The sequence below is a fragment of the Solanum dulcamara genome, chromosome 9 (assembly GCF_947179165.1).
Source record: "Solanum dulcamara chromosome 9, daSolDulc1.2, whole genome shotgun sequence".
In the NCBI taxonomy this organism is placed as follows: domain Eukaryota; kingdom Viridiplantae; phylum Streptophyta; class Magnoliopsida; order Solanales; family Solanaceae; genus Solanum; species Solanum dulcamara.
In genome coordinates, this window is record NC_077245.1 from 32035838 (window position 1) to 32107926 (window position 72089).

The window sequence follows — 72089 nt, forward strand, 5'->3', positions numbered from 1 at the left end:
TTCACTCAGGCTCTCATTCAAAATTCTCAAATTCTTCTAAATTCTTTTGATCTTCTCACTCAAGGTATGTGGGTAACTGATCCTAGGGTACTTTTAACCAAGGATCCCAATAAATTCTCTACTTTTTAAATCAATTAAAGTATGTATTTTTATGATCTTCATTCCAATTGCATGAATTATGTTTCTACTTATGATTATGAGTTTATTTTATTATAAATTGATGGTTATTGTATTGAATTGAAGAGTTTTTGTATGAATTTCACTAATTGACCTTTAGGGTTTATGATATGAATTATGAGTATTTTCAATTATACTTCCAAATGATATTATCTTTATGAATTATGTATGGTCTAATAAAACGTATATGATCATGCATATTTTCAAGTTTATTGATCATGTATTCACGTTTATCATAATTTCAAGCTATGATCATGAATTTCAAGTATGTAAGCAAGATTTATGAATGAGAGTGACTTAAGACCCTAATGATGTTTTATAAAAATATCTGTAATGATGGAAGGCCTACACCCACATTACATGAAATCACATGATAATGAGATATTCCTATGATATGTTTACGATTATGATATGACATGTATGATATCCCGATATGCCATTACTGCTTTTGAACATATTTCCTAAAAGTAGTTCCCGATTGCTATGGTACCCAGAATACCATCAATGATCATGGATCAATTTTCTTATAAACCAAAGTTCATTAGTAGTATGGGAATTGGTATGGAAACCGTGTTGATGTACGGTATTATAAGATTTCTATTTCTTGTAAAACTATGTTATGATTATGATATGTATTCTGTGAGATGTTGACTTAGCACCAAGAGGACTTTGAGGTGGGGGATCGACCTAAGCCTTAGTAGCAATCTCTAGTCCCTTAAACTATGTTGCTACCGTAGGTTTGCCAATATGGCCTAGCTAATGGATCCACATGTAGCACATGATGATGATAATGTTGGATGGAGTCTACTTTGGCAAGTAGCCTCTCTCCTTCTCAGTGTGGGTATCATCAAATTTAATATTATGGCTTTCATGGTCTTAATGTTTGTTATGGTTATCTCCCACATATGTTTGGTTCTTATGATGATATACAAGATTAATCATATCCTTTACTTTTATATGATAGTCTTATATTATAAAGTGCTTTGACCTTTCACATATTTACTTATGATTTTACTAACTCTTTCATCATGTTATTTAAAATTCTCATTCTACAATATGGTTTTGATTATGCATTGCATCACCTATATACTTAGTATATTCCAACATACTAACACATACTTTATTAGCTACATTATATCACAATGTAGGGATGGAAGCTGTATCTTATTCGTGTGTCTAGTTGGTGATCCATCTTGATGATTTGTGTGATGAGTCCTCTTGCTTCGAGGGCAAGCTCGGTCATTTATTCTTTTATTGTCATTTTTAGACTTTATTGAAGTTTTAAAGGTTATCCTACATCATGTCATTACTTTCTTGAAGGTGAGCTAGGAACATGTCCTAGTCCCCGCCTATGTAGTCATATAGTGGCATGTTGGGCATACGTATAAGGAGTCTATATTGTCTTGATTCTCTTTAGTTATGCTTTTTCTTTTGGACTTTTATGAGTTTCTGCTTATTATGTATCTTATGAATGATTATGATAATCTAAGAGTCTTGGTTGGGGTTTCTTCAAGAATCCTAATTAATATGTCAGGTTAGGCCCTAGTTCAAATCGTGACAAACTTGGTATTAGAGAATAAGGTTTGGAAGTGTTCTAGGGAGTCCATCATGCCACATCAAGTAGAGTATAATTCATGGGTGTGAAGAGAGCCACATTTATGAGTAAGAGGCTATGAGGTGTCTTAGGAAATCCTCACTTCTTTCATGATCTATGTCGTACGATAGAGTGTACTTTATGTCATTTCCCTCTAATGATTATCCTTTGCAATTTTCAGAAAAATACCTCCAAGAAGACCTCCACTTCCAAGAGGGGTTAATGCTAATGAGGGACAAGCCCCTCAAGCTCTTAATGATCCTCTAGCTAATCAAGTTACCCATGTCGAGTTTTGGACTGCTATCTCTATGCTAGCCTAAGCCATGACTACTCAAGTGAACCAAGGAGTAGTGGCTCCTCCTAATGCATCTACACTAGCTTCACGGGTTAGGGATTTCAGAAGGATGAACCCTCCCGAGTTTCATGGGTCCAAGGTTGATGAGGATCCCCAAGACTTTATTGATGAGGTGTATAATATTGTTAATATCATGTGGTGTCTTCGGAGGAGAAAGCGGAGTTTGTTTCCGACCAACTAAAGGGTGTTTCCCAAGTGTAGTAACATCAATGGAAGTCCAAAAGGATTGAAGGAGGTCCATAGGATGGCATAATTTCAAAGTTGCTTTTCTTGACCACTTCTTTCCACTTGAAGTGAGGTAATATAAGTGTGAGGGGGTATTCCCTCAAGTTTATGAAGTTTTTCAAGTATGCTCCTTCTTTGGTAGTTGATTCCTGTGCCCGAATGAGTGAGTTTATTTCGGGTGTGTCTGACTTGGTGATGAAAGAATGCCAAACCGCTATGCTCATCAAGGAGATGGATATTTCTAGGCTCATGACATATGACGAACAAATTGAAGGAGAAAATCATAAGGAAAGGAAGGTGAGAGAGTTCAAGAGAGCTCGATTTGAAGATGGGTTTTCTCATTCCAAGTTCGATGGTGGTAGTGGTCATTTCCAAAAGGAAAAAGGTCTCAAGTCCAAGGTACTTCACAAGCTTCGGGCCAAATATTTGATAAAGACAAGGTACCTAATCCTAAGGCCCAAGGTGGTGGTGTTAGTTGGTCTACTTTTCCCAAGTGTCCCAAGTGTGGGAGAAATCATGGGGGTAATTATTTGTTCGGTACGGGTGCTTGTTTTGGATGTGGTAAGTGGGACACAAGGTCTCTAAATTCCCTAACAAGGGAAGAGAAGGTCATCCTCAAGGGAAAGCTACTTAAGGAGTACAAGCTCAACAAAGTGGTGGCCAACGGCAAAATAGATTCTATGCACTCCAAGCTAGGCAAGAAGTTGAGGAGTCCCCCGATGTGGTTACGGGTATGTTGTGGGTCTTTGACTTTGATGTTTATGCTTTACTTGATCCAGATGCCACATTGTCTTTTGTTACTCCTTACCTTTCCATAAGATTTGATATATATCCCAAAATCTTGCTAGAGCCTTTTTCGGTTTATACTCTCCTTGGCGATTCAATTCTAGCTAAGAAAGTCTATAGAGATTGATCCATGTCGTTCTTTCATAGAATAATCCCTTGTGATCTCGTTAAACTTGACATGACTGATTTTTATGTAATTGTTGGTATGAATTGTATACATGCTTCTTATGCATCTATCGATTGTAGAACCCATATGGTCAAATTGCAATTTCCTAATGAGTTTGTTCTTTAGTGGAAGTGTAATGATTTGATATTAAGGGGTCAATTCATATCGTGCCTAAAAGCTCGAAAAATGATTTCAAAAGGATGTATCTATTATCTAGTGTGGATTAGGGATATAAATTTTGAAGCTCCTTCTATTGAGTTGGTCCACATTGTAATTAATTTCTCGGGGTGTTTCCGGATGACTTGCTTGGTATAATAATAATAATGAATTTTTTTTTGTAAATTTTGAACACCAAGATATGTAATTAATCGGATAAACTAAAACACATAAGTTTTGAAAATACTTACTTGATAAATAGCAGTCTAAAAAGTGGGCTATACGTCGGTCAAAATTGGGTGTAAACATCATGGTGAAATTAATAAGGCCCGAGATGAATTGACCCTTAAACACGGAATTACGACCCTTCTATTCTAGGACCGGCTCATTAGGGAATTGAAACTTAACCACTCGGTTCTACAATCAATAGAAGCATAACATGAATATAGACAATGCATACAAAGGATAACATCAAAATCGGACATATCAAGCTCAAGTAGATCATATAAGGTAACTTTATGGAAAACTGAAATCAGACAATTTCTATAGACCCTCAGAGTCAAACCAACTCACCCACGGGAGTATAAACGAAAAAAGGCTCTAATAATATTTCGGAGCTAACATCAAATCTCATGGCCACACAAGGAGTAACATAAGACAAATTTGTACCCGTATCAAGTAAGACATAAACATCATAGTGAAAGACCCGTAACATACCAGACATGAGAAGTCTCCTCCACGTTTTGCCTAGCATAAAGAGCATAAAACCGATTATTTCATTGACTACCCTATGGTTGATCTTGAAAACCTTATTGAACTTGGCCTCCATGAGAAAAATGGACTTGAGAATGACCATCCTTAACCCTACACTCGTTGGCATGATGAACCGGCTTTCCACATCGAGAGAACACATTCTAACCCGCTAGACACTCTCTTTTGTGATTCTTTTCGCATTTCTTTCATGTGGGGATAACTTGGCCAATTGGGGCACCTCCTTGAGGCTTAGGGTTAGGAACCCTATACTTGTCAAACCTTGGGGTAGTAGCATTTGAAGAAACTTGACAAGAATACCTTTGGTGAAAATGAGGATGCCCTCCACTTCGGGACTTAGCATGAGAGAAATCACCACCATCGGTCCTTGTCCTTTTAGACTCCCTAGTTTTCTCCCTTAGCTTCTCATCCTCTATTTTCTCCACATGGGTCATAAGTTTAGAAATGTCCATTTCCTGAATCAACATGTCCATCTTACATTCCTTAGAAACTAAATCCGACACACCCGACACAAACTTACTCATATGAGCTCTTGGATCGGCAACCATGAATGGAGCATACTTTGACGATTGGGTGAATTGTAGGGCATACTCTCTCACACTCATACTTCTTTGCTTAAGATTTATGAAATCTTGTACCTTGGCATCCCTCAACTCTAATGGGAATAGGAGATCAAAAAACACTCCCTTGAACTCTCCCTAATTCACGGAACTCACCTCAATTGGCCTCTCACTCTTCCATTGGTCAAATAAAATCCTAGCCACACCTTTTAATTGATATGTATCCAACTCCGCCTTTTCAACTGGGCGAATCCCCATTACTTCAATTCTCTTTTGGATACTCTACACAAACTCTTCTAGATCCTCATCCATGTTAGAACCCCAAAAGTCCGGAGGATTCATCCTCATGAAGTCACAGACCGTTGTCACCACTGTACCCATATTTGGGTTCATGGGAGCTACCATTTCACGATTCCCTTGGGCCATCTTGTCTTGAGAAAGTACTTGAAAGGCGGCTCGAAACTAGGTATTAGTCACTTGAACATTAAAGGGACCATTTAGAGCTTGTTTCTCCTCTTCAACGTTGTTTCTTTGAATGGGGTATCTTCGTGGAGGCATTTTCAGAAAATCACAAAGAACAATCGTTAAAAGGGAAAGAATTTAGAGTACCCCTCTATTACATGACATAGATCCTAAAAGAAGTGATATATTACTAAGACGCCTCATAGCCTCCTATTCATAGATGTGGAGCACTTCACACCGATGAACAAGAATCTATTTGATGCGGCATGTTAGACTCCCTAGGACGCTCTTAAAACCTTGTTCTCTGGTACCAATTGTGTCATGCCCTAGGCTAGACTCTAGAAGTGACACGGCGATCAAAAACCCAAAGGATACCAACCAAGCCATCATAGCATACATCGCATATATAAGGTACATGAACATAATAAAATAAGTAGAAGAATCAACTAAACATATGAGTCAATGGGAAAGTAAAGCCAACTCAATTGTCCAACATGGACTACATAAACTTTCAATTTCTAAAGATGCCTTTATACTTGACTTGATGGGGGCCTTAGGACAAGCTCCTAGCTCCCCGAATCATAAGTGAAATTCAAGTAGCAATATAAAATAAAAGTCATGTCCTCGATGAATAAGGACTCACCAACTCTTGAGAAAACTAAACCAACTCTAGCCACAAATATGAGGAGCATGATTATCGTCCATCCTTACATTATGAGATAATGTAGGCAAAATATATGTAGTGTTAAGAATGTGAGATATGCATGAACAAGTGATAGAATATGAGAAATATAACATAGGATGCATGACCAACATAAATGATCATGAGTAAGGCTTAAAAAGCATTGAATTCAAATGAAACTTATGGTCAATGTATCATAAAAATTTGTCGTAAACCATACATCTTTGCTTACAACTTGTGTGGAATAAGACCTTTAATCGACATCTAAGACCATGCGACCTATAACACGAAATCCGATGTAACTCTCATGTTGAGAAGAGAAAGACTAATTATCAAAGTAGACTGTGTGAGAACATCTTAACATCACGAACTAATTGTGGATGCCCTAGCTGAGACATAAGGAAACCTACACTGACAACATAGTTTGGGACTTTAGGTTGCTACTAGGATTTGTTTGGGTAACTAACTGTGTTATCGCACCAAACCCCACCTAAATTCATCTCGGTGCTTATAAATATCCTAATAAAATTTATTAAATTATTAAAACTTCATCATTATCATCATCATGAAAATAATCGTTAGGGTAGCTCATTCACTTTAGTGATTCATAAGAATCATAAACTTTGGTGATAATTGTCCTTAGCGCTATCTTAATCATAATTTATGTGAGAATTGACACTTTCACACCATAATAACTTCCTTGAATCATCATTGATCATCATTATAACTTTCATCATTCAATCATAAATCTCAACTTCATTCATAAAAACTTTCTTCGAAAATCATTGAACTTCACAATCAATATTTATGTTGAACATAGATTTATGCATGGAAATTTGTAAATCAATTTGAATTCATGCAATTAATGTAAAATTATGCTTATAATGATCATTGAAATCAATTAACAACAGAATTCAAACAATCCAATGCAATTTATCAATTTAGGGTTACAAATCCAATGAAATTGAAGGAATAATTTTAGAAAACCTTGAGATTCCATGGGTGAAAGGAACCCATGGATCAATCCCCGCATACCTTGATGAAATCAACTCAGAAATTAAGGGAGAACTAATTGCTCTTGAAACCCTAGCTTTAGTGCGTGAGAGAACCTTGAGAGAATTGATTGATCTTGCCTTAGGGAAATAGGAGAATGATTTAGAATAGAGGGGGATTTTGAAGGGTTGGGTAGTTATATGTTTTGAACTTATCCCAAAAGATGTCTAGATTCATTGAACCGAACTTGGAAAAAGACCCTTATACCCTTCATTAAATTCGGAACTTGAACTTACGAATCAACTCTTATGAGCCGTAGAACCCTTTCAGACTCATCAACTTGAGTCGCCTACCAGCCTGAACCCTACAAACTCTGAGATTCTCTAGGTCTCTAAAGTTGCATGTACGAGTTATTTAAACAACTCGTCAACAAGATTATGGGTCGTAGACCCTTATTGTCCTACAGGTCTAAAACCCTACATATTTTCCTAAATTTTGATCTTCCCTTACGAGTTAATATGAAGAATCATCAACATGCCTACGACTTGTCCTATTGTATCATACGATGTATTTTGAGATTGCTCCTGGGCAGGCTCAAGGAATCACTCTATGATTCATCCCTATGAGTCGTAGAGATGACTAAGAATCAAAGAAAGAGTCGTAGACTGAAGGACAATCTCTTTTCTTAAGTTATTCCCCTCGATCCAAATTTTTAACTTCCATGGTCCTACATTCTCCTCCCTATCATCTCCCCCTTAGATCATGGACAACATTCCAAGCCTGCGGGCCTATTTAATTTTATCTAAACTCAGCGATAATATACACATGAACACTTAGCTTACCCAGAAAAACTATATTTGGAAGAAACTAGCCTCATTATAGGATATTCTTTTAACAGATACCTCTCTTACGTATTCTAGGTTTTATAATCATCATCATATAACATAAACTCTTACTAGCAAACATAACCAATTTCCATAATACCTCATAATCTAATCTTTCTTGTTATTCTACTAATATCACACCTCTAAGTTTATATCCCTCTAAATCAATGGAGAATAAACCTTCACTAAAAGACACAATACCATATATCTCTAAATCCTTGATTCAACTCTTAAGAACAACCAATAAGATATACTATACTTAGCTTTCTCCACACCTAGATACTCAAAAATACTAACTAGGAACACATAACACTTAATAATCTTGGAATATCATACAACCACATATTACCTTGGGTTCACTCCTATCTTCCTAATGCTTAAGATCTACTTTATCCAATGACTTAGTCACCACTCATTGTCTCACCTACCGATCAAATCTATATCATACTTGCACATTGAAACTTGTTGGAAGTTAATAAAATTATTTTTTTACATATGCTATTTCAAGCCCACTAGGTTAATTTCATAAAACTAGCATCACTAACCCCAAAAATTCATTAATTTTCACTTTGGTGATCATTCATATTTCAAACTTAGCGTTTAGCACCAAAAATGCATAACAACCCAACTTCACATACTACTCTAGCTTAGCAGCTACTAGATAAAATTTTAGGAACACTAGTCCACTGAAACCTCATACGATTAAAAGTCGATCTTAATCTAACCATTTATATAATTACAATATATTAGCATATCCTTCTTTCCCACATCACCACTACTTATTCATCCGTATATCTAAACTATATGTATAGCTCTACAAGCATTAAGAGGTTTCTTTACAAAATCACAAAGCAAAGCCTAGATCTATCAATTCCTGACCACTGACTTCTTCTATACCTTCTACCACACAAACTACTTAACTTACTACCCTTTAGTAGTTACCACCTAAATACTTAACACCTCAACTCTAGTATAATAGATACATAACTTCTCTCTCTATATCTAAATAATCTACACTTTGATATTTCATTATCACCATCTTCTGGCTGCTACAATTCTAGATTCACACTTTTAATCTTGGGTCATTCTACTACTTATAAATCATGAAATCTCAAATCACACTATTTTTCAAGTGCCAATACTACCCAGGAATCTGGAAACATGCTTTCTTCTTTCATGGGTGTTCTATATAATAAAGAATTATAGAGAAATATGAATGCATATCATGTTTTGTCTTAACAACACAATTCACATAAATAAGGATGTATGATTTCAAATTAACGGGTTAAAGCACATTAATGGGCTAATCTTAAGCCATTTGTGCGATATCTGAAATGCTGATAGTTTTGTTTGAGAACATCTTATCACTAGAAATTTAGCTTTACTACTTCTATTACCTCAAAGACGAGGAATAGTAAGAGGAATTAGAACAATGCACCAATTCTCACATGTTTATAAGGGATAGATCTCTTGCAGGATCTTAAGTATAAAAGAAGCTAAAGTATTTCCTAAATATCCTGTAGATTCCTCCTTATAATTGTGGCGCGCTTCACACCCATAAAAAGAACTCTACTAGATGTGGATTTTTTAGGCATCCTAAGATGCTTGGACCTAGTGCTCTGATACCAAGTTTATCATGATCCAAGTCTACACCCTAGCCGTGACACAACACTTAGAACTAGGAGTCATCCGAAGCTAACTCTTGGCATAACACATCAAATCATATCATAAGAAAACTAAGTGTAAGCTAGAATATATTCATAAAATCGCTTATTAAAAAAATAACATATCCATGAATTCTAAAAACTAATGTCTGAAACAAACCTCAAACATATGAACCAAAACAAATAAGTTTGTCAGACATGGCCCCATGGCTACCATAACTTAGTAAAATAAGTAATAAAAGCTACTTCATGAATTCCTTGAATAAGCAGGACTCACCAATCGATGACTAGAGAATGTTGCACCTTACTAGCCATGAGTCTAAGAATGGGTACTGAAATCTACATCATAAAAGAATGTAGAGAAGATAAAAATATGTGTTAGTACATGGAATGTACTTAGTTTGAAAGGGTTACAAACATACTCATACAAAATAATATATCAAGGAATTATGAAAATAAAATTTCTAAAATCATAATCATAACTAAATAAACGAACTAGAAGGAAATAGATAGAGTCCATATGTCATGACCCAACCCTGTAGGCCATGACTGGGGTCCGACCTGAACCCCCGTATACATAACTATCAGATGCAACAATTGATATATGAACTATAAATAAGAACCGTAGTGGGTCACAGTATTTTTACATACATGTAGCCTCTTTCGTTTGTATATTACCATGAAAGGACATGCAAGCCGACAACACTACCATAGCATCTTAACATTTACTATATATCATATAGACATAACTGAACAGAATTTATACGTACAATCCACACACATATGTCTACAAATATCTAAGAGTATTAATTGTATCATATGGTGGGATAGAGCCCTCACCATACCCCTTAATAAATAGTTATATACATTTGAAGACAAGTACAAAAACCTAGGCTCTGACACAATAGAGCTCATTCCAAAATTGCTGACTGGAAATCCTAAGCTGACGGATCCCCAAAATGCGTACCTGTACCTGTGGGCATAAAACGCAGCCTCCCGAAGAAAGAGGGTTAGTATAATATATGTACTGAGTATATAAAACATGGACTATAGGTAAAGCCAATACCAGGACAGAAGGTGCAAAAATGAGCAAAATATCTAAAATATCAAAATGCTTTTCATAACCACAGATAATGGATGCAGAAAAACATGTGCCATATTTGGCCCCATTATGGGACTCAGTAAACAGATCATGGTCGTTGCCCTGTCAGTGGTGCCATAGCATATCATAACTCCAGAGTAAGGAATATCTCTATAATAGATCATATCATATCAGATGGTCATATCACATCATATCATATGTGTACATGACACATCATAACTCCACAAAACCCATGTATAGGTCATACCTCCCCCCTCACTCGAGGCACGTCAAACAATATAGAGAAGTACGCACAATAACAAAACCTGACCCAAGCTCAGTGAAGGAAGGATTGAGGCATCTATGAGTGGAGTAGTGAGAAACTAAATGCACTTTAAATCATTTTTGACACTCGATGGAGTTAACAAAATGAGCTATTAGTCAAAACTCAAGACAAGAGTCGTATCAAGTACCTTTTGAATATCAGTATGAGTTATATCCAAATAGAACATTTGGAATCATATACAAGTATCTAGGCACGATAAAATATCCTTTGGAAAATCAAGAAGTTGGCCATCCTAGTGGCTCTACGATTAGGAACTTCCTTGGAATCATATAAAAGTCATATACTTGTTTCATAAAAACCATGCCAAAAAGGAAGATTAGCTTTATATACTTATGTCAAAACATTCCAAGAGAAAGAACGGTTAGCTTAACATACCTCTTATGGATTACTCTCACCCACGTTCGCCTCGTCGTCTTTTGAACCTATTTAACATGAGAGTAATACTAAGAATAATAACATTTCACTTTCCAATTTCCAACTCTACAATCACGTATCCATAGGAATCATTTCCTTATCATTTCCCTTAACTAGCTTATTATTAGCTTTGCAATTACCAAAAATTGGGAATCATTTCCCCTATAACTTTAACATCCCCAAGATTTCAACTCGGCCAAAATATAAAAAACCATACCAACAACAACCACCAGCATTATATGTATAAATAAATCACTTCAACATTACTCAATACAACTCCAAACCACTAGCTCAAAACTACGATATCAAAATAGAATTTTTTTTAACCTTTATTTTGTAGAATCTTTAACTATACCAAACAGAGGGTCGTGTGGCTGCAACCAGAAGCACCCAAACCCCTTTTTGAGTACCTCCAATCCCTTCAATACGCAATTAAACAACCCCCAACCTGCAGCACCACAACAACAACACACTACTCGACTTCGATTTACCTACTACGACTTCAATTTAGTTTGTTTCTAACATCAAGCATTCTTATACACTTTTATTACTTCCATCTTTGTTTAATACATGTAATACACTCCATAACAACATTTTTAACTCCACTTTGAAAGGGAAGACCTTACCTTGTCCAAAACTTGCCAAACTTTGCCTCAGACGTTCCTTAACATGTTGGATATTAGCGGACTATTTGTGGATGTTTGTTATCACTCTTATGGGGCATCATGTCCTCCCTTCCTTAGATTTATTTTATAATGTTATGGATAACCTAGTTCACAGTACAACTTTTAAGAATCTTAAAAAGACTTTCCGAACCATAAAGGTACGGCGTATAACATCTTTCCCCTCTTTAGAACATTCGTCCTCAAATGTTAACTAGTCTCATAAGGTCTTACGAGTGCTTCAGGATTCCTCTATACTAGTTGTCATCCATAGGCCTCTTATTAAACCATCTTTACACCTTTCTATAACATATCCAAAATATCTTAATTCCTTTTATCATGTACTTCCTCACTTGGCCCTGTACTTAACATATACAATCATAGGTTGTCTAACCATTTTGATACAATTTGTAAGATGTGGATGTAGTCTTTTTGTCTCTTGGTTCATTTTGCTTTATTTATCTTATTCACATTGAAACTCGCTCGTCCAGCCTTGTCACACTTCTTTCTTTTCCCTCATTCACTCTTTGCTCTTCTCATCTCCTATCATAGGAGGTTTTCTATTCCTCTTCCTTGGTTATGTATCTATCGCAATATCATTTGTGAATAACTCTATAGCCAACATCTTGGCTTTTGGTCTAGTATGATGTAATTATACTTCGTAGTGTCTCTGGAGTTATTCGACACCATTCTCTTATCATTGCAAGCTTTTACAGAAGGACACTACCTCAAATACTATTTGACTTCCTATCTGATCATTGCTGGCTTTAGGATCTCACTAACTTGTTTCGACCAGGATTCTTACTAAAGTTTAAGCATCTATCTCACATATATTGCCATATCAATTGCCTCCATCATACCCTTGCTGTTTTCTACCTTGCTTCTCCCCTTTAGAGGGTACTTATACCTTTATTCACTTATACTTTGCTCTATGTCTCTATGTCCAGTCTCAAATTCATCCAATGTTTTTCCCCAATCTACTTGGTACTGTACCATGTCCTCGTCTTTTGGTATATTTTATAACCTAATTATCCACGTATGGAACCTTGGTTAAATCACAAAGCGACAAGAACCTTTTCGTACATAATGTGATATCTCATCAACTAATATGTACTTGAATAATGTGACCCATGAAATAACTCATCCAGGGCCACATTCTACTTATCTTTATCAAAGGTTAATTTCCACTTGCAGTCATTCCAATTTCAATTAGGCAACACTTGTATTCTAACGATGATTATCCAAGGTTCCCTTGGAGTAGTAGCTTTATCCCAACTTATATCCTTTGTTCCTTGGGGTGAATGTAGGGTGCACTATTGATTCTTTAAGTTGGCCGTCTTTGTCTTTTAAGGGTTCCACTATTTTTGGGGCGACATTGTGTGCACGCATTATTCCTTTATACCTTATGCCCTTTTTCCTTACTATGTACCAAACACAGGATTTTAACTTAGTCAACACATACAAAGTGCGCCTTATTAGCGATCTTATCTTATCCCTATATTGTTGTACCACACCTTTAAATTCATACTTACATATATCTCTTTTTTGTTCATACTCATATTCAGTACATGACATCTATCTAGGGTGCTTCTGTTTGAATTTCCTTTCATAAATTCTATCTTCAATTAGTTGGTGAAGGGATAATAAAGTGTTATCCTAAAGTATATTCCAATCACCACCAGAAGGGAACTAGAATACAATGCGCATCACAGTGCTCCTTAGTGGTTGACTCACATGGTCTCCCTCCAAGTTTATTCCTGAGTCATGAACAACTTATCTAGTCCTCCAATAATAGTTGAGGATTCTGTACATCCCAAAAAGAATGAAACTCCATCATCGGGCATCTTTCCCCTCCACATGAGCTTTTCCTAAATCAAAGTATGCTAGAGATACCATGGTCTGAACTTTACTGCGCATATAGGCTTTTTCTGCGATAAAATTTCCCCCAAATAAAAAGGTGCCCCTTACTGACGACATGGAAAGTACCTCATACAGCTTTAGTTCAACATAATAGGGTTACTCGGTATCAACTTCCTAGACACATTAAGAATCTACGTTTCATTCCCTTTTTTTTGTTCTGGGAAAATTTCGGCAGAGTTTCCTCTATACCCCTTACTATCCCGAAACCTGCACATGAAAAACACCAACAATGCCACACAGGGCCCACATATATATATATATATATATATTCATATCATATCACAGCCACACAGGGCTTTTAATATCATCTCATATCGCAGGTACACAGAACTTTCAATATGAACAATAGTATGAAAATGATGGACTTACCTCGTGTGTCTAAGTCAACCTGCATTTGTTACACTTTTCGGTCTACTTTCCTTTCAGTTTTCCACTTTACATGTCAATTATATATCAATAACTTACCTAACATATATCTTTCGTGCCTTTGCTTATCTGCGTGCTTTGTAACTTCTAATGTCATCAATTGCTCCCTCCTATTGATATCGTCCTTCTCTTAAAGTCCAAGGTTAGTATAAGGAGTTTTCCTATGACTCAGATATATAGCACGATCTTAGATATGAAAGATAGGTAATATCCTAAATATCTTTTAGCCTCATGCTTATAGATATGGTACACAACACATCGATAAATAAGACTTTACCAGACACAGTCTGTAGATATTCCAAGGACGAACTACTCTGATACCACTTCTGTCATGACCCAACCCCATAGGTCGTGACTGGGGTACGACCCGAACCCCCGTATACATAACTATCAGATGTAACAATCGATATATGAAATATAAATAAGAACCTCAGTGGGTCACAGTATTTTCACATCTTTCATTTGTAATTTACCATAAAAAGGCGTGCAAACCGACAAGGCTGCCATAGCATCTTAACATTTACTATATATCATGTAGATATAACTGAATAGAATTTATACGTACAACCCACACACATATGTATACAGACCTCTAAGAGTATTAACTGTATCGTATGGTGGGACAGGGCCCCCATCGTACCCTTGAATAAACAGTTATATATATTTGAAGACAAGTACCAAAAGCTAGGCTCCGACACAATGGAGCTCTTCCCAAAATTGTTGACTGGAAATCCTAAGTTGATGGATTTCCAAAACACATACCTGTACCTGCGGGCATGAAACACAGTCCCCCGAAGAAAGAAGGTCAGTACAATATATGAACTGAGTATATAAAGCATAGACTGTAATAGATAAAGCTATTACCACAACAGAAGGTGGAAAAATGAGCAAAATATCCAGAATATCAAAACTCTTTACATAACCACAGATAATGTATGCAAACAAATATGTGCCATATCTGGCCCCATTATGGGATTCGATGAACAGATCGTGGTTGCCGCCCCGTCACTGGCTCCACAGTGCATCATAACTCCAGAGTAGGGAATATCTCTATAATAGATCATATCATAATAGATGGTCATAGCGTATCATATCATATCATATGTGTGTATGGCACATCATAACTCCACAAAAACCATGTATAGGTCGTACTTTCCCCCTCACGTCGGGGCATGATGAACAATGCAGAGAAGTACGTACGATAACAAAACCTAACCCAGGCTCGATGAAGGAAGCATAGAAGCATCTGCGAGTGGAGTAATGACAAACTAAATGCACTTTAAATCATTTTTGAGACTCGATGGAGTTAACAAAATGATTTATTATTCAAAAATCAAGACAAGAGTTGTATCAAGTACCTTTTGAATATCACTATGAGTTATATCCAAATAGAAATTTTGGAATCATATACACATATCTAGGCATGATAAAATATCCTTTGGAAAATCAAGAAGTTGTCCATCCTAGCGTATCTACGATTAGGAACTTCTTTGGAATCATATAAAAGTCATATACTTGTTTCATAAAAACCATGCCAAAAAAGAAGATTAGCTTTATATACTTATGTTAAAACATGCCAAGAGAAAGAACGGTTAGCTTAACATACCTCTTATGGATTACTCTCACCCACGTTTGTCTCGTCGTCTTTTGAACCTATTTAACATGAGAGTAATACTAAGATTAATAACCTTTCACTTTCCAATTTCCAACTCTACAACCACGTATCCATAGGAATCATTTCCTTATCCATTTCCCTTAACTAGCTTATTATTAGCTTTGCAATTACCAAAAATTGGGCAGTATTTCCCCTATAACTTCAACATCCCCGAGATTTCAACTAGTCCAAAATATCAAAAACCATACCAACAACAACCACCAGCATTATATGTATAAATAAATCACTTCAACATTACTCAATACAACTCCAAACCACTAGCTCAAAACTACGATATCAAAATAGAATTTTTTTTAACCTTTATTTTGTAGAATCTTTAACTATACCAAACAGAGGGTCGTGTGGCTGCAACCAGAAGCACCCAAACCCCTTTTTGGGTACCTCCAATCCCTTCAATACGCAATTAAACAACCTCCAACCTGCACCACCACCACAACAACACACTACTCGACTTCGATTTATCTACTACGACTTCAATTTAGTTTATTTCTAACGTCAAGAATCATTATACACTTATCTTACTTCCAGCTTCGTTTAAAACATGTAATACACTCCATAACAATATTATTAACTCCATTTTGAAAGGGGAGACCTTACCTTGTCCAAAACTTGCCAAAATTCACCTTGGAAGTTCCTTAACATGTTGGAAATTAGCGGACTATTTGTGGTTGTTTGTTATCACTTCGGTGCTGCTTCAAACCATAAATTTACATCACTAATTCTTTTATTTCATCTTGGTATACCCTATATAATTAATTCATGGAATGAAAGTCAGAGGCTTACCTCAAATTGGCCAAATCTGTGGCTGCCTTCTATCCTTTCTCATATTTTTTCTCTTCTTTGTTATGCTGATTTTTGGATGAAAATGAATTAATAGTCATCACCACATATATATATATCCCTTTTTGGAGAGGGACACATGTCATCTCCTAAGGGTGACATGTGTCATCTCCTAAGGGTGACACGTGTCACACCCTTAGGCAGCCATCTCACATCATGCACCAATCCTAGGCTTCCACGTGGCAGCGTGGGGTCCACCCCAAGTAGGTGAGTCACCTACTTTGTCCAAGTAGGTGCATAACCTACTTATTCCAAGTAGGTGCATCACCTACTTGCTTCTAAGTAGGTGCTATGTCTCCGTCCGCCTCTTTTGTGGATTCGTAATCTCGTCTCACTTTAAAAACCTATGTAATCCTTACTACGTAAGCTCAACATGTACTCCAATAGCTTAATACATAAGACATCCTAGTTGGTAGCTTACGCAAGTAAGCCGAGCCCCACGACTTGTTATTTTGGCCCCCAACTCATTTCAATCCTTATAGACTTATTTGCAACCTTCAGTCTTATGGGGCATCACGTCCTCCCTTCCTTAGAGTTATTTGATAATTTTATGGATAACCTGGGTCACAACATAACTTTTAAGAAGCTTAAGAAGACGTTCCTAAGCACGAGGGTACGGGGTATAACACCATACATAAGTATCTATTTAAAATCTTCTTTCAAAAGCATATACATCTAGGTGAGTCTAAATTAGTAGCTTTACATAATCATATACATAAAGTAGCATTCTTAAAATGAATCATATAAAGATAAGAGTTGTCGAGACCCAAGCCTATGGCCTAGTCATAACACGGGGAATGAGGAACCCGAAGATACCTCAAATAAGCCACTTAGCATTCAATTAGACTTTCATAGGTAATGACAATCAATAATAAATCAAAACACAAGGAAAGAGGGATTATAGGGAAAACTTCATAAACAAGCACCATACTAGTCAAGGATGAACATACATATGTCCAACAATACCTCTAAATCTTAGATTTGGCGGGGGGCTAAGAAATATCCCTAGCTCACCCTCAAACAAATAGAAATGAAATACCATGATAGATGTCTAAAGATCTCAATGTAAGATAAGCTAGAAAGAAAAAGGAATATTATACCCGAAACATGGGAACTCACCAAAAGTAGTCTTCAAGCGATCAAATCTAGCCACGTGGAGGAGAACGAGGAAGAATGCCAGTCCTTACATGGTGATATCATGTAGGCAAAAGAGTATGCGTCAACACTTTCAATGTACTAAGTATGTGAGCAATGGAATGCATGATATCATAAGGTGCAACTGACCAAGTGATAAAACATACTAAGTAAATCATTAAAGCATAATAGTAATTCATAAACAACCTCAATGCAATTTTAAAACCATAAGAGAGTTACACGAAAACATAAATAGTATAGTGATAATCATAAGTCACTGTAGGAAGTCATTTGCCTTATAGAATGCCATGGGACATAATGAGAATCGTAATCATAGGAAGAGTCATAAGTCATAGTAGAATATATACCATAAATCTATATGAGGAAAACTTTGAAACTTGAGAGATCATGGACATGCATGACAAATATTAGTAGTCATAGCAAGAAATACCTTTAACATTATAAGAGAGACTTTTTACCTTTGTGAGAGCAACAATTAACAGGCATAAACAATGTGAGCTATAACATAGAGTCCCGATGTTACCCATACACCGAAAAAGTAGAGACTATTGCCAAGGTAGATAATATCACACCTAAATGGATTCACTAACCTACATCAAAGATCGAGCCTAAACTACGGGTGACCCTTTCTAAGGAATTAAGCCTCTTCTATGGGTGATCCTTTATCCTATAGTGGCACATAGTTATGGGACAATGGGATCTTACTACATGTCTCTTGCCTTAACTATGGGAGAGAGTGCTTATCCCAAGGTCCACTCTGTGCTAAATAAGCTCTCAATGTTATAGACAAATCATAAGACATAAAGTCAACATCATATGGGAAGGGCCATATCTGTTACCTCTCCACTATTTATGAAAAAATAATCATAGAATATATCCTTAAAACCTTTAGCGATTCAAATATGCAAGAATTGTCTTTATCGCATAGAGAATCCATTAGATTTGATAAGAAAACTTTCCACCAACATTCAATCTTTCATTGAAACGATTCACATAATCATAGTCATTAGCTTTCATAAATATTTAATTGGAGTCCATAACCTTCAAGTCATGTTTTAGTGAAAATAGAATAAAACTAGGTGGGTTCAAGTCAATTCAACCTTGAAACATCTATATAATTGAAATTGTGCATAAACACTATAAAATTCATCAATTTTAATCATGCTTTAAATAACCCACCTTGAATTTTAAGAACCTTTAGGGAGTTAAGTAGAGAGAATACTTGCAAACCATCAATCAATGCATTTGAAGTCAATTTCTATCAAAGTAGACCAATAATCAATAGTTTAATCATGATTCATGCTATTTAGTAGAAATTAGAATGATCCATAAGGAAAATCTTACTTGAAATCAAGAGGTTTGAGTAAAAGGGTTTTGGACTCCACGGTGGAAGAACCCATGGATAAAGACTCACATACTTTTGAGTAAAGCTTGGAAAGAAATTGAAGAAGTCTTGAGAAGCTTGAAGTAATCTTGATTCTTGGTCTTAAATAGGGAGCCTTGAAACCCTTTTGATTGAGAGGAAATTTTGTAGGAGATGATTTGGGAAAGAGGGGATTTATTTTAGGGTTTTGGGTAGGCAAAAAGTGGAAAATAGCCCCAAAATACATGTAAGTTCAACTATATATGTTCAGGAAATTATCCAAGATATCCTCAATTAAAAATTAGAATTTTTTGTTGATATTTGAACTATCTGGGAACAAGTCCGCGAAGCGGAGATGTTCCCCCATAGTTCATTTTTTCCCCAAATTTCATTTTTTCCTAGATTTGAGATTAATTAAGTTCGGACAAATTTGCACTGTCCAGGAACAAAAGCGCGATGAGCCTAGGTAGAAAACTTCAGTGTTTTGGGCATTTCTTGAAAAATTCATCTTGCAAAATACGAGTCCAAAAAATCTTCCAAAGCCATTCCCCCCCTATTTAACCTTATTATAACTCATTACAACCTTCAAAAGACATGGGACCTTACAATATCTCCTCCTTGAGAATATTCATCCTTGAATAAGATCCAACTAGCATAGAATAGACACAGAAAGAGGACTAGCAACTCAACATGAATGCAATAACACATCAAAATTCATAGAATGTTTTATTGTCAAACTTAGCATAAAACATAACTTTCAAAATCAATTTCATGAACATCCATGCCTATGGAAGGACATGAGAATAATAGAACTTGGAAATTCATAAGAAAAGACCTGAGAAGCTAACACTTCACGTATCATACAAACTCAAACACTCGAATTATCAAGTCAATCATGGAAAAATGAATACAAAACCAATCAATAACAACCATTATGATGACTAAAGGTAACCCATAATATATCGGATAAAGCACCCCAAACCATCTTCCTTCCTCTTCTTGGAGCCACAAGACAATCCTTCATTTTATGTCGCATATAACCATACTTGTAGCAACCCTCCTTACCGTCCATGCATTCGCCTTGCTGAGTGCTACCACACATCTCACAAGGGGGAAAGGGGCGTTCTTTCTTTTTAGGCATAAACATCGGAGCATTACCAAAAAATGAACCACTATCGATCCGTGCATTTTTAAAATCTCTAGATTTCTCCCTTAGAGTTTCATCCTTTATTTATTCCGCATATGTCATGAGTTGGGAGATATAAATCTCCTTTACCAACATGGACATCTTTCATCATTAGACACCAAACTAGAAACACCAAAGATGAATTTGCTCATTCTTGCCCTTGGGTCGAAAACCATGAAAGGATCATACTTAGACAATTTGGTGTATTTGAGGGTATAATCCCTTACACTCATCCCCTCTTAGTGAAGATTGATGAACTCTTGAATCTTTGACTACCTTCGCTCCAAAGGAAAGAGGTGATCTAAGAAGGTACCCTTGAACTCTTCCCACTGTATGGGTTCCATAACTTCATCCGTCTCAACCACCCATTATTCATACCAAACTCTTGCTACACTCTTGAGTTGATAGGACCCTTGCTCAGCCTTTTCATTTTGAGGTACTCCTATAATTGCCACAATCTACTAAACTTCCTCAATAAACTCCATTGGGTCCTCATCTACAATGGAACCATCAAATTAGGATGCATTCATCCTCTTGAAATCTTGAGTCCTAGTAGTAGGGGAAGGCATTTGAGGCATAGGAGGAGCAACACCTCGATTTGCTTGGTTGGCTACGGCTTGGGTCAACAAAGTTATGATATTTCGAAACTCTGTATGTATAACTCCATCCTCAAGTAGAGCCTTGAGAACCAGAAGAACTTGGGCCTTATTAGCATCCATTACTCTAGTGGAGGTACCCTTCTTGGAGGATTTATATAGGAAACATGAAATGATTCATAAGATAAATGAAGCCTTTGGAAAACTTTAAGGAATGAAACCAATCATGAAAGAAGGGAAAGTTTCCTCAATGCTTAATAGTCTCGCATTCATATTTGTGGCATGCTTCATAAATGTGAATAAAAACCCTATTCGATGTACTATGTTGAAATCCAAAGACCTTTCAAAACCTTAGGCTCTAATACTAAGTTTTTCATGACCCAAGCCTAGGGCCTAGTAGTGACAAGGTGAATGAGGAACCCGAAGATACCTCAAACAAGCCTCTTACCATTCAATTAGACCTTCATAGGTAATGTCAATCAATAACAAGCAAAAATAAGGGGAAAGAGTGACTATAGGGAGAACTTCATAAACAAGCACCATACTAGTGAAGAATCATCATACATATGTCCAACAATGCCTCTAAATCTTAGACTTGGCAGGGGAAAAAAGAATTGTCCCTATCTCACCCTCAAACAAAGAGAAATTAAATACTATGATAGATGTATAAAGGTCTCAATGTAACATAAACTAGAAAGAAAAAGAAATATTTTTCCCGAAATATGGGAACTTACCCAAAAGTGGTCTTCGAGAAATCAAATCTATCCACGTGGAGGAGAACGAAGAGGAAAATTAGTCCCTACATGGTGATATCATATAGGCAAAAGAGTATACATTAGTTCTTTGAATATACTAAGTATGTGAGCAATATAATGCATGACATCATAAGGTGCAATTGACCTAGTTAGAAAACATACTAAGTAAATCATTAAAGCATGATAGTAATTCATGAACAACCTCAATGCAATTTGAAAAATATAAGAGAGTCACATGAAAACATAAACACTATAGTGATAATCATAAGTCATTGTAAGAATTCATTTTCCTTATAGAATGCCAAGGGACATAATGAGAATCGTAGCCATCGTAAGAGTCATGAGTCAAAGTATAATATATACCATAAAACTTTGTGAGGAAAACTTTCAACCTTGGGAGATCATGGACATGTTTGAGAGATATTAGTAGTCATAGCAAGAAATACCTTAAACATAGTGAGAAAGACTTTTTACCTTTGTGAGAGCAACCATTAACTGACATAAACAATATGAGCTATAACATGGAGTCCCAGTGTTACCCCTACACCAAAAAAAGTGGGAGAATACTTGCCAAGGTAGACTCCATCTCGCCTAAGTGGATCCACTAGGCTACATGAAGGATTGATCCTAAAGTATGGGTGACCCTTTCTAAGGAATCAAGCCTATTATATGGGTGATCCTTTATCCTATGGTGGCACATAGTTATGAGACAATGAGATCTTACTTTGTGTCTCTTGCCTTTACTATGGGAAAGAGTTCTTATCCCAAGGTCTACTCTGTGCTAAGTAAGCTCTCAATTGAATAGACAAATCATAAGACTTAAAGTCAACATCATGTGGGAGGAGCCATATGTAGTACTCATCCACTATTTATGAAAACATAATCATAGAATAGCTCCTTAAAACCTTTATTGATTCAAATATGCAAGAATTGTCTTTATCATATAGAGAATCCATTAGCTTAGCTGAGAAACTTTCCACCAACATTCATTGTTTCATTTAAAAGACTTACATAATCATAGTCATTAGCTTTATTAAACATTTAATTGGAGCCCATAACCTTCAAGTCATGTTTTAGTGAAAATAGAGTAAAACTAGGTGGGTTTAAGTCAATTCAACCTTCAAACATGTATGTAAATTAAATTGTGCATAAACTCTATGAAATTCATTAATTGAAATCATGCTTTAAATAACCCACCTTGAATTTCAAGAACCTTTAAGGAGCTAAGTAGAGAAAATACTTCCAAACCATCAATCTATGCATTTGAAGTCAATGCATAGATTATTAACTGCGTCAGTCTTCGATGGATCAACCATAATTCCTTCTCTGGAAATAATATGACCAAGGAAAGTGTCTGACCTTAACCAAAATTCATATTTTCTAAACTTTGCATACAACTGACGGTCCTTGAGAATTTTCAACACAATCCTCAAGTGATCAGCGTGCTCTTCCTCACTTTAAGAATATAAAAAAATATCATCCTTAAACAGGATCACGAACATATCCAAGTATTGCCTAAACACTCTGTTCATCAAATCCATGAAAGCTGTAGGGACATTGGTTAGTCCAAAAGATATAACCAAGAATTCAAAGTGGTCATACCGAGTCCTAAAAGCCATCTTTGGAATGTCATACTCCTTTACTCGGGTTGATGATAACCCAAACGGAGATCAATCTTTGAAAGTTAGCTTTTCCCATGCAATTGGTCAACCAAATCATCTATCCTCAAAATTGGATACTTGTTCTTTACTGTGACCTTATTCAATTGCCAGTAATCTATATATATTCGGAGTGACCCATATTTATTCCTAACAAACAACACGGGAGCACCTCATGGTGAAATACTTGGCCCTATAAATCCCTTATCCAACAAATCCTTCAATTGTTCTTTTAACTCCTTAAGATCTGCTAGAGCCATATGGTAAGAAGGAATAAAAATAGGTTGAGCATCGAAAATGAGATCTATAACAAAGTCAATTTTCCTTTTAGGAGGAATACTAGGCAAATAATTAGGAAACACATCAGAAAACTCATTAACTATAGGAACAAAATCCAGAGTAGGAGTTTTCAGAATCAACATCTGTAAGTCAAACTAAGTGATAGATGCACCCTTTGGAAATCATTTTTAGGCTTTAAACCATGAGATGAATCGACCCTTAACTACGAATCATTACTGTTCCATTCAAGAGTGGGCTTATTAGGAAACTGAAACTTGACTTTACGGGTTCTATAATCAATGGATCCATAAGAATCATATAACAAATCCATATCAAGAATAATATCAAAATAGATCATGTCTAGCTTAATAGGATCACAAGGAATTACTTTGTGCAAGACATACAAGGGACAATTTCTATAAACTCTCTTGGCTAGCACTAAATCACCAAGGTGTATAAACCGAAAAAGACTCTAACAAGATTTTGGGGCACACATCAAATATTATAGCAAGGTTAGGAGTAACAAAAGATAAGTTGGAACCTAGATCAAGCAATAGATAGACATCAAAGTTAAAGACCCATAACATACTCATGACCATTTTGGGAGTCTCATCCACCTCTTGCCTAGCATGAAGAACATAGAAACAGTTATTGCATTGACCACTCTTAGGTTAAGAGTGGGTACCTTGTTGCACTTGGCCTTCTTGAGAATGATATTCTCTTCTTTGTTGGCAACATGAGGGAACTCAGATTTCTTATGGCCCATCTTGCCACATCCATAACAAGAACCCATTCCTATCAAGCATTTTCCTTCATGATTCTTCCCACACCTTGCACACTTAGTAAAAGAAGGGCTACTAGCATTCATACCTCCTCCTTTAACCTTAGGTTATGACACTCTATCCTTAACAAACTTCTTCTTTGAAACTTGGCCTTGTGGAGATTGGCCACTACTACCAACACCGATCCTAGAATCCCTCATTCTCATCTCTTTGGGTTTCTCTACCTCAATTTATTTTCCAAAAGTCATAAGCCAAGATATGTCCATCTCCTTAACAAGCATAGAGGTACGACATTCCTTTATAGCTAAGTCGGACACCCTTGATATAAATTAACTCATTCGGGCACGTAGATCAGAAGCCAATGAATGAGGATAATTGGATAGCTTAGTGAACTTAAGGGAATAGTTCCTTATACCTATGTTTTCTTGTCGAAGATTTATGAATACCAACACCTTGGCTTCCCTTAGATCTAGAGGGAAAAAGCGATCAAGAAATGCAAGGTTGAAGGCTTCCTAATCAATAAGTCATTTATCAACCCTCTCTATCTTCCATTGAGTATACCAAACTTGAGAAACACCCTTGATTTGGTAGGACGCCAAATCCGCTTTTTCTTTCAAAGTCACTCCCATAATACTCACTATCTTATAAACCTCGCCAATGAACTCTTGAGGATCCTTATCAATTTTTGAACTATGGAATTTGGGAGAGTTCATTCTTGAAAAGTCTCTCACCCTAGACATCGAAGTAGGAGCATTAGGAGGAACCACAACTCCTTGGTTGGACACAACTTGGGCTAGCATATTACTAGCAGTCTGGAACTCTGCATTAGTAACTTGGTTGGGTAGGGGACTATTATCTTAAGGGACTGGAGGAACTTGGTCCTCATTAGCGTTGACCCTTATTTGCATAGGTGATCTTCATAGAGACATTTCTAAAAATCACAAAGGATAATTGTTAGGGAAAGGAAATCTTATATATACTCTATCACATGACATATATCATCAAAGAAGTGAGAATTTCCTAAAATGCCTTATAGCCTCCTATTCATAGATTTGGTGTGCTTCACAACCATAAATAAGATACTACTTGATGAGACATATTGGAAACCCTAGGAAATCTTAAAATTTGTCTCTGATACCAAGTTTTGTTACAACCTTACCTACAGCCTAGTCGTAACACGGCGATCAAAACCCCGAAGGGCTCCAACCAAGCCTCTTGACTTATCATTAAACATACATAAGGTAAGACAAAGTGGAACTTATCATAAGAAAGAGTATAAACACTAATCATAAGAGATCATAATGTTTACTATATAGATTCTACATATTTTGTCCAAAAAATGCCTCTACTAAACAAGAAGGGCGGGGGCTAAGACATGTCCCTTGCTCACTCTCAATTATGAATGAAGTAAACAATGTTAAGGATAGAACAAATTCATAAATCGCCCTTGATAAGATGAGGATTCACCAATATTTTGATGAAAGGAAATGAACTAGCCACATGTATGAATATGATCCTCAACCCCTATATTATGAGACAATGTGGCAAATAATATGTGTTATTATATTTTAATGTACTAAGTATGTGGGAATGCCATGCAATATAAATATAGGATGCAATGATCAAATAACATACATAATAAAAAAGATAAGTAAAGTTATGAGAAAATCATAATGATAAGTGCATTTGAGAGTCATAGTTGAAATCATAAAATAATATAAGAAAATTATACATATGTGGGATAGGAACCATAATCGACAATAAAAATATGCGAGTTATAACATGGAATCTCAATGTCTCACCATATAATGGAAAAATGGGAATCTACTTGCCAAGGTAGACTCTACTCCGCTGGCGGGTCATGTACATACACTATATGTGGATCCACTAACTAAGTCATTAAATCAATCTATGGTTGCACTTAGTTATGAGACAAGAAACTTTATATAAGGACCCCGTAGGTTGAGCCCCCACATAAAGTTATCATTCGGTGCTATTAACTCATGTAAATCATCACTTAAAATAGCTTTATGCATGTACATTCATAATTCAAATTATAATCATGCAATTAGCTTAAAAACATACTTATAAACCCAAACTAGGGTATTTAGGATAAATACATAATCATAATTTAATGCAATTCATCAAACTAGGGTACAAACCCAATAGAAATTTATTAGATTTTTAGTAGAAACTTGGGACTCCTTGAGTGAAAGGAACCCATGGATCAATCCCCATATACCTTGAATGAATTAGAACTTGAAATTGAGAAAGGAGACTTACTCTTGAAGAAACCCTAACCAAAACTTGATAAAGAAGATAAACTCTTGAAGGAACCTTGAGAGAGAAGTCTTAAAGTTGTTTGGGAATTAATGAGGGAAAAGAATAGACTTAGGAGTATATAGGATATTTTCTTAATGAATCGAGTCCCAAAAACATCAACATACATTAATGAAAGAGTAGAGATATGACCGTATTACCCTTCATTTAACTAGGGCTAGGACTCAATACAGAGGACTTATCATAGTCCGTGATGCTCATCACGGACCATCGTGGTATCCATGATAATGGAATTGTCTTGAAATTTTTAAGTTGCAGGGGAAGGGTTTCAGAACCTCCTCCACGGAACCCATTCACAGTTCGTAAAGAGAATCATGACCTATGAAAAAGGGGCATAGTGTAGGTCATGTAGGTAGGACTACAAGAGTGACCAACAAACAACCCACCACGGTCCGTGAAAGGTTACACGGCCCATGGTGGTGAGGTGTGGTCCTTGCCATGGGAGTTATTTCTGAGGTCTGAAGGGAGGGGTCACCATGGAAGGCTTCATGGTCCTTGATGCTCACCATGATCCATGGAGCCTAGTGGTGGACTCACCCTACAGGATTGGGCCTCAAGGTTACAACCATGGTGGCTCACCACGAGGCGTGGTGCTCACCACGAACCGTGATGGACTTCCGTTGTCATTAGATGGTTCCAAAATTATAGGTTTTCAGAACTTTATGCTTTGGTCCTCATTTTTTGGCTTTCCAAATTTTGGGGTCTTATAGATAGCATATGATTCAAGGTAAATCGAGGAACATGAGAATAATTACCCAACTCATGACTTGGAGTTGGCAGTGGTGGTATTTTCTTTGAAATTGTGGATACACTATTTTTGTGGTGTGTATGTGGATATTTTTACCGATCACAAGAATTTGCAATATATGTTCACTAAAAATTCTTTCACCTTTGACAATGAAAATAACTTGAATTGTTTGAAGATTGTGATATGAGTGTGCTATACCATCCAAATAAGGAAAAATGGTTGGCGACTCTCTTAGTAGATTATCCATGAATAGTATTGCTCATATTGAGGATGAGAAGAAAGAGCTTGTTTGGGATGTGCATAGATTAGCCCGTTTGGGTGTTCGATTGGTTAATTCTGAGGATGGAGGTGTTGTTGTGAAAAATGGTTCCAAATCATCTCTAGTGGTAGATGTAAAGGCAAAGAAAGATAGTGATCCCACTTTGGTTGAATTAAAAAAAATAGTTGCCATAAAATCCATTGAGGCTTTCTCCCAAGGGGGAGATGATATTTTGAGATATCAAGGCCAATTGTGTGTTCTGAATGTTGATGTCTTGAAAGATATGATATTTTCTGAAGCTTATACTTCACAGTATTCTATTCATCTAAATCCACAAAGATATGTCGAGATTTAAGGAAGTGTATTTGTAAGATCTCGTTAGCTAAAAAGTCGAAATGAAGGAAAACTTTGGAGAGTGGGCTAGATTTGAGTTCTATGACTCAACTTACGAGTCATAGAAATTCCCATGAGTTATAGGAATGACTCGTATGACCTATGTTGAGGCTAGAAAGTGATTAAGTAAATGAACGAGCCCACGAGTCAAGGTTACAACTCGTATAAGATAAGATGAGTCGTACAATCAACTCATCAAGAAACTTCAGAGACATAGATTTGCAGGTTGTTCAGACCCTACAGAACAACTCGAGTCTACAACTCATAATCAAGTTGATGACTCATAAGAACGATTCATAGAGAAACTTAAAACAATCAGTCTTCAGGGGTTTATCATACCCTGTAGGACACTTCCTTTATGAGTCGTAGAAGGGCCTACGATTCATAAAGACCATTCGTAGGGTCTATCAAGAAGGTTTTCAAGAAGGGAATTTTGGTCCTTTCCTACATTTTATCAGTAAAGTGTGGTCGTTTTAGTACTAAATCTACACTATCTAATAATCCTAAACCTTTCCAAGCCCCTCATTCTCACATTAACTCCCCTACATAAAATCCTTTCCTCTCTAGTTTTCTCTCAAGGCTTCCTCCTTTACCAAGATGATTACTAGGGTTCCTTAAGACCAAGTTCTCCATTCAATTTCAGTTCACATTATCAAGCTATGTGGGTCTTTATCAATGGGTTGTATCACCTATAGAGGCCAAAACGCCTTTCAAACTATGTCTTTGATTTCAAGTAAGAATTTTCTATGGGTTACCCTAATTCCTACTTAATAGCATGAATCATGATTTAACCATCGATTATTGGTCTAATTTGATACAATGTGATTTTAAATGCATTGATTGATTGATAAAAAATATTTTCTCAACTTAATTCCATAATGGTTGTTGGGATTCATGGTGGGTAGTTAAAAGTATGATTTCAATAGACAAATTTCATGGTGTTTCTACATGATTTTAACCACATATATGTTGAAAGGTTGATTTGGCATAAACCCACCTAGTTTCACTCTATTTTCATGAAAGTATGATTTTTGATTTATAGAATCCACTAAAATGCTTATGAAAGTCAATTTTTATGGTTATGGGAGTCTTTATATAAAAGAATAAATGGTGGTGTAGATCCTTCTCACTTAAATTAATAGATTCTTTATGAGAATAGGCAATTCTTGCATATTTGAATCACTAAAGGTTTTAAGGAGTTGTTCTACCGAATGATTATTTGATTTCTCAAGTGTAAGTATCATTATGTCACTATGATAAGCTATTCCATGGGATTTGACTTAGCACCGAATGAGGCATGAGGAGGGGTTCAGTAAGGAAATCCTAGTAGTAATACCTTGTTTTATTATCTATGTGCCAATATAGGAGCCTTTGTAGCCTAGGCTAGTAGTTCCACAATTAGCCATTAAATGTTAAAGAAATGAATATTGACAGAGTTCTACTTGGCAAGTAGTCTCCCATTCCAATGCTGGGTATTACATTAGATTCCATGTTATAGCTCACATTGTATTAATGTCGGTTATAGTCATGTTTCCACAAATGAAAGTTCCAAATGCTATTTACTTGATGTCTCATGCATGTATCTACTCATGTACTTTACCTTATAATGCTTTAATGTTTTTTATTATATATTGCAAGCCTACATATTTAGTACATTCAAATTAATAGCACGTAATTCTTTGCACACATAATATCAAAATGTAGGGACCGACGTTCCTCCTCATTCTCCTCCATGTGGCTAGTAGGGATCGTTGAAGGCTACTAGTAGGTGAGTTCCCATCTTTTGGGAATAATACTTATTTATATTTCTATATTATGATGTCTTGAGATATTTAGACATTTATTATAACATTTCATTCAATTTATATTGAGGGTGAGCTAGGAACTTGTCTTAGCCCCCATAAAATCTAAAGATAGAGGTATTGTTGGACGTATATAAGTTAAAACTTGTCTATTATGGTTCTTATTATGATATTTTCCCTTAGTCCCTCTTTCTCTAGTTTTCCACTTATTTATATATTGTCATTAGCTATGAAAGGATAAATGAATGCTAAGAGGCTTGGGTGAGGTATATTTGGGTCCCTTATTTTCCATGTCATGTCTAGGCCCTAGGCTTGGGTTGTGAGAAATTTGGTATCAGAGCTTGAGGTTTTGAATATTCCTCGAAGTCTAACATAACATCAAATAGGGTATTTTTCATGGTTGTAAAGCATGCCACAATTATGAATAGGAGACTATGGGACATTTTTTGTTTTTTTGTCCTCTAGATCATGCCTCCAAGAAGGGTACCTCCACCTAGAGCAGGGGTTGAAGATGAGGGCCAAGCTCCTCCGATTCTCGAGGCTCCACATAATAAGGAAGGAGTTACTAATGTGGATTTCTAAAACATCATCACCTTATTGGCCCAAGCCATAGACAACCAAACAAATCAAGGAATTGCTCCTCCTCCTCCTTAATTGCCTACTCTGGCTTCTAGGATTCAGGATTTCAAGAGGATGAATCGACCCAAATTTGACGTGTTCTAAGGTATATGAGGACCCTATGGAATTTATTGAGAAAGTTTATCAGATTGAGTCTATCATAGGAATGCCTCCAAATGAAAAGGTTGAGCTAGTGGCCTATCAACTCAAGGGAATATTAAGGGTTTGGTATTAGCAATGGTTTTTTGAGAGAGGTGAATACATGGAGCCAATAATGTGGGAAGCGTTTAAGGGTGTCTTCCTAGATTACTTCTTTCCTTTAGAGCAAAGGGGGGCAAAAATCTAAGAGTTCATTAATCTTTGCCAAGGGGGCATGAGTGTGATGGAATATCCCCTCAAATTAAATATTATCTAAGTATTCTCCTTTCATGATCTCCAATCCAAGGGCAAGGATGAGCAAATTTATCTCTGATATTTCTATTTTGGTGTCCGAGGAATGCAAGATGGCCATGTTGTCAAAGAGATGGACATCTCCCGACATATGACATATGCAGAAAAAATTGAGGAAGAGAAGTTGAGGGACAGGTCAAGAGGGTTCAAGAAGGATAGAATTAAAGGTGGAGGGTTATCCCCAAAGGTCTGGTTATGGTGGTAGGAGAAAGGAACAGAGTTGGCAATGATTTGTGGGGCAAGGTTCAACAAATACTCTTCATACAAGGTTCAACAAGGAAAAAAGTGCTAATTTGATGGTCCCAAGGAGAATGTGGGTGCTCAAGCTTTCCCTTCTTGCAAGAGGTTAAGAAAGACTCACAAAGAAGAATTATTAGCCATCTCCAATACATGCTTCAAGTGTTGTAAACTGTGTCACCAAGCTAGATATTGTAGAGGTGGTGGTGGTAGGCCTCAAGTATAAATTGCTAATGGTCAACAAGCTCAAGGGAGTGGCCAACACACCAACTGATTTTATTCCTTGTATGGGAGACATAATTTGAGGAAGTACCTGATGTTGTTACCGGTATGTTAAAGGTTTTTGATTTTGATGTACATACATTATTAGACCTAGGTGTCAATTTATCATTTGTTACTCCTTTTCTTTCTAATATGTTTGATGTGTTAAATGTTATTAGAACCTTATTTGGTGTCTACCCTCGTAGGTAAGTCCGTTGTTTCTAGAAAGGTCTATAAGGGTTTTCCCGTGTATATCTTACATAAAGTTATTCTTGTGATATCTTGAGCTTGACATGGTAGATTTTGATGTTATTCTTGGGATGGAATGGTTGCATGCTTATTATGATTCTATAGATTGTTCAACTCGCAGAGTCAAGTTTCAATTCCAAAGTGAGTCTTTTCTTGAATGGGAGATTCATGATTTGGTAATTAAAGGTAGATTCATTTTGTGTCCCAAAAGTTGATTGCTAAGGGTTGCATCTACCCAATTGTCAGGGTTAGGGATATTAACTCCAAACCTTCCCTTGAGTTGGTTTTTGTAGTTAATGAGTTTACTGATGTCTTTCCTGATGACCCCTCGGTGTCCTTAGTGAAAGGGAAGTTAATTTTGATATTGATATCCTCTCCAATATCCAGCCTATCTCTGTTCCTCCATATTGAATGTCCCCAAAATAATTAAAGGAGTTAAAGAAACAATTAATGGACTTTATGGAAAAGTGATTTATAAGGCCAAGAATTTTTCCATGGGGTGCTCCCATGTTGTTTGTGAGAAAGAACGATTGTTATCTTCGAATGTGAATAGACTACTATCAATTAATCAAAGTGACAATTAAGAACAAATATCCAATTCCTAGTATAGATGACTTATTTAATCAATTATAAGGGGAATGTCATTTCTCAAAGATTGATCTCCGGTCCTGCTATCATCAACTAAGGGTGAGAGAGTATGAAATTTCCAAGATGACATTTTGAACAAGGTATGGTCACTTTGAGTTTTTGGTGATGTCGTTTGTTCGACGAATGCACAGGTGATGTTTATAGATCTAATGAATAGGGTGTTCAAACCCTACCTCAATATATTTGTGGTTGTATTCATCGATGATATCTTATTTTACTATCGGGGTGAAGAAGAGCAAAAGAGTCACTTGAGAGTGGTGCTTCAAACCTTAAAGGACAGTCAATTATTTGCTAAGTTTAGTAAATGTGAATTTTGGTTGATAGAGATGGCATTCCTTGGTCACATAGTGTCCAGTGATGGGATAAGGGTTAATCCTAAGAAAATGTAGGCAATGAGGAATTAGCCTAGACCACTATCTCCTTCGCATATTAAAAGCTTTTTGGGGCTGTCTTAGTATTATAGAAGGTTCTTCGAAGGGTTCTCTTCCATGTCATCTCCTATGATGACATTGGCCAAAAAGAAGGCATAGTTCTTATAGACAGATGTATTTGAAAAGAGATTCTAAACTTTGAAATATCAACTTACCTCCGGTCCTATTTTGACTCTATTAGAAGGATTAAAAGGGTTTGTGGTGTATTGTTATGCTTCAAGGGTTGTTTTAGGTTGTGTCATGATGCAAAAAAGTCAAGGTTATAGCCTATGCTTCTAAGAAATTGAAGGTGCACGAGTGTAACTACCCCACCCATGATTTTGAGTACCAGATATTGTGTTTGTTTTAATAATTTGGCGGCATTACCTCTATGGGGTATATGTGGATGTGTTTACCAATCACAAAAGTATCCAATATATATTCACCCAAAAGGACCTCAGTCTAAGAAAAATGAGGTGGCTTGAATTCCTCAAGTACTATGACATTAATGTGCATTATCATCCAGTAAAGCCAGTATTGTTGTGGATACATTTAATAGGGTATCTATTGGGAGTGTGGCTCATACTGATAAAGGGAAGAGGGAGTTACTAATGGATGTTCACCGGTTGACTAGGTTAGGGGTGAAGTTGAGTTGTTACGATGATGGTGGTGTATTTGTGCAAAATTTGTCCAAATCATCTTTGATAATCAATTTTAAGTTAAAGCAAGACCTTGATCCGACATTCTGGAGTTAATAAAATTGGTAAAAGAAAATAAAGTAGAAGTCTTTTCACAAGAGAGAGATGGGGTACTTCACTACAAAAGTCGGCTATGTGTTCTAGATATGGATGGCCTAAAGGGTTTGATCTTGTAGGAGACTCATAATTCCTCATATTCTATTCACCCTGGCTCTATAAAACTGTATTGAGATTTAAAGGAAATATATTCGTGGGGTGGCATGAAAAAGGGCATAGCAAGGTTCGTGGACGAATGCCCAAATTGCCAATAGGTTAAGGCCGAACACCAAAGTCTGGGTGGCCTAGCATAAGACATCAAAATCCATGGAAATTGGACGATGTGAATATGGAATTTGTAGTGGGTTTTCCTCATACTGTGAAACATCATGACTAGATTTAGGTAATTGTCGATAGAATGACGAAGTTGGCACACTTACTACCGATCAAGACTTCATATAGTGCTGAGAATTATGCTAATTGTATATTTTGGAATTGGTAAGGTTGCATGGTGTGCCTTTGTCAATTATTTCATATCATGGTACCCAATTCACTTCTCATTTTTGAAAATCATTTCAAAGTGGTCTTGGTACCAAAATAAAGCTAAGTACAGCATCCCATCATTAAACCGATAGGCAAGTCGAGCGAACAATTCAAATAGTAGAGGATATGTTAAAGGCTTGCATGTTGGAGTTCAAAGGGAGTTGGGAGGAGCATTTGTATATTGTATGCCTACATACTTATTACATTTAAAGTGCGAATGCATACTTCTTGGACTACATGATATCACCATGTAAAGACTGACGTTCCTCCTAATTCTCCTCTACATGGCTAGTAGGGATCATTGAAGGACACTACTGGGTGAGTTCTCATGTTTTGGGAATGGTACTCCTTTATATTTCTAGCTTATGATGTGTCAAAATCTTTAGACATTTATGATGATATTTCATTCAATTTTGATTAAGGGTGAGCTAGGGACTTATCGTATCCCCCGTCAAATCTAAACATAGAGGTATTGTTGGATGTATGTAAGTTGAAGCTTGAGTATTATGTTTCTTATTAAGATATTTTCTCTTAGTCCCTCTTTCCCTAGTTTTTTGCTTGTTTATTTATTGTCATTACCTATGAAAGGCTAAATGAATGTTAAAGGCTTAGGTGAGCTACCTCCCAGTCCCTCATTCTCCATATCACGTCTAGTCCCTAGGTTTGGGTTGTAATAATATTGGTGGAATGGCATGAAGAGTGATATTACAATATTCATGGATATGAATCTTAGCAGTCAATAAGTGAAAGTTGAGCACAAAATATCGAGAGGTTTGGCTCAAGACATTCAAATTCCTACTTGGAAGTAGGAATCCTTGAATATGGACTTTGCTATATGTTTTCCTCGTACTTGTAGGTAACATGACTGTATTTGGGTGATTGTTTACCGAATGACTAAGTCATCTCATTTTCTTCCTCTGAAGACTTCATATACGGTTGAGGATTATGGTAAATTGTATATCCGAGAGTTGGATATCCTTCCAAAAGGGTCATGGTCCTCAAGTGAGGTACTGAATTTACATCTAAGATTTGGATATCCTTCCAAAAGGGTCATGGTACTCAAGGGAAGATTAGTACAAATTTTCACCCATAAATGGATGGTCAATCCAAGTGTATCATTCAGACATTAGAGGATATGTTGATAGCATGTGTTATTGATTTTAAAAGAAATTAAGATGATCATTTCCCATTAATAGAGTTTTCTTATAATAACAATTATCATTCTAGCATTGAAATGTCTCTATTAGAGGCTTTGTATGGTAGGTGGTGTAGAGCACCTATTGATTGGGTTGAGGTTGGCGAAGCTACTTTGATAGGACCAGAGTTGGTATTTGAGGCTATGGAGAAGGTTTGACTCATTAGAGAAAGATTGAAGACAACGCAAAGCCGATAAAAGTCTTATTCAGATGTGAGAAGAAGAACTTGAATTTGAGGTTAATGATTGGGTTTACCTGAAAATTTCATCCAGGAAAGGTGGAATGTATTTTGGTAAGTAATAGAGGCTAAGTCCCCGCTATGTTCGCCCATATCAAACTTTGAGGCAGATTGGTAAGGTGGCTTATGAGTTGGAATTGCCTTATGTTTTCATATCGGTGCATCCGTGGTTCCATGTGTCCTGGTTGAGGAATTTTATTGGTGATCCTAGATCCTTTGTGCCATTGGACAACATTAAGGTTAAAGAGAGTCTTTCATATGGGTAGGTTCCGATAAAGATTTTAAATCGGCAAGTTAGAAAGTTGTGAAACAAGGAAATAACTTCAGTTAAAGTGTAATGGAGGAACCAAGAGGTTGAGGGTGCTACATGGGAAGCCGAAGTTGTAGGATGTCCTGATATCCTCATCTTTTTCTATCCATGCTTAGGCGAGGTATCTAGTTCCTTTAATATCCAAGTAGCCTGAATCATATGTTTCAATTGTTCACATAGTTTCATATGCATTCATGTTCATGAAATGAGTTTTAAAGTCATATCTTAACTTGAGATTAAAGATTTAATGTTTTATGAATTATTGAGACGTTTTGCATTCATGTTGGCTATTATGTTCCTTTCCTATTTCATTCATGCTAGATTGAGTCCCATTCGAGGATGAATACTCCCAAGGAGGATATATTCTAAGATCCCAAAAGTTGGAAAGTCAGAAAATGAGGAAAAAAAGATCAAAATCTAGAAAACTCATCTTTTAGGCACTAGGTGGTCTTTACGAGAGCTATTATAGGTCATGAAGAGGAATACGGGTCGTGAAAGGCTATCGTGGTCCCTGTCCAGCCAAGTGATTTCATAAGGTGAGGAACATGATAGGCCACCATGACCCATTGTGTGGTCCATAGACCGTAATGGACTCCGTGGTGAACCTCTCCAACAAGCCTCAAACCCCATCCTTGGATAAAGGACCATAGTGACCTTTATGGACCGTGAAGGTCTATATGATGTCACAACCTAACCTAGGGCCTAGTCTAACATGGCGATCGAATCCCGGATGAGCTACAACCATGCCTTCTTGACATATTGTAAGCATGGATAAGATAAAGTAAAGTAGAAATAACATAGGAAAGAGTCTAAATCATGAATCATAAAAGAGAGTGTATAATTGACTACATAGACTCTATTACATTTGTCCAACATATTCCTTTACTACATGATTTTAACTACATACATGTTGAAAGGTTGAATTGGCATGAACCCACCTATTTTCACTCTATTTTCATGAAAGTATGATTTTTGAGATATAGAATCCATTTAAATGCTTATTAAAGTCAATGTTTATGGTTATGAGAGTCTTTGAATGAAAGAATGAATGTTTGTGTGGGTACTTCTCACCCAAGTTAATAGATTCTTTATGCAAAAGGACAATTCTTGTATATTTGAATCTCTAAAGGTTTTAAGGAGCTATTTTACCAAATGATTATTTATTATCTCAAATGTAAGTATGATTATGTTACTATGATATATTGTTCCGTGGCATTTGAATTAGCACTAAATGAGGCTTGAGGTGGGTTTTGGTAAAGGAATCCTAGTGGCAACCTCTTGTTTCATTAACTATGTGCCAACATAGGAGCCTTTGTGGGCTAGGCTAGTGGGTCCACAATTAGCCATTAAATGTTATAGAAATGAATATTGTCAGAGTTCTATTTGGCAAGTAGTCTCCCATTCCAATGTAGGGGGTTACGTTGGATTCAATGGAATAGCTCACATGGTCTTAATGTTGGATATGGTCGTCTTCACACAAATAAAATTTCCAAATGTTATTTACTTGATGTCTCATGCATGTATCTACTCATGTACTTTACCTTATTATGATTTCATATTTTTCATTATCTATTGCAATCCTACATACTTAGTATATTCAAAGTAATAGCGTGTAATTCTTTTCCTACATGATATCGAAATATAGGGATCGACGTTCCTCCTTATTCTCCTCGATGTGGCTAGTAGGGATCGTTGAATGCTACTATTGGGTGAGTTCCCATTTTTGGGAATAATACTCATTTATCTTACTAGCTTATGATGTGTTGATATCTTTTGACATTTATGATGACATTTCATTCAATTTATATTGAGGGTGAGCTAGAGACTTGTCTTAGCCCCCTCAAAATCTAAAAATAGAGGTATAGTTAGACGTATGTAAGTTAAAGCTTGCCTATTATGGTTCTTATTATGATATTTTGCCTTAGTCTCTCTTTCTCTAGTTTTCCTCTTTTTTATTTATTGTCATTACCTATGAAAGGCTAAATGAACGCGAAGAGGCTTGGGTGAGGTATGTTTGGGTCCCTCATTTGCCATGTCATGTCTAGGACCTAGACTTGGGTTGTGAAAAACTTGGTATCAGAGCTTGAGGTTTTGAATGGTCTTCGAAGTCTAGCATACCACATCAAATAGGGTACTTTTCATAGTTATGAAGCACGCCATAATTATGAATAGGATAATATGGGACATTTAGGAAACTTTTCCTTTCTTTCATGATTCATGTCGTTCCCTAGAATTGTCCTAAGTATTTCTATAACTAATGAATCATTTTTTGTCCTCTAGATCATGCCTCTAACAAGGTTACTCCACCTAGAGCAAGGGTAGAAGATGAGGACCAAGGACATCCGATTCTCGAGGCTCCACAACAAGTGGAAGGAGTTACCCATGAGGATTTTTGAAACATCATCAAGTTGTAGGCCCAAGTCGTAGCCAACCAAAACAATCAAGTCATTGATCATCCTCCTCCTTAATTGCCTACTCTGATTTCTAGGATTTAGGACTTCAAGAGGAAGAATCCACCCATGTTTTATGGTTCTAAGTTCAATGAGGACCCTATGGAATTTATTGAGGAAGTTTATTAGCTTGTGTCTATCATGGGAGTACCTCCAAATGAAAAGTTCAATCTAGTGGCCTATCAACCCAAGGACATATTAAGTGTTTGGTATGAGGAATGATTTGTTCAAAGGGGTGAAGAGATGGAACCTAGAGAGTGGGAAGAGTTTAAGGGTACCTTCCTAGATCGCTTTTTTTCTTTGAAGCTAAAGAAGGAAAAGATCTAAGAGTTCATTAATCTTCCCCAAGGGGGAATGAGTGTGATTGAATATGCCCTCAAATTCACCAAATGTTCTAAGTATGCTCCTTTTAGGTCTCCGATCTAAGGGCAAGGATAAGGAAATTCATCTGCGATGTTTCTAGTTTAGTGTCTAAGGAATGCAAGATGACCATATTAGTCAAAGAGATGGACATCTCCCAACTCATGACATATGCAGAAAAAATTAAGGAAAAGAAGTTGAGGGAGAGGTCAAGAGGGTTCAATAAGGCTAGAGTTGAAGTGAGGGGTTCAATCCCCAAAGGTCTGGTTATAGTGGTAGTGGAAAGGCATAAAGTTGGCAATGATTTTGGGGGCAAGGTTCCACCAATACTCCTCCTTTAGGGTTCAACAAGGAAAAGGCTGATAACTCAATGGTTCCAAGGGAGAAGATAGGTGCTCAAGCTTTCTCCCCTTGTAAGAAGTGTGGGAAGACTCACAAAGGGGAATGGATAGCCATCTCCAATACATGTTTCAAGTATGGTAAATTGTGTCACCAAGCTAAAAATTGTAGAGGTGGTGGTTGTAGGCCTCAAGTCTAAATTTCTCATGGTCAACAAGCTCAAGGGAGTGGCCAACGCACCAACCAATTTTATGCCTTGCATGGGATACAAGAAGTTGAGGAAGCGCCCGATGTTGTTATCGATATGTTAAAAGTTTTTCATTTTGATGTATATGCATTATTAGACACAACTGCCAATTTTTCATTTATTACTCCATTTCTTGCTAATAGGTTTGATGTGTTACCCAAAATGTTATTAGAACCCTATTTGGTGTCTACGCTTATAGGTAAGTCAATTGTTGATAGAAAGGTCTATAAGGGTATTCCCGTGTCTATCTTACACAAAGTTGTTCGTTATGATCTCTTGAGCTTGACATGGTAGATTTTAATGTTATTCTTGGGATGGATTGGCTGTATGCTTATTATGCTTCTATATATTGTTCAACTCATATAGTTAAGTTTCAATTCCAGAGTGAGTCTATTCTTGAAAGGGAGGTTCATGATTCGGTAGTTAAGGGTAAAAACAAGCGGAAGAGTAAACCCAAACATGGAAGTCTCAAAGTGAAAACAAAATATCAAGTCATATGTCCAAACAAACTATATCAACCCTATGTTTAAATATGCCTCTACCATACTAACATAGGTGGGGGCATAGAACAAGCCACTAGCCCCCCCAAACAAGAAAGAAATATCTCAAAATAGAAACATAGTCTAGAGGTAGCAAGAAAAGAAATAAGCTCCACAGGTAGTCTCTGGAGCATGAGGAGTTACCAAATCAACTGAACAAGTCTTGCATCTAGCCAGGAGGGAGTGTGTAGGGTGATCGCCGAGCCCTACATTATAAGACAATATAGGCAAACAAACGAAAAATGCATTAGTAATTTTAATGTATTAAGTATGTGAGGAATGCAATACATAAAATAAAAGCAATGACGTATGATCAAGGCTAGAATATATAATAAGTATACCATTTACAAGTAATAGTGAATCATGAGTAAGGCAATTGTCATTTTAAACCATAATGCAACCTTATGAAGAGGACTTATACAATGCATGGAAAATCAAGAGTTATAATGAGGAATCATAAAAGAGCTTGCAAATTATTAAGTAGTGGTAAGGATCTAAAATCATATTGAGCGTCATAAAATCATGAGTGAGAAAAACAAACTTTACTTTGTGAGAGACATATTAGCAATAGTAAGAAATACCTTGCATATTGAAAGAGGGACCTTTTTACCTTTGTGAGAGCGACCGTTAACCAATATAAACTGTGTGACCTATAACATGGAGTCCTAATATTTACCCATAAATCGGAGGAAGGGAGAGACTACTTGCAAAGGTAGTCTCCTATATTCTTAAGTGGATCTACTAAGCTATATGAAGAATCGAGCCTCAACTACGGGTGACCCTCAATTGAATCAAGCTTCTTCTACATGTGATCCTTTATCCTACGGTGGCACGTAGTTATGAGACAATGAGATCTTTCTAGGTGTATCTTGTCAAATTTATGAGAGGGAGTGCTATCCCAAGGTCCACTGGTTACTAGGTAAACTCTCAACCGAATATACAAACCATAAGACATAAAGTCAAAATACCATTGGAGAGACCATAGCTACTGCCCATCCATTCTTCATAAGAACATAATCATAGACTAGCTCCAGAACTTTATCTCATGTAATGTTATTTTAGACCTTTCATCATCACATAACCTTTTTCGTAAATATCTTTAGGGCCTTAAGTCACCCTATCTTTAACTTTCTTAAAATATCTTTGAATCACCATTCATAATTTTTCATGAGTCATTCATAAACCTTGAAAATCATTCATAAGCTTTCATAGCTTACACTTAAAAATATGGTGAAAAATTGAATACATGATCAATTGACTAAGAAATCATGAGATTGACTAAAAAACATACATGATCACATACTTTCTATCAACCCATACTTAAATCATGAAAAATAACATCAATAAGAGTATAATTTAACATGTTCATACTACACATTATAAACCCTAAAGACCAATATATGAAAATTTATAGAAAACTTTTCAATTCAATACCACAATCATCAACTTATGTTAAAATAGATCCATAACCATGAGTAAAATCAAAATTCATGCAATTTAATAAGAATTAAACAATATTTATATTAAAATCATGAACCCTAAATATCATTGAAGAGGATTTATTGGAAATCATTGAAATCATGAAATATGATAAAATTCATACATATTTGAGTAGAAAATCACGTAATTCAACTCAATTGATGAAATTTGAAGAAAATTCATAGAACCCAGAAAGCTACATTCTTTAATTGATTGATAAGGTAAAGCATTTGTTGTGCCCCATCGGTGAAGGTACCCTAGGATCAAATATCCACCTACCTTGAGTGAGAAGACCAAAGAACTTTGAATAATTATAGAGTTTTAATGGAGAACTTGAGTGAATTTCTTGGAGGTCTTCAATTGAGTCCTTTCAGAGTTTTGGTACAGATAGACATATTTGGAATAGGTGAATTGTGGTTGAATGAATGAAATTAGAGGTGTAGGTTAGTTTACAGAGTAGAATTAGGCCCTAAAAATTTCTATATTCATTAACTAATAACTATGGAATTGTCCAAGTTGCCCTTACATTTTATTTTTTCAGACATTAAAATTTGGATAAAGTTGACCATGTCCACGACATGGACTTGGTGCATACCCTTCTGGTTAAGATGATATAAATTTTTACTCTGAACACCAAATAATGTAATCTTGGTGGCATTGGGAAAAAGACGCAAAGAAATTTAATTTGATAGGTCATGGGCCACCTATTTTATTATATGCTAAGAGATATGGTCATTTATGTTGACCCATGTACGTGCTCATATAAAAACTTAGTCGATAGAAATTCATTGAACTTGTATTAGTTTTAGAGATCCCTTATGATCCTACACCACATCTAACACTCTTTAAATACTCAGTAATCAATCCTAACTCATATAAATAATTTGATTCATCGAATTCGAAAAAATTAATCATCTGAATCCATTTTCCCTCCATTTTACCATATTATAATGCATTCCGATCTTCAAAACATATAGTACCTTACAATATCTTCACCTTGGAAAAATTCATCCTTGAATGTGAATTATGCTAGAACGAATAAAGTGGAATGAATGTCTTGCAGCTCAACATGAAAGCAATGATACATCAAAATGCATAAAACATGAGATCTTTAAATTACACTTAAAACGTAACTTAAAATTGTCTTCATGAGAAAGTTAATGAATTGTCCAAGTTTCCCTTTTTAAAAATTAATCATCTCCCTTTTTCTTATAGTAGCCACCAAACAATCCCTCTTCTTATGACCCATATCACAACAGTTGTATCAACCCTCCTTACTGGCCATTCATTGTCCTTGGTGAGTCCTACAACACCTTTCACAAGGGTGACAGGGACGTCCTTCCATATTAGGCATAGACACCTAGGCATTAGAAAAAGATGAACTACTATCGATTCGAGACATCTTGGAACCTCTCTTACACATGTCTTTCAACTTCTCTTCCTTTATTTTCTCAGTATACGTCATGAGCCTAGAAATATCTATCTCTGTGATAAGCATAGCGGTTCAGCAATCTTTCATTACCAAGTCCACACCCCCAAAATAAACTTACTCATTTAGGCACGGAAGTCGACTACCAAAGAAGGAGCATACTTGGAAACTTTTGTGAATTTGAGGACATATTCCCTCACACTCGTATTACCTTGATTGAGATTGAATCCATAACATTTCTGTGCTTAATTCAAGTGGGAAGAAGCGATTAAAAAAAGCAACTGTGAAATTCTCCTAACTTATGGGACCTTTTCCAACCTCTTCGACCTTCTATTGGTTGTACCACACTTGAGCAATACCCTTAAGTTGGTAGCCCGCCAACTCTTCCTTCTTCACCAAAGACACCCCCATGATATCAATAATCTTATTTAGTTCATCAATGAACTCTTAGGGATCTTTATCAACTTTTGAACGAGAAAATAGCAAAATGCCCCCCCAACCGATTACTGAATTTTCAACTACACACTTATATTTCACGAGGGTCCTATTATCCCTCCGAACCTTTTAAAAATAAAATATATAACCCCTTAAATGCTAAGTTGGCACAGAGAGTGTATTTCACTCTCGTAAAGAGAGTGAGTTGACCAATTGTTGTTTATATAATTCTCTCCTCTTTTTATTTTTCTTTTTCATTATTCTTTGTTTGTCTTTCACCATAACACACACTCAACTACATCAACCCCATAGATATTTCGGTTTACTATTTGTGTGATACATGAATTAAAAGTGATTTATGCTTCTACATTCTCTATTACCATTTCTTTCTAAATCAAGAACATTATTGAATATTGTTTTTTGAATTTTGTTCTCTTTTCTTCATCATTGTGCACTTTCTGATTTTTTCAAAAATCCATTTTTATTCTCTAGTTTCCATGGCTTTTAGGCACAAGTATATATATATATATTTCTCTTACAAACCTCACTTAAACCCTAGTAATTTCTTCTTAATCCCTTAATCAAATCCCCCACCAATGTCAATTTTCCCCTCAATCTTTATTCCAATCTCGACGCTAGCATAAAAATATTCGATGCTCTGCTTCATTATTCTCAGAAAAGAAACACACTGATTCACTCGATTTCGAATACATCATTGAGCTACCCTTTTTACTCTTCCTCTCATTTTCTTCTTTGATGCTATTTCCCTGCTGTAAATTTTTGAGTTCTATTACCATATAACGATGCATAACCATCTTCAAATTGACCTTCGTTTTGGAGTTATTAACTCCAAAAAGAAAAGGAAAAAAAGAAGAAGAGAAAAGCGGATATAAAAGGAAATAATAGAATAAAAAAAAGAAAAATATATATATATTTTTTAAAAGACAGTCTTACGTGGCAGGGGTGCGTGTAGTTCAACACTTAATACAGATCTGGTTATGACTTTTAAGGGGTTATGTATTCCATTTTTAAAAGGTTTAGGGATGTAATAGGATATCCGTAAAATATAAGTGTGTAGTTGGGAATTCGGTAATAGATTGGGTGGGGAGGGAGGGGAGGAGGGGGAATTTGGCTACTTTCTCACTTTTGAACCATGGAAGTTGGGAGGTTTAATTCTTGAAAAATCTCTTACCTAGGAGTCGTAGAAGGTGCATCAGGAGGATCCGTAACCCTTTGGTTGTCCACAACTTGGGCTAGTATAGTGAAGGTGGTCCGAAACTTGACATGGGTAACTTGATCGACTAAAGGATCATCAGCTTGAGTGACTTCTCTTCTTGGAGAGATTCTCTAAAAATCGCAAAGACCAATTGTCAAGAAAAGAACCTTCGGGCACTACTCTATCGCATGACATAGATCACGAAAGAAGTGAAACATTTCCTAAATCACCTCGTAGCCTCCTATTCATAAATATGGCATGCTTTACACCGATGAATAAGACTCTACTCGATGCAGCATGTTAGACTCCTTAGGAAACTCTAATGTTGTGCTCTGATATAAAGTTTTTCATGACCTAGACCAGGGCCTAGCTATGACACGGTGATCGGGATCCCTAAGGATCCCAACCAAGCCTCTTAGAATACATTGCATTCATAAGGTAAGATAAAACATAATAAAAACAAGTGGAAGAATAATCTCAAACATGGAAGTATAGAAATGAAAACAAAATATCAATCCATATGTCCAAATGGACTACATCAACCCTATGTTTAAACATGCCTCTACTATACTAGTATAGGTGGGGGCATAGAACAAGCCACTAGTTTCCCAAACAAGAAAGAAACGTCTCAAAGTAGCAAGAAAAAAAATAAGCTCGACAAGTAGTCTCTGAAGCATGAGGAGTTACCAAATCAAGTGTACAATTCTTCTATCTAGCCACGATAGTATGTAAGGTGATCACCGAGCCCTACATTATAAGATAACATCGGCAAACAAAAGAAGTATGTGTTAGTACTTTGAATATACTAAGTATGTGAGTACTGCAATACATGTCATAGAAGCACTGACGTATGATCAAGGGTAGAACATATAATAAGTAGACTATTTACATGTAGTAGTGAATCATGAGTAAGGCAATTGTCATTTTAAACCTTAATGCAACCTTTTCAATAGGACTTATATAATGCATGGAAAATCATGAGTTATACTAAGGAATCACAAAGAGCTTGCAAATTATTAGGTAGTGGTAAGGATCTTAAATAATATTGAGAGTCACAAAACCATGAGTGAGAAAAACATACTTTACTTTGTGAGAGAAATATTAGACATAGTAAGAAATACCTTGAACATTGAGAGAGGGACCTTTTTACCTTTGTGAGAGCGATCGTTAAATAAAATAAACCATATGAGCTATAACATGGTGTCCTAATGTTTACCCATACATCGGATAAAAGGGGGAGACTACTTACCAAGTTAGACTCCTATATGCCTAAGTGGATCCACTAAGCCACATGAAGGATCGAGCCTCAACTACTGGTGATCTTTAAAGGAATCAAGCCTCTTCTACGTGTAATTCTTTATCCTACGATGAAACGTAGTTATGAGACAATGGGATCTTTCTACGGGTCTTTTGCCTTTACTATGGGAGAGAATTCCTATGCCAAGGTCCACTCGATGCTATGTCAACTCTCAACAGAATAGATAAACTATAAGACATAAATTCAATATCATGTGGGAGGGGCAATATCTACTACTCGTCCACTCTTCATAAGAGCATAACCATAAAATAGCTCCTTAACTTTATGTCATGTAATGTGAGTGTAGACTTTTCATCATGACATATCTTTGTTCATAATCATGTTTAGGGCCTTAACTCACCCTAGCATTAACTTGATTAAAACATTTTAGAATAATCATTCATAACTTTTCATTAGTCATTCATAAACCCTAAAAATTATTCATAAATCTTTCATTGAAATCATTTGAAATACATGATCATAGATTATAGTTCAAAAATATGGTAAAAACTTGAATACATGTTCAATTGACTTGGAAATCATGAGATTAACTTAAAAACATACACGATCATATACTTTCTATCATCCCATACATAATTCATGAAAAATAACATCAATAGGAGTATAATTGAACATATCCTTAATCCACATTATAAACCCTAAAGACCATTGTATGAAAATTTATAGAAAACTCTTCAATTCAATAACACATTCATCAACTTAGGTTAAAATAGATCAATAACCATGAGTAAAATTATAATTCATGCAATTTAATAAGAATTAAACAAAACCCATAGTGAGATCATGAACTCTAAATATCATGTAAGAGGATTTATTAGAAAATCATTTAAATCTTGCAATATCATAAAATTCATGCATATTTGAGTAGAGAATCATGTAATTAAACTCAATTGATAAAATTGAAAGAAAATTCATAGAACCCATAAAGGTTCATACTTTAATTGATTGAAAAAGTAGAGAATTTATTGGGCTCCATCGGTGAAAGTATCCTACGATCAAATATCCACATACATTGAGTGAGAAGACCAAAGAACATGGAAGAATCTTAGAGTTTTAATCGAGAGCTTGAGTGAATTTCTTGAAGGTCTTTAATGGAGTCCTTGAGAGCTTTTGTAGAGATACAAATATTTGGAATAGTTAAATTGTGATTGAATGAATAAAATTACAAGTGTAGGTTAGTTTATAAAGTAGAATTAGGCCCTATAACGTCTAGATTCATTAACTAACAATTAGGGAATTGTCCAAGCTGCCCTTACTTGAAACTAAAAATTTTCTCTAATTTTTGAACTAACTGGAAACAGATGCGTGACATGGAGGGGTTCCCCCATAGTTCATTTTTTCAGAAATTAAAATTTTAAACCAAGATTTACCAAGCACGCACCCTTCTAGTTAAGAGGACATAAGCTTTTACTATGAACTCCCAATAATTCAATCTTGATGGCGTTGAAGAGAAGACTCAAGTATCTTTAATTTCATAGGTCATGGGCCATCTTATTTGTAATATGATAAGAGATATGGTCGTTTAAAGTTGACCCTTATATGAACTTATACAAACACTTAGCCGATATAAAATCTTTGGACTTGGGTTAGTGTTAGAGATCTCTTTTGACCCTACACCACATCTAACACTCTTTAAATACCTAGTATTCGATCATAACTCATATAAACAATTTGAATTCAACGAGTTCAAAACACATCCTTCGACCGTGGTACCTTATTATAACGCATTTTGACCTTCAAAACATATTGTTTTTAGGACTAGATTCCTACCCATTAACTACCCTAAAATCTTCTAACCATCCTATTCTCTCTATAATTACCAAAATCATAAAACCTTCTCTTCCAAGTTTTCTCTCAAGGCCTTCTTCTCCCTCAAGCTATTCAAAAGAATTCTTCAAGGTCAAGCTTTCATTCTCTATTATTTAGGGCTCATCAAGGTCAAGGTATGTAGGAATTCATCCATGGGTACCTTTCACCCATGCAATCCCAAAGATTTCTTCTTAATTTCTCTTATGATTTGTTCAATTCAAAGCCCTAATCACATGATTTTCATTGGGTCTTCTCAATTATGATATTCTTCCATGTTATTAGTCTAATTATGCATAATTCACTTAATATTGCATGATTTCAAGTTGAATTTCAATGACCCATTCTATATGATAGTTTCACGCATGATTTATGAGATATGATCATAATTTCTAAGAAATATTCTATGAAAGATTTATATATAAGATAAGGATGTTTTATGCAAAGAAGTTTAGGAATGATGCTTCTATGATGTTTCAAGAAAACTTAAAAATAGGGCTGGTTAAGTCCCTAAAGATGTTTATGATTAAAGATATGTAATGATGGAATGCCTACATCAACATTGAATTAGTTATATGATAGATGAGCTAATCCTATGATTTTCTATGATGATGCTAAATGATCTATTCTTATGATGTTTTATAAAGATGGATTGATATTTATTATTATTTTTCCATATGATGTATATGATGAAGTTTCATGAGTTATGTTGAGATAATGACTAAGCACTGATAGGAATTTTAGGTGGGGTTTGGTCTGGTAATGTAGTTAGTTACCCAAGAAAATCCTAGTAGCAACCTTTAGTCCAAAACTACGTTGTCCACCTAGGTTTACATATGCCAATATGGAGAAGCTAGTGGATCTAAAAAGACTAGTTAGAAGAGCTACTTATGGAGTATGCCCTTGAAAGGTTGCCTCCCGGTCTCGATGTAGGAGTTATTGGATTCCATGTATTAGCTCGCATAGTCTTATATGTCGGTTAAATGTCCTATCCCACATAGTTTCTATTGAGTTATGAGTTTTTATGATGATTATGAGATTCTTTTTATGCATTTACCAATGAGATAAATGTTTTAATGGTTTCATCACTTTATTCATGTTTTAAGATATTGGTTTTATGTCACGAACTAACCTAGGGCCTAGTTATAACACAACGATTAGAAACTCGAAGGACTCTACCAAGCCTCTTGTCATATCATTCATAAGAATACATATTAAAGAAGAATCAACGTACGAAAGAGATATCTCAAATAGAGCACAAGTCTCAAAATGAGAAATGACAACATAGACTCTTTTACTATCTAACATGCTTCTAATAACTCGATGGGGGGAAAATGACAAGATTCGGACTAGAAAAACAAAAACAAATACAGAATCAAAAAAAAAAAAGGTTAGATAGATACTATATAGGGAAATTGAAAGTAACTAAAAGGTATATTAAACCCAATAACCTTAATCGAATTAATATTACAAGCACCTAACTCTTACGAAGACCTCAAGGGAATTGAATTCATCCCCCACCTACGTTTCTAAGAAAAAAAGTCAACTAAAGATTAACCAAGATCTCAAACTCTCTCTAGGAGTATTGTTCATCAATAGCAAAAGAAATCTAACCTAAGAATGAAGAAAACAAAGATATTTATAGTGTTTGGTTATTTATTAAAAAAATGTCCCAAAAGTGGCCCTTAAAGCATTGCAAAAATAGACCATTTTAACCATCATGATGTGTGATGGTGGGTGTGATTGGCCATCACACTCTCGATGGCTCGGCAGCTTGGCTGTTATCCTTATCCAGTATCCAAACTTTCTAATCGTCCTTTTGACAGGACATTAGATCCTTGATGGGCCGTCAGGTCTGCCGTCACTCCAAGGAGTCTTTCAATTATATCACCATGACGTAGAATCCCTTGGGTGGTCCCTAGATATACTCTACTATCTCCATCTTTGAGAATAAACCTTGAAGGGATCCAAACTCACGTGGTTAATTTATTGTGAATGGTCTTTATGAGATTTGGGTGGTATCATTCTCTCCTTCTTGAAAAGAATTTATCCTAAAATTCACATCTCCATCACCATGGCTACCAAAGAGAGAAAGGTAACTCACATCGAAAGTGTTTTGCCCTTGATACTCTGATGGAAGATCGATCTTATAAGCATTGTCGTTGAGTCTCTCAAGGAATTGAAAAGGACCATCACCTCTAGGCATAAACGTCCCCTTCCTTTTGTGGAGGAACCTCTCTTTGAGAAAATAAACCCATACCCAATCTTCCGATTCAAGCACAAGTCTCTTCCTCCATTTGTTGGTTTTCTTTACAATGTTGTGATTCTTCTTTTCAAGTTGGATCCTCACTTTCTCATGCAACGTTTTCATGGTTTCGACTCTCTTTTATCCATCTAGATTCACAACAAAATCTTGGGACAAAGGGGTGACATCCAAGGAGGTTAGGGGGTTAAAACCATAAATAATTTCAAATGGAGTCACACCAATAGAACTATGAATAACTCTATTATATGCAAACTCAACTAAAGGAAAATGCTCCTTCTAAGATGTCAATCTTCCTTTCACCATGACTCAGAGCATAGAACCCAAGGTTCTATTTACCACCTTAGTTTGACCATCGGTTTGGGGGTGAAGAGATGTGGAAAACAACAATCTTGTTCCAAGATGGCCCCACAAGGCCTTCCAAAGGGACTAATAAATTTGAAGTCCCTATCACTGACAATGGTCTTGGGAATACCATGAAATTTGACCACATTCTCAACAAATAATGATGTAACATGAGAAGCTTCATCACATTTGTTACATGCAATGAAATGAGCCAATTTAGAAAATCGGTCAACCACAATAAAAATACTATCCTTCCCTTGATTGGTCCTTGGTAGGACTAACACAAAATCCATTGAGCTATCTACCCAGGGTCCATTAAGGGTGGGAAAAGGGGTGTACAACCCTCGGGGAAGAAATCTAGACTTTGCACTATTTTACTCAACACATTGGCTACAAATTTTAGCAACATCGGATCGAATTTTGGGATAATAAAATTGCTCATCAAGAATACTCAAGGTTTTAGCAATGCCAAAGTGTCCCATCAATCCCCTATCATGTGCCTCTATCACAAGGAGTTCCCTCCAAGAGCTCATTGGCACACAAAGTCTCTTACCCTTAAACAAGAATCTATTAAATTTTGAAAAAGGAGTAGACAATCTCTCCCTAGAACACCTTTCCCTTTTCCATTCATCGCAATATAAAAAGATCTTTGCAAAGTAGGGGTCCTCGAGATACAATGTATTCAATCATTCAAATCTAAGAAATTTGGAAAAAAAAATATTTATCAAAACATGTTTTCTTGACAAGACATCGGCCACAATATTTTCCTTCCCCTTTTTGTATTAGATTACAGAAGAGAAAGTTTCAAGGAATCCAATCCATTTGGCGTGCTTATTGTTAAACTTTTCTTGGGTCCTAAGGTGTTTGAAGGACTCATGGTCAGTTTGGATGACAAATTATTTGGGCCATAGGTATTGTTAATTATCTAAATCTCTAATCAAAGCATACAATTCAACATCATAAGTATAATAGTTCAAAGTTGCTCCTTTTAGCTTTTTAGTAAAGTAGGCAATGGGCTTTTGGTCTTGCATTAAGATGGCTCCAAGGAAATCCTTACTAGGATCACATTCAGCTTTAAACATTTTCTCAAAATCCGTCAATTACAATAAGGGAGCGGAGCTAAGCATAGATTTTAAAGCTTCAAATGCCTTTCTTGCACATTACCCCACTTGAAAGGTTTATACCTTCGGATTACCTCAATCAAGGGAGTGGTTGTGGTGCTAAAACCCTTTGAAAAATTGCCAATAAAAAACTAGCAACCCATGAATGATTTTACGTCACTAATTGATTTTGGGGTCGGCCAATTCTTAATGGCATCTATTTTGGATTCATCTACTTCAATTCCTCATGAAATCACAACAAATCCTAGGAACACAACTTCATCCACAAACAATAAACAGTTCTCAAGGTTGGCATACAATTTTTCTCTTCTAAGAACATCAAAAACACCTTTCAAATGTTCAATATATTCATCTAGTGACTTTATATAAACAAGAATATCATCAAAATACATCACAACATAGTTCCCTATAAAGGGTTTCATCGCATGGTTTATCAAATGCATGAAAATACTTGGAGCATTGGTGAGACCGAATGGCATAACCATCAATTCAAAGAGACCAAATTTGGTCTTGAAGGCTATTTTCCATTCATAACCGGGGTTTATCCGAATTTGGTGATACCCACTATGAATGTATATCCTTGTAAACACAGAAAAACCATTCAATTCATCAAGCATGTCATCTAATATAGGGATAGGACGGCCATACTTTACCGTAATCTTGTTGACTGCTAGGTAATCTACATATATGCACCAAGTCCCATCTTTTTTTGGAACCAATAATACCGGTAAGGAACATGGGCTCATGCTCTCCTTTACATATCTCTTGTTGAGGAGTTCCTCAACTTCTCTTTGGAGCTCCTTTATATCTTCCAGGTTACTTCAATAAGCCAACTTATTAGGCAATTGAGATCTAGTACAAAGTTGATTTGGTGTTTAATACTTTGGAGAAGGGTAATCCCTTTGGAAGCTCTTTTGGAAAGACATCATCATAATCTTGCAAAAGAAAGGAAATAGAATGGGGAAGAGAAGAATGATAAGGGTTAGTTTGTAGCACATGATCCCTATGCATGATAAAGATCAAAGAACTTTGGGCCACCACTTCTTTCCTTATCTCCTTATACTTTGCCATCAATACTTAGACTTTCCCCTTCAACCTCTCCACTCTTCTCCTTCATCAACATCAACTACCGTATGTTCTTCTCCTCCCTCCTTCTTTTTCTCCTTCAACTCACTCATTTTTTGATACACTTCATTGAATTGGAAAGGTGACATAGTGTAAAGAATATATTTGTGATTGTCCAACATAGGGGTGTACCAGTTAGTCCTACCATCATGCTTTATTGAGCGATCATATTGCTAAGGTCTTCTGAGTAGTACATAAATATTGCATGAGGACCACATCACATAGAATTTCATCTTTATACTTCCGAATTTTGAACTTTATCAATACTTTTCTATGAACCCTCAATTTTCAACATTCGCACAAGCATTGAAGTTTGTAAGGTGTAGCATGCCTAGTGTTAGGAAGTTTCAATGAGTCCACTAAGGCGGTGCTAGAAACATTTTCACAACTTCAACTATCAATGATCAAGGAACATACGTTATCTTTTATGGGGCATTTAGAATAAAAGTGATTCTCTCTTTGCTTTGATCATCCATGGCCTTACTAACCATGACTCTTCTTACCACATACATGGGCATGATGAACTCTCCTTCTTGAGGCTAAGCCTCTTCAATTGGACATTTCCTCATAAAACCATTTGGAACGGAAATATCCATTACAACACATGGGTCTTGGTGGATCCTCTTCAGTTTCAAACTCTTCATATTTTTGAAATTCCTTCTCATAACCCTCATCTTGTTCTTCTTCTCCTACGAGGTACAACTCTACTCCTTTTACATGGACATTCAAATAGTTGGGAGAGTCAATCTTTATATGACTCCATCCTCGGCACTTGTGACAATGAATACCTTTAGGGATCTTTGTCGGTTCTTTGTTATCTCCTTTTGTTAGAGGATACTTAGGAGTGTTTCCTTTAATGGGATTCTTCTCATAGGGCTTCTTGAAGTCCTTATTTTTTTTCCAACCTGGTGACTTTTGAACTTCCTCTTTGTTTTTACCCCAAGAATTCATAGATAAATTACCTTTGTATTTGTAGCTCTTCTCCTTTTTGAGTTCTCTCTCTATCTCAATAGCCGCTTCAAATATGTAACTCAAACTAGCAAAGTTGTGAATGGTCAACTTTGAAGAGATGTCTTTTTTCAACCCCACCTTGAAGTGAATAATGGCATGTTATTAATTTTCATGGTACTCAAGCTTTAAGATCATGTGTTGGAACTCTTCGAAATAAGCACAACACCTTTGCTTCCTTGTTTCAAGTTGTATAATTTACAAAGAAATTCTTGTCTATAACTCTCTGGTACATATTTCACTTTCATAAGGGCTTTCAACTCGGACCATGGTGGAGGTAGTCCACCTTGAAGGACTAGATGATACTTCTTCATTTATTCCCACCATGTTATGGCTTACCCTTCAAATTGACGAATAGTAAAGCAACTTTTCTTTAATTTGGTCAAGTCATTGATTTGGAAGATCCTCTCGCAAAGTGACTCCCATTCTAGATATGCATCAGAATCACAATCTCCTTTGAACGTAAGGAAAATAGTTTTGATTGAGTTGATTCCCACATCTTGACCTCTATTGTTGTCTTGTTCCCCATAATAGTTTCTCCGTCCTCCACCTTTTTGGTTATTGTTATGGTAACCTCTTTGACCTTATTCTTGTTGTTCTTTACCTTATTCTTCTCCTAGGAATTGACCATATTCATGAAACCCATAAGCTTCTATTGGTCTCACAACTCGAAGAGTGTTCCCATAGTTCCTCCCATTATGTGACATAAGACTAAATCTACCTCTCCACCATCGATAACCTATTTGACCTTTAAGTCCATTTCTTTGCACATCACTCCAAGGGGCTTCTTTACCTTCAACTTCATACCCTCTTTGGTATTCATCATCCCTCACTTCATCTACTTAGATTGGTTAATTTTGGTTTTGGGGAAATTAGTAGGGTGGATTTTGGTTTTGGGTCATTTGGTAGGAAATATATTTTTAGTGGAGATTGGTATGGTTGGTTTTGGTTTTGTCAAGCTTATTTATTGAGTTGATGTTGTAATGGGTGAATAGGGTTTTGTATATTAGGATCGGGTGTGATAGTAAGAGATGTAGCATGGGCATGTCCACTTGAGAAAGCTCGATAGGTATCTTATGGGGTAGAATTGGTAGAGTTAAGACGACTCTCCATATTGACCATTCTACCATCATACACTATCTTTCATGGCGGTCACTTAGTTTTCCATTGCTTCTATTCTATGACTCATATTTGTATTTACTTCCATATAGAGTCCAAGGTAACCCTTCTTGTGGGTTGGGGTATAATACTTCCAGTTGTCAAGGTACCTATTAAAAACACTCACCAAAACAACAAATAACGTTAGCATTAGTTAAATTTACTCACAATCGCTCGTGTTTACACATGTTTGATTGCCTCTCAAATTGTCTTTGGCTAAGGTTGAAGATTGCTTGTACTCGGTTAGTTCACGAAGTGTCAATTTCAACTCTTAGCCAAAGTGGATTCTTATTTTCAAGAAGAAAGGACGACTCGATTAAAACCAAAGGACTTGAATCAAGAAGTTATCTACGAAGTAAAAACGAGAAAAAGCACACAAAAAAGTAGCACGAATCAAAACGAACACAGGAACTAGCACTCACAAGTACAGAAGAGTAATAAATACATATAAGTTGTGAAAATTTAAGAACGAGACACGAAAACCTAATAAATTTAAAATTTTTGGGATCAACCTTTAAAATGAATCTAAACTCGGCTCAGATACCCAATGATATGATTCGGACTAGGAAAACAAGAACAAATATAGAAAGAAAAACAAGAAACAAAAAGGATAGATAGATAGACACAAGATAAGGAAATTGAAAGAAACTAAAGGGTATATGTCACGACCCAACCCCATAGGCCGCGACTGGGGTTCAACCTGAATCCCCGTATACACATTTATCAGTTGTGGTCAAGTCGAACTATAAATAACATGGTAGCATGCATCAGAACCCTATTGGGTGATAACATTTCCATAAACATGTAGCCTCTTTCATTTTTATCACATTATTAAAGGGCATGCAAGCCGAAAAGGCTTCCACAACATAATAACACATTCGATACATCATAAACACCCAGCTGAACCAAACTGACATCCACAACCCACATATACATATCTACAGACCTCTAAAAATATTAACGACAGCATATGGTGGGACAGGGCCCCCGCCATACCCCTAGATAAACAAAAACAATTATATACATCAGCAGTAAGTGCAAAAATTAGGCTCCGATATAATGGAGCCTCTTCCAGCTGAGCTGAACGGAATCCTAAGCTGACGGACTCCCAAATCATGTATTTATACCTACGGGTATGAAACGCAGCCCCCTGAAGAAAGGGGGTCAGTACGATATATATATTGAGTATGTAAAACCTAACATAATACAACTGTAGGCATATCTGAAATAGAGAAGCAGGGGATAAAATATCAAATCAGAAACATGTACGTGTACCTTGTGAATCATAAAACATGCATGCTCAAATTATAAAATATAACTGGCGCTATTAGGGATCTGGTGAATCATATCTGTAGGACCATCATTGTCCCGGTGCCATCATCAACTTATTACAACATATCATCACATATATACATACGTACCCGACCCTCTAGTGAGGGATTCAGTGAGTTTTTCAAGTCATTGCATTATCATGTCCTCGTATAGTGTATCCGGCCCTTTAGTGAGGGACTCGATGGATAATGCAGTGAATTGTGCATGTCTACATACCCTTGCTCGGGACTCGGTGATAGAAGGTTTAAAGTATGAACGAGTAGAGTAGTGAGTAACCATATGTAATTTAAAACATTATCAGAGACTTGACTGTATAAGACGATTAAACTTTCGTCTGAGGACCCGAGTGCTAGTGTAGCCATCTCGAGTGCCCTCTAAATGCCATTATGGGCTATATAAATTGTAATCTCGGCGACCCTAGACATGTATTAACATAAGTCCAAATTGCTTATGGAACCAAAAACACTTGTTATCATATAGTCTTTAAGACTTGGAGCCTGTACATTTGGTACCTCTTTAACATATAGAGGTTTCCAGGGAAATAGTTCAACTACTATAGGAGTTCAATATTCAGAAGTAAATAAGAGATGCTTAAGAATGGAATTACCCCCACATTTCATATACAAACCACATAAGACTAAGACATGCCAAAAGGAAAGAAAAATAGCTTACATACTTATGCCAAAAACATGCCAAGAGGAAGCTTCACATACCTCTTACGAGTTACTATTTATTACGTTCGCCTCATCTTCCTTTGAACCTATTCAACATGGAAGCAATATGAATATCAACAACCCTTGACTTTTCAGCATCTTAAGTTAAACCCAAGTATTCATAGAACTCATTTTCTCACTCGTCTTCTCGATTAGTTCTTTAGTTAGTTAAGGCATTATCGGAAATCGGGCAGCACTTTCCCTATAACATGCCCTATCCGAATTTCCAATTACATCTCTATGTACTACAGCCAACCAAAAAAAATAACCTGCAGCTCATATACACAAAAACATGGCAACATTACACCACATAAGCTCCAAACAACTTGCTAAAAATTACGATACCAAAATAGGGTTCCTAGTTTCCATTTTGCAACACATTTAACCATACAAAACGGAGGGTCGGGTGGATGCAACCAGAAGAATCCACACCTCTTTTAGGCCATGTTCCATCCCTTAAACACACCACCACACACCTAGAGAAGCACCCTACATGCACAATGCCTCATTTTGACTATAATTTAACTATAACAACTCCAATTTAGTCTTCTTCTAACGTCGAGCATTTATACGACATTATTACACTTCCAACAGCATACAAGGTGTATAATACACCCTAAAACAACATCATAAACTTCAATTTTAAAGGAAAGACCTTACATTACCCGAAACTGGCCAAAACTTGCCTCAAATATTTTTCTAACGCGGTTAAAACGTCGTGGCTGCTTTCTATCCATTTGGTGCTTCTCCAAACCATGATTTTATACTATTAATACCTCCATATCATCATGTTATACCATATATAATTAATTTATGGACTGAAATCGGGACTTACCTCTTTTTCTTCCCTAGGCAGTCACCTTTTCCTCTCTTAGTTTAGGGTTTTTGTTTCTTGTCTTTGCTGAAGGTTTTGGATAAGGAATGAGACTAAGAGTCATTTAACATGTAGATATATGTAGCCTTAGGGGGTGAAACGTGTCATACCTAAGGGAAACACGTGTCTAGCCCCCATTGGGCCAATATATACATGCTGCCAATTAGGGGCTGACACATGGCAGTGGAGTCCACCCCCCAAGTAGGTGGGTCACCTACTTGACCCAAAGAAGGTGGGTCACCTTCTGCCATGTGTCACCTCCCTATACTTCTACGTGTCATTCTCTCCTCCTCCTAGTGGGATCATAATCTCGTCTTATTTTAAGAACCTATGTAATCCGTACTACGTAAGCTTGGTATGTACTCAAGTGGCTTAAGTATGTAAGACTTCTGAATTAATAGCTTACCTAGGTAAGTGTTACACCCCGTACTTTGGTACCTTAGAATGCTTCTTAAGCTTCTCAAGTTTATGGGAAGGCTCTTAAGTTTCTTAAAAGTCGTTATGTGAGTCGGATAGTTAATAATGCTATCAAATAACTCCAAGGAAAGGAGAACGAAATGCTTCATAATAAAGAAGATTGGAAATAGGGTTATAAAAATTCAAAAGGAGTTGGAGGCCGAGAAATGAGTCGTAGGACTCGATTTACCTACGTAAGCTACCAACTTATATGTCTTACATACTTTAGTTGCTTAAGTACATACCAAGCTTACGTAGCATGGATTACATAGGCTCCTAAAATAAGACGAGATTACGAACCCACGAGGAAGGGGAAAAGACGACACTTGGAAGCCAATGGAGGAGCAACATGTGGCAGCACCTCAAGCAAGCAGGTGACCCACCTACTTAGGTTCAAGTAGGTGACCCACCTACTTGGGAGGTGGGGCCCACAAGGACACGTGGCAGGCTAGGGGTAAGGCATGGATCTGTGGCCCAATAGGGGTTGGACACGTGTCACCATATGGGGATGACACGTGTCACCTCCTAGGACCACATATATACATCTATAGGTGTCTTATACTTCAGTTCTGATCCATTAAGCTTCACCAAAAACTCAAGAACAAACCCTAGAACGAGAGAGAAAAACATGACGGCTTGGAGGAGAAAAATAGGTACGTCCTGATTTCTCTCCGTAAATTAATTAGATAAGGTATTATTATATCAAATGGAGGTGGTTAACAACGTATCTTACCTATTTGGGGAAGCAAAAACGAGTAACAAGTAACCACAGCATTTCAGCCGCATCAAGGAGGTTTCGAAGTTAATTTTCAGCGTGTTTGGAAGGCCATTTGATAAGATATGGCTTGATTATCTTCTCCCACGTTTTGTTAAGGGTTTTTACATGTTATGAGGGTGTTAATAATGTAAATTTAAGGTTTGTAGCAGCACCAAATGGACAGCAAATAGTCCACTCCGTTTCAGCACATCAAGAGATTTTCTGAGGCGGGTTTTGGTGTGTTTTGGCCAATTTTGGGAAAGGTAAGGTTTTACCTTCTAATTTGAAGTTTATGGGTTTTTTATGTAGTGTTTTTTACAACTTTTATACTGATGTAAGTATAAAAAAATTCATGGAAATGCTCGACGATAGAAACAATCGAAATTGAAGTCGTCGTAGTTAAATTGTAGTCGAAATGGGGTGTTGTACGTGTGGGGTGCTGTTGTAGGGGTGTGATGTGTTGTTGCAGGGACTAAATATGTTCTAATTTTGGTTAGGTTTCTTCTGGTTGAAGACACATGACCCCTCGTTGCGTGTAATTAAGGGCGTTACAAAATAAAGGCTAAGACGCCCTAATGTGATATCGTATTTTTGAATAAGTCGTTTGGAGTTTATGTTGTATATTGTTGGTGTGAATTTCTTAAAAATATGATGCAGGTTGTTGTTTTTGGTTGGATGTAGGTATTAGGGACCTAATCGGAAATTCGGATAGGGCACATTATAGTGGAGGTGCTGTCCAATTTTCGTTGACGCCTTAGCGAATAACTGAACTAGTCGAGGAAATGACTAAGGAAATATACTCCATTAATACTAAGGTGTAACCTAAGATGCTGGAAAGTTAAGAAGGGTTGATACTCATATTACTTCCATGTTAACTAGGTTTGGAGTACGACGACGTGGACATGATTAAGAGAAGTCTATACGAGGTATGTAAAGCTATTCCTTCTTTTGGCATATTTTGGTATAAGTATGTAAAGCCTATCTGTTCTTTCTTTTGGGCATGTCTTAGATCTAAGTGACAAGTTATATGTGTATGAATCTTGGAGTAAATCAATTCATGAGCTCTGAACATGATTCATGATTCATAATTCATGTTCACTGTTGAATGTTAAGACTCTTAAAGTAGTTAAGCTTCCATTCCTCAAGTTTTCTATATGCTGAGAGCTAGTGTATGTAAAATTATTCTTCCTCTCTGATGGCATGACTGAGATGTAAGTATTGTGTATATGAAGTTTGAAGTTATTCCACTCGTAAAACTCTGAGGGTGAGTTAAGACTCTTGTTCACTTCCTACTGATTAGAACTTTTATAACAAGTTGAGTCATTACTTTTTCAAAGTCTTCCATGTGATAGGAAATGGTACATGTAGAGCTTGTCTTATCCTACTTCTAGAAAGACTGGACGATAGGTACTATAGAACATGGATTTGGATATAGCTCCATTTATAGATTCTGACATAACTCATAACTTGTACCCACTTCTAAATGATAGGGGCTCTTGAACATGCTTTATGATGGTATCTAAGGGATGTTTGATATGTTATAGAGTTTTGTGTGCACATGTATGCATTATTATATATATATATGGATCGGGCCGAATGTACCTCGGCACAGTTTGCTATGTAAGGATCGGGTCGTACGTTCCACGACAGCTTATGCATTATACAGATTGGGCCATCATACCTCGGTATTATTATGCATTATACGGATCGGGCCATCGTACCTCGGCATTATTATGCATTATACGGATCGGGCCATCGTACCATGACATTATTATGCATTATATATATGGATTGGGCTGTCGTACCTCGGCATTATCATGTGACATATGGATCGGGCTGTCGTTCCTCGGCATGTGCTTGCTATATATATGGATTGGGCTATATGTTCCATAGTGCTAATAATATCCATATGCCTATCATGATAGATGATGTGTTTGTAACATAGAGTCCCCGAGCGGGCCGGATACAGTACGTGATAATGGTATACATGACTTTATTTTATGAGATGCAGGTAAAGTGCCCTATTAAATGCTATACTTGGTTTCCTGCATCCCTGTTTCAGTTGTTATCTCAGTTATGTATGCTTATATACTCAGTAGATGTATCTTACTAACCTACCTTTCCTCGAGGGGCTGCGTTTCATGCCCGCAGGTACAAATGTTCATTTCGGAGATCCGCCAGTTTAGGTTTTCTGCTCAGCTATGTTGGAAGTGCTTCACTATTTTGGAGCCTAGCTTTTGAGTACTAGTCCTGCGATGTATATATTTGTTTATGCAGGGGTACGGCGGGGGCCCTGTCCTACCATATGTTGTCGTTCTTATTCTTAAAGGTCTGTAGACATATGTGTGTAGGTTGTTTAGGAGTTTATTTTGGTTATGCCTATGCGATATGTTATAAAAGCTATTATGTTATGGCAGCTTTATCAGCTGGCTTTCCTTTTCATGACATGATGCAAATGAAAGAGGCCACACGTGTATGAATATTTTATCACTCACTGGGTTTATGTGTTGGGTTCCTATATCTAAATAGCTATATGAACATGAAAAAGTTTTAACCCATTGAGCTTTTTATGAACAGTATCACGTTATACATAGTCTAATTAGACTGTAGTCGACAGTTACGTAAATAGGGGTCCAGGTCGAGCCCAAGTCGCGGCCCACGGGGTTGGGTCGTGACAGTAAGTTGAGTCCATTGACTAATTTTTTGGCCTTCAACTCCTTTCAACTTCTCATGACTCTATTTCCAACCTTCCCTACTATGGGGTATCACATTTTTCTTTCCTTAGAGTTATTTGATGTGTGTGGATAGTAGGGGTCACGTGGCTATTTCTAAGAAGGTTAGGAATACATTTCAAGGTGCAAAAGTGCGGGGTATAATAGTATAGTATACCCAATAACCTCAATCGAATTAATCCTACAAGCACCTAACTCTTATGAAGACCTTAAGGGAATTGAATTCACCTCGCAACCTACATTTCTAAGCAAAAAAGTCAACCAAAGCTTAACCAAGATATGAAACTCTCTCAAAGAGTATTGTTTATCAATAGAAAAAGAAATCCAAGCTAAGAATGAAGACAAGCTATCTATATATAGTGTTTGGTTGTTTATTATAAAAATGGCCCAAAAGTAGCCCTTAAAACATGTCAAATATGACCCATTCTAACCGTCGTGATGTGTGACGGGCTGTCACACCCTCGATGGATCATAAGCCTTACCTTCATCCTTATCCAGTATCCGATATCTTGATGGAAGTCACTTCCTAGTTTGCAACCTTCTAATTTGCCGATCCAAGATGGCTATAGGTTGTTCCTCGCAGCATTCCATTTCGTGGGCGTCATCTATGGGGCATACTCTAGGTGGATCACCATTACATTTGTGAAGAATCCATTTTAGACGTACTGGGCGTATAGTTTCATAATCAGGTGGTAAGTTCAACTTACAAGCAACTTTGTCCATCTTACAAGCAACTTAATAAGGTTTAACGTATTTTGGGCTAAGTTTCCCTTTCTTGCCGAATCTTATTACTCCCTTCCTGGGTAACCCTGTTACGAACACTTAATCATCAATTTGAACTCTGAATGTCGATGTTGATTATCTACATATCATTTCTGCTGACTCTGGGCTGCTAGTCCATAGCTTGCTCAATCATCTCTGGGCCTACTAGCTTAGTATTTTTAACATCAACCCAACCAATACGGGACTTACACGTCCTGCCCTACCAGTCTTGTATAGGGTTATTGGGATATTGGAGTTGTAGTTATTATTGTAGGCAAATTCATAAGTGAAAGATGATCATCCCAGCTACCTTCTTGGTTAACAATACTAGCTCGCGACATATCTTCTAGCATTTAAGTGGTACACTTAGCCTATTTATCTGTTTTGAGGGTGAAAGGTGGTACTAAGACCCATGTGTGTTCCCAATCTTTCCTTGGGTTGTTATTCAAGTGTTAGCTATACTTTGAGCCTCTCCACTCAAGACAATAGCTTTCGGGACCTCATGTACTATTCCTCAGCTTCCTTAGAAGACTTTAACTGGTACTTTAGCCTTTGGTTTTCTTTGCCTTTGGTTTTTTTTCCAATCCTTAAGGTTGTCTACTGAATAATGTTGAATTCCCATCATATAATGTCTTTCATAGTCATTCTGTGCTCTTTCTATCATTACTTAGTATACTCCCGAAGGAATTTGACATATAAATTTGCCATCTTTTGGTAACAAACTAGTTCTGCTCGTCTTACTTAAATCATTTCACAATTTTCCTCCACCCAACTTGTAACACTTTATATTCATAATCTCGTGTCATCCTTTACCTTTATGAGAATATGACAAGTGCTCAACTTAACCTGAGAAATATCTTAGCGTCGTCTCGCTAAGTCTCATGTATTACCTTGTTGTTTCCTCCCTTATCCTACAGTTAGTATTGGGGTAGACCTTTGGTCCAATCATGGCCATGTCTTACTTTGCCCATAGTACTAATTCCATCTCGATAGTTTATCTTAACCTATCTTCGTATTTCTTAGTAGGGTATTCAAAATATCATAACTGTATTGCCACTATTGAACCCCTAGTCCTTTTATCATGTACTTACTCACTTAGCCTGATGCTTATGTATACATACCCGTACGTTGCACAACCATTCTGATACAACTTGTACGAGGTAGACATAGTCTTTTCATTTCCTGGTTCATTCTACTGTATATATCTCACTCCTATTGGAACTTGCTTATCCCATCTTGTTATACTTCTTTCTTTTCCCTTATTCACACTTTGCTCTTCTCATCTCCTACCATAGGAGGTTTTCTATTCCTTTTCCTTGGTTATTTATCTATCGCAACACCACTTGCGACCAATTCTATAGCCAATATTTTGGATTTTGGTCTAGCATAGTATTGTTATCCTTCATAGAGTCTCTTGAGTTATACGATATCTTTTCATTGTTATACCCTTTTCCTTATATACGCACCCACCTTCTAACGTTATTTCATTCAATGTCTTATAAAAAAACTTCTCAACATCGCCTCACATACCATTCTAACTTTTATCCAATTATTGGCCGCTTCTAGATCTTTCTAACTTGGTTCAGCAAGGGATCTTATTGAAGTTTAAGCATCCATCTTAAATATGTTTCCACATCAATTTCCTCCACCTTACCCTTTCAATTTTTCTCATTGACTTCCTCCCTTTAGAGGGTACTTACACATTTATCTGCTTATACCTTGCTCTATGTCTCTATGTCTAGCCTCAATCTCGTCCAATCTTTTTTCCCAATCTACTTGGTACTGTATCATGTCCCCGTCTCTCTACATATTTTATAACTTGATTATCCACATATGGAACCTAGGCTAAATCACAAGGCGACGAGAACCTTTCCATACCTAATGTGATATTTCACCTACTAATCTGTACTTGACTAATGTGACCCAGGAAACCACTCATCCAAGGACACATTCTATTTATCTTTATGAAAGGTTAATCCACACTTGTAGTCATTCTACTTTCAACTAGGCAACACTTGTATTTCGATGATGATTGTCCAAGGTTCTCTCGGAGTATTAACTTTATTCCAACCTTTATCCTTTGTTTCTTGGGGTGAATAGAAGTTGGACCATTTATTCCTTAAGTTTGCCGTCTTTATCTCTTAGGGGTTCTGTTATTTTTGGGGCGCCATTATGTACACACATCATTCCTTTATACTTTGTGCCCTTTTCCCTTACTATGTACCCAACACAGGCTTTTAACTTATCAACACCTTCCAAGTGCGCCTTACTTGTGGTCTTACTTTATCCCTGTATTGTTATACCAAACCTTTACATTCATACCAACATATCCCCCTTTTAGTTCCTACTCATATTCACTTCATGACATCTATTTGGGGTGCTTCTGTTAGAAGTTCTTTCTCTAATTAGTCGGTGGAGAAAAAATAAACTGTTATTAAAGAGAACTTTCCAACCACCGTTAGAAGAAAACTAGAATCCCTTAAACATCATAATACTACTTAACACCTGACCCACATGGTCTCCCTCTGAGTTTATCCTCGAGTCGTGAACAACTTATCTAATTTCCCACTAACAGTTAGGGGCTTAGTACTTTTCAAGAGAAATAAAACTCAATTGCTAGACATCTTATCCTTCCACCTGAGCTTTGTTTTTTTCCTTCCCACGGCACCAATACCGCTGGAGATACCACAGTCTGAACTTTATTACTCAGATGGACTTTTGTTTCTCCGAAATAAAATTCCCCACGTAAAAAGGGTGCCCCTTATCAATGACATGGAGAGTACCTCTTACTTCTTTAGCTAAACATAATAGGGGTACTTGGTATCAACTTCCAAGACATATTAGGAATCTATGTTTCATTCCCTCTTCTTGTTTTGGGAAAATTTTGGCAGAGTATCCTCTATACCCCTTACTATGTGTTACACCCCGTACTTTGGTACCTTGGAATGCTTCGTAAGCTTCCTAAGTTCTGGGAAGGCTCTTAATGTTCTTAGAAGTCATCATCTGAGCAGGATGAGCTATGACACTATCAAACGACTCCAAGAAAAGGAGAATATGATACCCTATAGTAGAGAAGGTTGGAAATAGAGTCATAAGGATCCAGACGGAATTGGAGGCTAAGTAATAAGTCGTAGGACTCAATTTACCTACGTAAGCTACTAATTTAGAAGTCTTATACACTTGAGTTGCTTAAGGACATACCAATCTTACGTAGCATGGATTACATAGGCACATAAAATAAGACGAGGTTATGAACCCACGAAGAAGGGGAAAAGACGACACGTGGAACCCAATGGAGGATAGACACGTGGTAGAACCTCAAGAAAGAAGGTGACCCACCTAATTAAGGTCAAGTAGGTGACCCACCTACTTGGGAGGTGGGGCCCACAAGGACACGTGGCAGCCTAGGGGTACGGCATGGATCCGTGGCCCAAGAGGGGCTGAACACGTGTCAACATATGGGGATGACACGTGTCACCTCCTAGGACCACATATATACATGTATATCATGTCTTAATTTCAGTTCCTGCACTTAAACTTCAGCAAGAAAAAAGAAAAGCAAACCCTAGAATAAGAGAGAAAAACGTGACGGCTTGGAGGAAAAAAATAGGTAAGTCCCGATTTTTCTCCGTAAATTAATTAGCTAAGGTATTCTTCTATCTAGTGGAGGTGTTTAATAATGTAACATGCCTATTTGGGGAAGAAAAAACGAGTAACAACCGGCCACAACATTTCAGCCCCGTCAAGAAGGTTCCGAAGTTAATTTTCAGCAAGTTTGGGAAACCATATGATAATCTATGGCTTGATTCTCTTCTCCCATGTTTTGTCAAGGATTTGGACATGTTATGAGGGTGTGAATAATGTGAATTTAGGGTTTGTAGAAGAACCAAACGGACAAAAAATAGTCCACACAGTTTCAGCGCGACTAGAGAAGTTCCAAGGCAAGTTTTGGCGAGTTTTGGCTAATTTCGGGTAAGGTAAGACATATCCTTTAAATTTGGACTTTATGGGGTGGTTATTTAGGGTATTATATATCTTTTATACTTCTTGAAGTATAAAAAAGGTCGTGTAAATGCTCGACAATAGAAACAATTGAAAGTGAAGTCGTCGTAGTTAAATTATAGTCGAACTGGGGTGTTGTACGTGTGGGGTGATGTTGCAGGTGTGTGATGATGTGTTGCAGGGAATAAATGTATTTTTAAAAGGTGTGTGGGTACTTATGGTTTCTTCCATATGAACCCTCATTTCGTATAATTAAAGGTTTTGCGAAACAAAGACTAGAAACCCTATTTTGGTGTTACAATTTTCAGCACGTCGGGTGGAGTTTATATTGTGTAATGTTGCCATGTTTTACCTGTATATGAGCTGCAGGTTGTTTTTGTTGGTTGTATGTAGTAATTAGGTATGTAATTGGGAATTCGGATAGGGCATATTATAGGAGAGATGCTGCCCAATTTCCGTTAACTCCTTAACTAGTTAAAGACTAGTCGAGAAGGGAGAATAAGGAATTGATTCCTATGGGTGCTTGGTTGTGAATTTAGGAACTGGAAAGTCAAAAGTTACTAACCTTAGTATTACTTCCGTGTTAAATAGGTTAAAGGAGTACCGAAGCGAGTCTGGATGCGACTAACCCATAAAAGGTATGTAAAGCTTATTCCTTCTCTTGGCATGTCTTTGGCATAAGTATGTAAAGCTATTCTTCTTTATTCTGGGCATGTCTTAGAAATACGTTATGAATGGTTGGTATATGAAACATGGGAATAATTCCATTCGTAAAGCTCCGAGTATAGTTCATAATTCTTATCCACTTTGTAATGGTAGAACTCCTGTAATAGTTGAGCTATTGCCTTTTTAAGGCTTCTACAGGATAAAAGGTAATATATGTAGAGCCTATTGACTCGTGTTCACTTCGAAATGCTAAGGCTCTTAAGGTATCTGAGATATCACCCTCAAGCCTTCTATATAGGAAATAGTAACTGGATGCATGGGAAGCACGAAGTATAACTTCTATTCATTTCTTAATATTGAAGTTCTTGAAGTAGTTGAACTGCTAACCTCGAGTCCCTATACAATGAATACTAATTGAATGTATGAGCTCCCATGCCTAAGAACTATATAATGACAAGTGTCTCTGATTGCTTAAGACATTTGGTATTACCTTAATAAAAGCCTAGGACTCTTGAGACTCAATCGATGTGGCCCCTAATGGAAGTTAAAGGATACGTGCAATGATGATAGTTTTGATCCTCAAATGATAATCCATGACAGTTGTTATACCGAATCTCAGAGGATGAACTAATTGCATATGGTTTCTCGTTACTTTATTCGTGCAGGCTGTTAATATGTCACTCACCGCATCCCATGAAGGGCTGGGCAGGATAAATTCACCGCATCCCATGAAGGTCTGGGCATGATAAATTCACCGCGTCCCATGAAGGGCGTGGCATGATAAATTCACCGCATCCCATGAAGGGCCGGGCATGATAAATTTATCGCGTACAATGAAGGGCCGGGCATGATAAACTCACCGTATCCCATGAAGGTTCGGGCATGATAAATTCACCGTATCACATGAAGGGCCGGGCATGATAAATTCACCATGTCCCATGAAGGGCCGGGCATGATAAATTCACTGCGTCCCATGAAGGGTCGGGCATGATAAATTCACTGCGTCCCATAAAGGGCTGGGCATGATAAATTCACCACGTCCCATGGGCATGATATATGATGCAATGATCATGCACCGTATCCTATGAAAGGCCGGGCATGATTATGATGAAATAATTATGATACCGAGTTCACTAGAGAGACGGGTACAGGGTATGATTAGGTATATGACTGCATGTCCTAAGCTGCAGGTACAGTAATCTGTTAACTATTTTACATGTTTTCTGTATCCCTATTTCAGTTGTTGTTTCAGTTATAATATGTTATGCTTTATATACTCAGTACATATGTCGTACTAACCCCCCGTTCTCCGGATGGGCTGTATTTCAAGCCCACAGGTATAGATTTTCATTTTGGAGATCGGTCAGCTTAGAAGTTCCTCTCAGCTATATCGGAAGTGATTTACTGTCTTGGAGCCTAATTTTTGATACTGGTCATTTAATATACATATTTATTTATTCAGGGGTACGGCGAGGGCCTTGTCACACCATATGATGCAGTTATTATTCTTAGAGTTCTGGAGACATGTGTATGTGGGTTATTTGTAAGTTTGTTTCAGTTGTGCTCATACGACATATTGTAAATGTTTTCATGGTTTGACAGCCTCGTCGACTCGCATGCCCTTTCTTTTTATGATATAGGTGAATGAGGCTACAGGTTCTTGAAAAAAAGTTTTTGACCCACTGCGGTTTGTATATAGTATCACATCACACACGGTTTAGCATAAGGGTAGCTGATAGATATGCATAAGGGGGTCCAAGTCGGATCCCAGCTGCGGCCTACGGGGTTGGGTTATGACAAAAGTGGTATCAGGGCATTTCGTCCTTGGAATGTCTACAGACTGTGTCTAGTAGAGTCTTGTTTATCGGTGTGTTATGCACTACATCTATAAACAAGAGGCTACAGGAAATTTAGGATGTTACTTTCTTTCTTATCTAGAATCGTGCGATAGAGTTGAGTCGTAGGAAATGAAATTCCTCATAATAACTTGTGATTTCAACAGAAAGACAATATCGATAGAATAAAGTAACTGACGATATTGAAAGTTACAAAGCACGCAGGTAAGTAAAGGCACAAAGGACCTATGTCAGGTAAGGCGTTGCAATACGATTGATATATAAAGTTGAAAAATAAAAGGAAAAGTATACATAAAAGTGCAATTAGTGCAGTTTGAGTGGACATATGAGGTAAGTCCATTTTCATACTGCTAATTGTGGGCGCCCTGTGCGGCTGCGATATGAGATTATATGACTATATATGTGTGACCTATGTGGCTGAGATATTATACAATATGAATATATATATGTGTGCCCTGTGAGGCATTGTTGGTATTTTCTGCGTGCAGGTGTTGAGATAGTAAAAAATACAGAGAAAACTCTGCCCAAATTTTCGTAGAAATAAAAAGAGAATGAGATACAGGGCTGTAGTATGTCTTGAAAGGTTGTGCTCACAACAATGATGATATTTGACTAAATGAGTATGGTTGACCTCAAGAAATAAGTTAATTGCTGAATTGATGGCAATAAAAACTAGGAGGTCAATATGGGTATAATAGAACGAAGTTGGGAAGGACCTACAGACCAAAGAATATGACCTAGAGAAGACTGATCGATCGGGATAAAACAATATAGTAAGGCATCGCCTGAATTGATACATAGGGATAAACTATGACAAGTTATAGTTGAAAGATTTGCAGAACAACTGCTGCATTACTAGGTTATTAGAAGGATAAGTGGTATCCACTGGAATAAGGTTATTATAATGGCAGATTTAGAAACACGGATCATCAAAGTATGAGTACTCCCGAGTGGAGAATTTGCACCAATTATGAGCACGAGCTAATTACTGATTGGGATGAATGGAATGTGGCTTTGAATGCACTGCTACATGACAGGTATTACTTGAGTATCAACCATTAGATGAGATTTTATAGGATATATTCCGAAGACTAAAGCACCTTATGGTTGTGCTAGGGTTTCCTATAAAGGCAACCTAATGTATGGATGATTTAACAAAAAATGTAGATATGGTGTGGCACGTTAAATAGGTTGGAGTAGAATCATTTGTGTGTAAATAGCTGAAAATAAACGGAGGATGACATAGGTACACCCTAAAAGAGGGGAAGTTGACAAGAGAAGTACAAGCGTAAGAGAAAATCAACCGACGCTATTGTATGTAAATGGGAATGCTTAAACTTTAAACGAGACCCCATAAGTGATGGACACAATCATACCCTCACTAATGCATCGGATTTTGTCAAAACTTCGAAGTTAAGCGTACTTGGGTGAGAGGAGCACTGGGATGGGTGACCTCCTGGGAAATGAAAAAGGAAACGAACAAGTACGACAAAAGAGACTGTAAGTGTGCGGTAGTACAATGACACATGTAGAGCAGAGTAAGCCAAGAGCAGGAAAGATTAAAACTAAAATGGAACGCTCTTCATGCAAGTAGCACAGGAATAGTTGTGCGACCTACACACATTTGCATATTAAGAGTAAGATTAAGGGATTACTCGATAAAAAGAAGTTGGTAATAGTAATGGGATGGCCACATTTAGAATCGATTAAGGAAAAGTGTAAGATGGTTCGAGGCAGAACTAGTAAGATATAATTGATATTAAGGAAAAACGCCATAGTGGATCCCTGACCTTGACGAAAGGAGGTAAGTCGCTAGTATACCGATGCTAAGGCATTTTCTGAATTTCTCTAAGTACCTACACACGTTTGTGTAAGAATTACAACATAATGTCTGGTAATAAAACTGGAAAGAAGATTTGAGTAAAGGCACAGTGGAATATACCTTGAGTATTATAAGTTGGCTTAAGAGAAATGGTGAAGTACCTTGAACAAGATCGAGTATCAAAAGTTGAATGACCAATTATAGGAGATAGAAATTCCGCATTAGAAATGGATAGGCCCAGATGTGATCCACTAAATTATCGATAAAGTGAAGCTTATTCAGGGACAAGCTATCGATTGGCAGCCTAGAGTCGGCAAGAAGGGGATACATTGGTCCTTCTCAGGTCATTCGTAGGATAGATAAAGCTGCCTATGAGTTGGATCAGTAGAGTAAAAGGTTACGAACTAAGGACGTAGCTTTTGTCAATATGCTGTGGCAGAATAAGAATCATGAAGAAATTACCTACAAAGATGAAGAGAACATGAAACACAAGTATTTGTACCGATTTCTTACATCTACAGGTAATCCTAACCCTTGGAACTCTGATATTGATTGCTCGATGAAAGTATATGTTATGGCAATGAGGTAGAGGACCTCTCCATATAATCGATATAAGGTCCGGAGGAAGGTTTTGGTTTACATTCGAGGATGAATGTTCAAAAGGGGGGAAGGATGTTACACCCCGTACTTTGGTACCTTGGAACACTTCGTAATCTTCCTAAGTTCTGGGAAGGCTCTTAAGGTTCTTAGAAGTCATCATGTGAGCTGGATGAGCTACGACACTATCAAACGACTCCAAGGAAAGGAGAATATGATACCCTATAGTAGAGAAGGTTGGAAATAGAGTCATAAGAATCTGGAAGGAATTGGAGGCCAAGCAATGAGTCATAGGAATCGATTTACCTACGTAAGCTACTAATTTAGAAGTCTTATACACATAAGTTGCTTAAGGACATACCAAGCTTACGTAGCATGGATTACATAGGCTCCTAAAATAAGACGAGTTTACGAACCCACGAGGAAGGGGAAAAGACGACACGTGGAACCCAATGGAGGAGCAACATGTGGCAGCACCTCAAGAAAGTAGGTGACCCACCTACTTAGGTTCAAGTTGGTGACCCACCTACTTGGGAGGTGGGGCCCACAAGGACACGTGGCACCATATGGGAATGACATGTGTGACCTCCTAGGACCACATATATACATGTATATCATGTCTTAAGTTCAGTTCCTGCACTTAAACTTCAGAAAGAAAAAAGAAAAGCAAACCCTAGAATAAAAGAGAAAAACGTGATGGCTTGGAGGAAAATAATAGGTAAGTCCCAATTTTTCTCCGTAAATTAATTAGATAAGGTATTATTATACCAATTGGAGGTGTTTAATAACATAACTTACCTATTTGGGGCAGCAAAAATGAGTAACAACCGGCC